The sequence below is a fragment of the Cetorhinus maximus genome, chromosome 25 (assembly GCF_964194155.1).
Source record: "Cetorhinus maximus chromosome 25, sCetMax3.hap1.1, whole genome shotgun sequence".
NCBI lineage: Eukaryota > Metazoa > Chordata > Chondrichthyes > Lamniformes > Cetorhinidae > Cetorhinus > Cetorhinus maximus.
This window is the reverse complement of record NC_135903.1, coordinates 15,827,865-15,899,953: the sequence shown is the minus strand read 5'-3', so window position 1 is coordinate 15,899,953 and position 72,089 is coordinate 15,827,865. Positions and strand designations below refer to the sequence as shown.

At 44.5% G+C, this 72,089-nt stretch overlaps 1 protein-coding gene across 1 annotated transcript; it reads right to left on the bottom strand.

Moving 5' to 3' along the window:
• Nucleotides 1–37,148: 37,148 nt before the first annotated feature.
• On the bottom strand, nt 37,149–42,430 carry LOC144667933 (frizzled-2). The gene is made up of 2 exons (XM_078529557.1): nt 42,219–42,430; nt 37,149–39,150 (listed from the first exon to the last, which is right to left on the bottom strand). Exons 1-2 carry the CDS (start codon nt 42,223–42,225, stop codon nt 37,478–37,480), a joined length of 1,680 nt encoding a protein of 559 aa, XP_078385683.1. The 5' UTR covers nt 42,226–42,430; the 3' UTR covers nt 37,149–37,477.
• Between the last annotated feature and the right edge of the window lie 29,659 nt (nt 42,431–72,089).

Here is a 72,089-nt window from a genome sequence, read left to right as displayed (position 1 = left end):
CAAGTTCCACAGCCCCCATTGTTACCTCAGCTCACAACCCCAAAATCTTGTCCCACGACCCACAGTTTGGGAGCCCCTGCAATAAACTGTATCTCAATGCTAAAATAATTTACCCATGTTAGAAGCATCCCTAATAATAAATTTATGATGTCACAGGGAAGTAGAAATCTAATCCAATATGTTTAAATCCCTTGCAATGGATTTGCTCATGGAGGAGCCTGTAAGGATCCTGGTTTTCTTGTACTACAAATGCAGGGCACTACTCCTGCACATTTTAATGGATATTTAATGCCAGCCAGGTTCTCAATGAGGGAATCCCTTAAAGCTGCACTAATTTCTTCTAGCTGCCATTCAGCTGCAAACTACTTGGTTTGTTTGCGGTGGAAGGGAACGAAGAAGGATGAAAATGGGGTCCTTGGACTGTCAAATTGCATCTCTAATCCCAAGCTCAGCTACCTGACCCTGATAGGAACACTTTACAGATTCAGCACAAAGGGAGTTATAGAATTGGGCCACCTCCTTCTGCAGCCAACCTCACCATTGGAATGGTACTGTCAGTGGCTCTAAAGGTGACCAGTGCCCTGAGCTGTTATACATCTGCCTTCCTCCAGGCTAGCATCGGGGATATCTGCCTTATCAGGCAGTTTGCTGTCCATAGACATATTAGATGGATAAACAATGTTTGATTCAGTGGGACTGAGATCTTCAGCTCCTTTTAAACCTGAACAGCAACAGCAGCTTTAATAAGCTGCTCAGCTTCACCACACTGCTAGGTTTTTCGATGTTGTACTTCTTTGCAATGTTCACTACATAGATACAGAACAAACTAACAGATGCTTATGTGATCAATCTAATTTTTTTTTTAATTTCTGAAGACAATCTCGATGATGAAATATCTCTTTTTGAGGTCTACATTTGTTCCACATCTGGTTCAGCTGGCTGTATTTGAGAAGCGGGAGACGCAGCAGGTGAGTTACCCTCAGCTACTTCTGTGATGTACATTATTTCCAGTATATTGAGAGAAATGTCAAAGGTGACGGTGTATTTTCCATTCATGCAGTGGGTTTTCATTGAGACTGCATTATGCACAGTCTCCCAGGTATTTTGAATGGTTGCTGGCCAAATCTAATGTTTTGCTGTTTGTTGTAATCACTATGGAGAGTAAATGTTTCCTTTTTTAAAAAGCTTGATGTGATTGGATTGTAGGATAACGCTGGCGAACATGTTTTGAATTTGTTGAGGTAATAGCCTGTGACTGGAGCAAGGGTTGTTCACTGGCGAGACCCAGTAGAGTGAGGTAGAGTCTTTCAATATTCCTAAGTAATTGTTTACATCGTGTGCCAGGTTCTTCATTAATGAGAGTCAGCAGCACTAAGGCAATGTCTTAACCACGTGTCTGAAGTAACTGTTTGCAGCAGTTATATATGAAGACCAGTGAAATATTTGGAAGGAATAGAGGAATTATTAAAATATAAGTAAGATTGGGCAAAATAATAATGTATGTGCTGTTAAGTATTAACATATTTGAGATGCGGTACAGCATACTTAAGATTAAATGAGAGAATGAATTGCAATTTACCTTTTAGACTGACTGACTACATGCTTCAATATTCCAATTGCCCTCATTCTTGCATTTACTGGAAGTTGGAATTTTCCTAACATTTCTTGTTAGGTAGAGTGAACATAACCAAAATGAATGGAATCCATTCAATGTGGAAAAAGGTATCAACAAACCTAATTAGGTTGTAGATCAAATGTATAAGTCAAGTAAATTAGTATTGAGTAAATTATTGGTTAGACTGGAATATTGTATGCTGCTTTTGCACCTCACCTTCAAATGTCTGAGTGTTCAAAGAAATGCATTCCAAAAATAACATGAGGTTCCACATATATGCTGATGACACTCAGTTCTATCTCATCACCATCTCTTTGGACCCCTCCAGTGTTTCTGCTTGTACATCTCCAATATTGGATGAGGAGAAATTTCCTGTAACTAAATATTGGGAAAGCCAAAGGTATTGTCTTTGGCCTCCAACACAAACTCCATTTTCTGACCTCTGTTCCCATCCCTGGCCATTGCCATAAGCTGTGCAAGACTTTCGCAACCTTGGTGTTGTGTTTGATCCTGAGGTGAACTTCCAACCATATATCCACATCATCACCAAGACTGCCTACTTCCACCTCTATAATATCGATCGACATTGACCCAGCCTCAGTTCATCTGCTGACAAAAACATCAACAATGCCTTTGTTACCACCTCGACTTCATTATTCCAATGTTCTCCTGGCTGGCTACATAAATCTGTATTCATCCAAAACTCTGCATCCTGTATCATAACTGGCTCCAGATCTCATTCACCCATCACCCCTCTGCACGTTGACCTTCATCTCTGACAATGCCTTAATTTTAAAAGCATCTTCCATGATTTCAAATCACTTCAAGGCCTTGTCCCACCCTACCTCGAACTTCTCCAACCCTGTACACCTTCAAGATCTCTGCATTTTTCCAATTTTGGCCTCTTGTGCATCTCAGATTTTAATTCCTCCACTGTTGACCATCCTTTCAGCTGAGTTGGTCCTAAGCTCTGAATCCCCTCCCTAAAACTCATCACCTTTCAACCTCTGGCAACTCTTTTAAGATGTTTCTTAAAGCCTACAACTTTGATCAATAACAGGACAATCTGATGGTTCCAGGACTATGAACAACAATTTTAGCAGAGGTATCAAGAGAGACATGGTGATAGGTATAGATTATATAGAAAGGTCAGTACCCTTTTAACATGAGATGAGAGTGTAGAGCTGAAGGACATATTTAAAAAAATTAATAAGCCTCAAATAAGTCTAGAGAGTCGAAGAAGGTGCCCTCTCTAAAGAGTTGTAGATGCCATAGAATCACAAAGGCATAGTGCAGAAGGAGCCCATTTGTCCTGTTATATGTGCCAGTTCTTTTGAAAGAGCTGTTCAATTAGTCCCACTCTCATGCTTTTTCCCCATAGTCCTGAAAATTTTCCCCTTCAAATAGTTATCCAATTCCCTTCCCGAAGTTATTATTGAATCTGCTTCCACTATCCTACTAGCCAGTTGTAGATCTCAACTCGCTGCATCAAAAATTCCTTACGTTGCTTCTGGCTCTTTTGGCAATTACTTTAAATTAGTTTCCCCAGGTTAGAAACCCTTCTCCAACTGGAAGCTGTCTCTCCATAGCTACAGCATCACCAGCCTTCATGGTTCTGAACTCGTCTATCAAACATCCCCACAAACTGGGACTGTCTCCTTGGAGCAGCGCAGTTTGTCTAGTCTCTCCTCATAACCAAAGTCCTTCACCCCTGATGCCAAACTGCAAATTCTCCCCTACACCCTCTCTAAAGCCTTGACATCCTTTTCTGAAGTACAGTGTGCAGAATTAGGCACAATACTCATGTTGGGGTTTAACCAGGATTTCATAAAGTTTAAGCCTTTTTTTTTGTACTTTTCGCCTCTGTTTACAAAGCCCAGGATTTTCTAAGCCTTTCTAATGGTCTCCTCAACTTGTCCTGCCACCTTCAATGACTTGTGTTATGTACAACCCCAGATTTCTCTGTTCCTGCACCCCCTTTTAAAAGTATACCATTTCCATTACCTTTCCTCAATTTTCCTTTCAACATGAATTACTTCAAACTTCTCTGCATTAAATTTCATCTCCCACGAGTCTGTCCTCTGGTCGTAAGAATAAAAAGACAGAATATTTTTTAAAAGGTGTGAAACTTTTAAGTGTTGATGTTCAAAGTGACTTGGGTGTGCTGCAAGGAATGCAGAAAGTTAGCATGCAGGTGCAGCAAGCAATCAGGAAGGCAAATGGCATTTTGTCCTTTATTCTTGTACTCCAATCCTCTTGCAATAAAGAAGTGTTGTTATGGTTATAAGAGGGTGTTGGTGAACCACACCTGGAATACTGGTCTCGACACTTAAAAGGATATACTTGCATTGGAGTCGGTGCAGTGAAGGTTCACTAACTTGGTCTCTGGCATGAGGAGGTTGTCCTATGATGACAGGCTGAGTAAATTGGGCTTATATTCTCTGGAGTTTAGGAGAATGAGGGGTGATGTCATTGAAACCTACAAAATTCGGAAGGGGCTTAATAGGGTGGAAACAGATTATTTCCACTGGTCGGGGAATCTTAAAACAAGGGGGCACAGTCTCGGGATAAGGGGCCAATCATTTAGGACTGAGATGAGGAGAAATCACTTCATTCAAAGGGTTGTGAATCTTTGGAATTCTCTACCCCAGAGGGTTGTGGATGCTCCATCGCTTAATATATTTAAGGCTGAGGTAAACAGATTTTTGGACTCGTGGAATCAAGGGATATGGAGAGCTGGCAGGAAAATGGAGTTGAAGCCCAAGATCAGCCATGATCATAATGAATGGTGGAGTAGGCTCGATGGGGCATATGGGCTACTCCTGTTCCTAATTCTTGTGTTCCAGTCTGTTACAGTTCCACGCACTATTTGCTATATTTCTGAGTTTTGTCATCTGCAACTCTGAAATTATGTCATGTATACCCAAGTCCAGGGCTTGAATTTTATATCTGTGGGGCACAAGCAATCGGCGTGTCTGGAAGTGGATGTGAAATCCGCTCCCAGCCAACATCGGGGAAGAAACGAGATTTCATGCTGGATGGCCAGTTAAGGGCAGCCCAGCGTGAAATGCGGCATTTGTTTAGAGTGTGTTGGGCTCCGGGTCCAATGGGGACCCAGCAGGGGATTTTGAAACAGCAGAGGCAGCTCCCTGGAGGCTGCCGGGGATACATAGGGAGCTGTGCTGGCAAAAAACTAAAGCTATCCATATAATAATGGCACTTGCGCCAGCTGGGCATGCCAGGCAGGAGGGAAATGCAGGTGTCCCCCCCACCCCGGGTTCTCTGACGAGTGCCAATGAATTCTGGTCGAGGTTTTAAGTGGCAGGTGTGAAGTCCTCATACTATGGGATGACAAGAGGAGGGCATTGCACCTCACCAAGAAGGCATGGACGGAGGTGTCAGCGGTTATAACATGGTGCATCACATGTGGATACAGTGCCTCAAAAGGGCGAGTACTGAGTTGGCAAGGAACAGTGCATAGATGTGCTAAGGGGTGGCTGTTCATCGTGGCGCTCAGGGGTGTAAGGGCCTGTGTGCAAAATGGCACTGAAACTGCACTGGCCAAGGCTGGCAGATCTGCCCACTTGCCTTGGGATACGTCAAAGGGTGAGATGTGCTAATCTGACGTGCCCCTCAGCCTGGTTGTCAGGCAGTGGGCCAGGCTGGAATGGTGTTGCAGGTAGAGATTGGACTAATGAATTCTCTTCTGCCTGTTCAGAAGAGAAGCCATAATGCTGCTGAGCGAATACAACTGGGTGGTGGGGTGGCCAACCTCCTCACAATGACCAAGTTTGAAATGGATACCGTGGAGCTCGAGTGCCATCATGGAGTAAGGTCCACAGGTCCAGGAGAGGCAGGGGGTCTCGGGGGATGGTAAAAGTCCAGTGGACAAGTGTGAGACTGGCACAGGATACAATAAATATAGGGTCGTCTCATCTCAAATGAGAATTTTTTAAGGAAGAGTTGTAATTGATCATCCAATCACAATGCCTCCTTAAGGCAGTGGTCCAGTAGCCCATCTTGCATGCGCATTGACGATGATGATTGAATGTGCTGACATATTGGGCAGAATTTTCTGCCTGTCGGGCGGGCGGGCCCGACCCAATCTCCGGCGGGCGGGGAGCCGATCCCCGCCGGAGAAGCAGACCCCGCCGCCATTTTACGTGGGCGGGCCAATTAAGGCTCGTCCAGCGTGGCGTCCGGCGGGAAGCGCTATGCACTCCCTGTGCGGGCAGGGGGGGATTCCCTAAAAGCGAGAGTGCGCTCTTTTGCGCATGCACACGGAAGAGCGCACATCTCCCTGAGGCTAAGTGCAGCCTCAGGAAGACCGCTTCCACTTTGAAAAAGATTAAAAATGGAAAAAAAAAATTCCCTAACACGTCTCCCTCATGTGACAATGTCACATGAGATGGGACATGTTCATAATTTACAGTATAACCTTATTAAACTTTTAAAAACCCCGCATGAAACCTCATCCCGCCGCTGGATGAGGTTTCATGTTTTCTCTAGTTCCCACCGGGGCTCCTGGCCTGTCCGCCAACCTTAAGGTTGGACGGGCAGGTCCTTTAATTGTTTAAATGATCCTGTCAATGGCCTCAATTGGCTATTGACAGGTCAGCGGGCCCACAGCTGATTCTGCTGCGCCCCCGCCTTCCTGAAAATTTAAATGGGGCGCGGTGACGTCGGGAGTTCCGCCTGACATCATCCCGCATCATTTTACATGTCGGTGAGTGGGCCCCGCCCCCTGCTCGCCAACGGCAAAATTCTGCCCATTGTCTTCCTCCCTCAGATGAGCCATCCTCAAGAGGCTACCAAGACTCCGAGAACCACCCTTAACACCTGAGGAGGGCCTGAAGCCAGATCCACCCTCGTCACATCCTCTCGCTGAGCTAGGCACCCGCGCACAGACCAGCACATTGGGTATTAGTTCATTGGCTCAGATGGTAGTGCATGGTGGGGAGGGCACTGCACATTCGCATGGGGAGCTGGTGGAATCAGAGTGCCCAGGGCGCCTGCAGTCGGCTGGAGACCAGGATGATACTGTGTCTGAGGCAGGCGATGAGCCTCTGGAGTTTCTGTCAGGCAGCAGATGCTGGATGTCCAGTGAGATGCGCTGGAAGATCTGGCAGAGATCTCTGAGGGTCTGCATGCCATGAAAGAGCCCATGTGGAGCATGAACACTGCGTTGACCCTCAGCACCAAGCACACAGTCTCCTCCATAGAGAGAGTGGTGACAAATCGAGAGGCAGCTCCAGGAACAGAATCAGGGGTTTCTGGGACTGAGCACAGACCTACAAGTCCACACACTGGTAGTGACCTCAGCAGATCACTGCCGGCGTGAGACAGATGAGGCACCTAGTCACTCTGCTAGGTGCCCGTCCATCAAAGTTCAGCAGAGAGGTTCAAACTGACCTAATGCTGGTGGACGAGCTGCTTGTTGTCTCTGCGGGCTCTGCTCAGGGAGCTCTGTATGACGGCAGCAGCTCCTCTGCCCCTCTGCCAGTGGCTGTGGTATCTGATGAGGCCATGATGACTGAGGAGCGCCCACTCCTTGCACTGGATGTGCCCTCCCCGGCAGTGCCTGTACAGGCTCCGCTGGCCAGATAACGTCCGCCAAGGTCATGAGGTCTGACATGACAGTGCAGTTAGCAAGCTGCCTCCAATGCCACTGCCAGCGACGGGGAGGTGGGTCGGGGCACGGGTTGGGCACCAAGACATGGCATTTGCAAGAGTAAGTTTAAGGCACCTTGAGCACGAGGGGAATTTCACGGATGAGATTATTTCATTTGAGCAGTGTTAGATGTTCAGTTTGTGACTACATCAACAAGAGGAATTTATGTTTGTATAAAGGCAAAATACTGTGGATGCTGGAAATCTGAAATAAAAACAAAATGCTAGAAAAACTCAGCAGGTCTGAAAGCATCAGCGGAGAGAAACAGTCAATGCCTCGAGTCCACATGACCCCCTCTGCTCTGGGGAGGGGTCATTTGGACTCGAGGCATTGACTCTGTTTCTCTCTCCACAGATGCTGTCAGGCCTGCTGAGTTTTTACAGCGTTTCCTGTTTTTATTATAAATTTATGTTCACTTTGTTTCAACATCTTCAAGATATAAATATTTATTTTCTTTTCATGGCCTGAGTGTGCTTCATCTTTCCACAACAGTGGCTTGTGATAGACGCGAGGGGATGCAAACTTTATTTCAGAGATTATGAATCGACATTGGGATCATAGGGTAGCCTCATCAGTAATATTTTGTAAGGAGGCACGCCCTTGGCCTAAGTTTCAAACCATGCCTTGGATGCCTAACTGAACGTGCAGAGAATCAAGGTCTTCCTGGTGTCCCTACCTCCCTGAAAGTTCCTCACATCAGTCTCCATATCCTCACCCTGTGCCTCACCCTGCTCCTCATCAGAACCATCACTTGAGTCATCCTCAGCGGCCTCTGGAGCTTCCTTGCTGCCTTTAACCTCCAATGGATCCCTCCTTCACAGAGCCCGATTGTGCAGAGCTCAGCACACAAAGGCTCTAGAGAATATTGCAGAGCTCCCCTGATCAGTCCAGGCATCTGAACCTCATCTTCAGCAGCCCAATGGTCCTCTCAACTACCAGCTTTGTGGAGGCATGACTCCTATTGTACCCCTTATCTACCTCTGTCCTTGGGGGCCAGAGTGGTGTCATGAGCCACCTTTTCAAGGGTTATCCTTTGTCACCCAAGAGCCAACCACCTAACTGAGCTGGAATCATGAACAGCCTTGGCACCTGGGCATGTCGCAGGATGTAGGCATCATGGGAGCTTCCAGGGAATCTTGCACAGCCTTGCAGAATCTCTGATTGCAAACTTTCTGAATGTCCATGGGGTGGGACCTCTTTCTGTTCACGAAAGCACCCAATCCCACCAGTGGAGTAGACAATCCCCCATTTTCAGAAATTCCGATGCACTGAAGGGTGCAATCTGCAGAAAGCCTCCAAGAAAGTTTGTAAGTCAGGCAGTCCTGAAGAAAGTGAGAAAGGCAAAGAGTCCTCCCAAAAAGACACTTAAATGTTGTGAACTATCAGGAATCGACCAACAGCAAACCCTCACCTTAACTCCTAACTACTAACCGTGCCAAGGCTCCAGATGACTTTTATCACGCCATGGATGGAGGAACCAATAAAAATGGGATGGCCGCCAACCAGTGTTACCCACGTGCTGACCGCTAAATTGTACAGGCAATGTAAAATCGTAAACAAGTGGGTGTTAAAAGTGACTTAATTGCCAGATTAATTGTCGGTGGGTGCACTTTGACCTCCGTGCGCGCCTGTCCACCGACCGTAATTTTGGACAACGTCCTCATGACGTCATGACACCTTGCTGATGTAATATCGCGCGATTTTGTGCTCGTTCAGGTCAGCTGCATGTCCGATACTGGAATGTAAAATTCTGCCCCAGGTCACTAATATATTATCAAAAAGAGAAATAGTCCGAATAGCAACTGCTGCACATTTCTATCGAGCCTGAGAAACAATGACTCACCACTGCTCTTTGCTTTCTGTCCTTCAGCCAATTTTGTATCCATGCAGCTACTGGCCCTTTCATCTCATGGGTTTCAATTTTGTCAACAATTCTATTATGTTGTACTTAATCAAATGCCTTTTGAAAGTCCATATATATAACATTAATTAGAGTACTGTCATCACCCTCTCCATTGCTTCAGCAAAGAACTCAATCAAGTGATTCAAGCAAGATTTACTTTTTTTTTAAAACATTGCTGCCTCTCATGTTTATAATTCCAATTTTCTAGGTTCCAATTAAATTGACCTAGATTAAAATTTTTCCCATCATCAGTGTTGTGCTGACTTGCTTGCAGAGTTTATTTGTCGTTGATTTTTTTTTGAACAGGGATGTAACGTTTTCAATCCTCCAGTCCTCTGGCCCCACTTCCGTTTCTAAGGAGGTTTGGAAGATTGTGGCCACAACCTCTGCTATTTCTACCCTTATAGGGGTGAATTTTACAGTGGGGGCATACCCCCTGTTAGAAAAGTCTGTTGCAAACCTACCGACTTTATCGCTGCGCGGCCGCCTTCTTTAGTACACTGTGGGTGGCCTTAACAAGCTCAGAGTGGGACTCATGCCCCTCAGTGGAAGGAGGTACCATTCTCCAGAGTTTGTAGCCAAACTGACTGAAGGCTCTTGCCGTCTCCTCAGTGCCAGGACTCAATAGCGGGAGCTGCTGGGACTGCAAAGAATTCCACAAAGGAGACAGCGTGGATTCTAGGATTTTGGGTTGAGGAGGGATCTGGCACCCTACAAGTTGGGGAGGTGCAGGGAGGTTGGGTTTTGGAAGCTAGGTGGGGGAGGGGGGTATGTCACGGTGAAGGGTGCCCCTGGCGCAAACGGGGCATCCCCCAATGGAGTTTTTCCCCCTTCCTTCCCGCTTTTCCACCAGGGTTGGTGAAAAAGCAGTCTGCCCACTCTTGTCTGCCTTCCACAAGCAATCGCATTACGATGTGGAAAGTGTATTATTTGGGTCAGTTGGCTTGTTAATGAACTCAATTACCCTTTAATAAGGTTATTAAAAATAGTAGACAGGCTGTCAAATTCACCACCAACCTCAGTTCCTGTCATTCACTTTTTTGTGATTTTAGTGCTTAAGGTGATCTGTTAGCGAATGCATCATTTTTCACTTGCATACTTGCTATCAGCATCAACATCATCATATATAGCACGGTTAATATGGAATACAAAAATTGCTGGAAAAACTCAGCAGATCTGACAGCAGCTGTGGAGAGAAAGACAGAGTTAACGTTTCGAGCCCAGATGACACTTCTTCAGAACTAAAGAGAAGTAGTAATGTGGTGAAATATATACTGTTTAAGGGGGGTGGGACAGATGAAGCTGGATAGAAGGCCAGTGATAGGTGGAGGCAAAGGAGAGATTGCAAAAGATGTCATAAACAAAAGGTCAAAGGAGTGTTGATGGTGGTGATACTGGCTAAAGGAAGTGTTAATAGTGACATTAAGAGTAGAAAGCAGGATGAGCCAGTGACAGATGGCCCTAGTGGGGGTGTGGTGGGGGGAGGGGATGGTGCGGGAGCAAGGATCAAAATAGGCTTAAAGGTGGGGATAAAACAATGAATGGAAATAAATTTTTTAAATAATAATAGAAATAGTTGGGAAAAAATGTACATATAAAAATTTAAAAATAAATATTTGAAAAAAGGGGATCAAAAAGTGGTGAGGATGGAGGAGAGAGTTCATGATCTGAAGTGGTTGAACTCAATGTTAAGTCCAGAAGGCTGTAAAGTGCCTAGTCGGAAGATGAGGTGCTGTTCCTCCGGTTTGTGTTGAGCTTCACTGGAACAATGCAGCAGGCCAAGGACGGACATGTGGGCATGAGAGCAGGGTGGTGTGTTGAAATGTCATCTGGACTCGAAACGTTAACTCTGTGTTTCTCTCCGCAGACGCTGTCAGACCTGCTGAGTTGTTCCAGAAATTTTTGTTTTTGTTTCAGGTTTCCAGCATCCGCGGTATTTTGCTTTTATCTTGATATGGAATACAGGTCTCCGCGCTGGCCTCAGTGCCTCAGCACCTGAGAAGCATTCCCCACTTACGGGACATTTTGCTGCTTCTCACATCATCCATCCTGTAGACCTCTCCATGGGCAGAATTTAATACCCTCCCTTGAGCCACGTTAGGAGGACCTGAGAGCCACCCCCTGCTCTTTTTTCCCAACCCCTCTGCCCGCTCCTAGCCAGCGACTCCCCCATCCCATCCTCACTCACCTTTGGCCTGGGGTCCCTCGCTGATCCTGGACCTCTGATGGGTGTCCTGCCAGCAGCTGCGACTGTTCCCCATGTGGCACTGCCCACAACGGAGAGCTGCCCCCTCTGATTGGCTGGCAACTCTTGGAGGAGGGGGGGTGGGATTCCCTCCCCCAGGGTCCTTAACCTTGGCAGGCTCACCACTGGCCACTCAATTCGGAGGACCTTCCCCAAAAGAGGTGACACGGGGTTCTCACCAACTCTCCAGCCAGTGGGTAAGACCCCATCACCTGGATTAAATTCTGCCCTAAGTAAAAATGCTAATTTAATACCCATTAGGACCACATTAAGGGTAGTTTCATGCTCTGTGACGATACCAACAGAAGCGAGAAAGTCAAAACTAATTTTACGTCGTACCCATCCTGATAGCAGAGGGGGGTCTGTCATCCTATTAACCTGGGCTCGATTTCAATCCAAAAATCAAAGATAAAGGCAGTCACTAAGAGTTAGGAATCACTGTAGCTCACTCTAACAATCTCCCTTCTGAGTCAGGAGATTGCCGGTTCCAATTTCACTCCAGGGACTTGAGCACATAATCTAGACAGCCATTTCAATGGCGGACTGAGGGTATACTGCACTGTTACAGATGCTTTCTTTCAGTTGAGACATTGGGTGAAATCATCCCAGATTTGCACTAAGTGCAGTAGTGGGCGGGTAAAATGACATTTTACCCGTCGGTGGCAATGGTGGCTTTTCACGCTGTATCGTGCCAAACCCGCCGCACTAATTATGCATTCCTGGGAAACATGCCGTTTACATGGTGGGCAGGCTGTCACTCACCCGCCACGCCATCATCTCGCCGCTTCATCACGCTGGGCACCATGTTTAAAGTCCAGCTGCGCGCACACACCTCTCAGTGCTTCCAGCCCAGGACTGCAGCACAGAAGACATGACCCTGAAAGGCAAAAGGACTGCAGGCCCCAGGTTCAATGATGTGTCGCTCAAGTGCCTTCTGGACACAGTGGAGGCCCGCCGTGATGTCCTCTACCCCCGCTCTGGCTGCAGGATGGGCAGTAACATCACCAATTTGGCTTGGGAGGCGGTGGCAGTGGTAGTCAGCGCCAATGTCCTGCAAAAGAGGACAGCCACCCAGTGCCACAAGACAATGAATGACAATATTAGTTCCGCCAGGGTAAATCACTCTTCTCATCACTCTCAACTCTCACACTCTCAAACCCATCACACATCCACAGGGTCCTCACTCACTGCCAGTTCAAGAGACATCACCATTCACTCTCTCACACACACCTTCATTGTCCTCATCCCATCCATGGGACCACTCGCCACCCACACATGCCAGGCTTACTCAGCATCCGGCCTGGTAAGTGTCCTGCTTACACTCTCTTCATTCCTGTTCATGCAGGACAAGTTATCACACAACAACAGGGAGAACTTGTAGACTGGTGGAGGAATGCCCAAAGTCAGGGTCCTCATGGACTTTGAGAACAGAGCCATCCCGCTGGCCGGAGAGGCTCTGGACTGGTCCTGTGCTGACGGTGAGATCGGCAGTGCTCTACTAAGTGCAACATCCATCAGTCAACCATGCTGGCAACCATGCCCTCATCCCAACCATGGGATCACACACAGGCCAGGCATACTTATTATCTGGCCTGGCAGGCATCCTGATACAATCTCCCCATCCCTATCCATGCAGAACAAACTGGCTCACTACCGGAGGGAAAGGTTGCAGACAGGTGGAGGGATGCTAGAATTCAAAGTTCTGACAGAATTCGAAAACAGAGCAATCCAGCTGGCCAGCGATGATCGGGACCGGTCCTGTGCTGACGGTGAGGTCGGCGCTGCTCTACCAAGTGAGGATCCAACATCCATCAGACAACCATACTCTGAGTGGCCCTTTCACAGGCCACTGCCATGCACTAATTATCTCTCCTTGCTTTCGCAGGCACATCTGCCAAACAGCCGACAGAGTCCATGGCCCAGGGCCTCCAATCAAGCCCCAAAGAAGCCTCTGAAGAGGAATCTGAAGGCAACCTCCCTGGAGTCCTGTCACAGTGCTCACCCACATCCTCCACCAGCACAGAGAGACACACCTCGGTGGGACCTAGCTTTAGAGTAGCCTTGGGATCACAATCTGGTGAGTGCGTTGCATTTTCTGACCCATAGCAGCCGGAGGCAGGGACTTCCCAGGTGTCCGGCACTCGGAGGACTGCTGGAGGCCAGAACGTTGCTGAATCTGAGTCGGATGATGAGCCTCTGGACTCGGTCATGTCACAGTTGCTGGAGCTGCAAAGGCAAGCTCGGGAACATCAGGAAGGGATGTCCGCTGCACTCCTCAGATTGCAAGGCACAATGGAGGAGTCCGTCCATCTTCAGGCTGAAGTGATAGCGCCGACATGCCAACACACCGAGGCCACCAAGGAGACCTTGTGCTCCTGCATTGCTGCGCAGGCTGAACACTATCGCTGATGCCATAGTTGGCTTCCTACAGTGTACGCGAGAGGGTCGCGGGGCAGCTTGATCTCACTCCAGCTTCCCCTTCTCCTCAGAGTCAGCCTGGGACCCTCGGGCATCCATAGTGATGAGGATCAGCAGGTGTACCACCCTGGGGCCACCCATCCAGGCGACTCCGGGAGTGTGCGGCCATCCGAATCCCCTCTTCTTGTGACCTTAGCAGCTCCAGCTCCACAGGCCAAGGAGGGTGCCACTGCCACACAGCAGGACCCCAAATGCAGGCCGGGCCATCCAGGTCTCAGCCCTCAAGTGGACATCCACCAAGGTTATCACAGACAGGGTGTAGCAGTCAGCAGGCTGCCTCCACCTCCACTGTGGATGTCTGGGGAGCACCAAGATGTAGCGGCAGAGTTAGGAAGGTTAAGAAGCTGTAATTGCACAGCCTGAGCACATTCTGTTCACTATTGGCAATAAACTCCCAAGAATGTCTCCCTGCCTATGGCTCCTTGTTCTGATGAGCAGAGTTCTTGTCACTCAGATGGGAAACCTTTCTGCACAAGATAAAGGCAGGTGTCTCAGTCCAGGGCCTCTTCCCTGTGCTCTGTGCAGCCTTCAGACCACAGTGATGGTCCAGCCTGACACTCCCTAAAAACATTACTGATGCCTGCACCTCGGCGCATGGAAACTCTTTCGAGTTATCAACAGTCACAGATTGAAACTCTTTCGAGTACAATCACAGTTCTTGGTTTCCGGGAGTGGGACATGAACCCACAACCCTCTGATTCAAAGGCGAGGGTGCTATGAACTGAGCCACAGCTGACACCTCCTGAAAATGTCTTGCATGCAAATCCACGCTTTGCTTTATGCAACGCGTAATCACCATTAAGCTCTGCTCAACTGAGGATCAGGAAATTGCAACTCTTTTCGAGTACAATCACAGTTCTTGGTTTCCGGGAGTGGGATATGAACCCACAACCCTCTGATTCAAAGGCGAGGGTGCTATGAACTGAGCCACAGCTGACAAGATGCCTGCACCTCGGCGGTGTTGTCATTGCTGCCAGAATGTGGTGGGCAGGCGTCACAGAGTTCTCTCCTTCTCTTTGTGTGCTCTCAGCACCTTTTTAAGGTGGGACTGGCCCTCATCTCTTCAGCATCTGTGACCAGCGACGGTGTGTTCCTGAAGGGTTCGGGTGCTGAAGGCAGACAAAAGATCAGATGCTTTTAAACTTTCATGGCTACGTCTCTATGATATGACCCTGATCATGGAGCGCAAGCGAGCTGCCCTCGGCCATTCTCAGTGACTATGTGAAGATCTATGGAGTGTCCTCACTGCAGGTCGTCATCATCCTCCTGCAACCAAGTGACTATTAGGGCCTCCACTGCATCTCCATGACACGAGCATTATCACAGAGGGTACTGGCACTGCTATAAGCCAGGCTGGAGTCAAACAATCACAGATACAATGTGAGGATCTATGGGGTCTCCTCACTACATGTCATCATCATCCTCCATAAATCTAACAGCAGGGCCTCCTGAGCCGAGTCTGGCTGGTGGGAAGGCCTCATTGCATCATCATCGTCTTCACTGACTTCCTGCCCCTCATCATTGTCGATGTCCTCCTCATCAGGGGAGACCCCCAGCTCCTGCATCTCCTGCTCAGCCAGCTCCTCTCCCCGTTGCAGCGCCAGGTTGTAAAGGGCACAGCAGAACGACGTCTATGTGTGACACCCTCTGTGGACTGTATTGCAGGGCTCCACCAGACCGATCCAGGCACTGGAACCTCATTTTCAGCATCCCGATGGTTTGCTCCACCAAGTTGAGAATTGCAGCATGAGGCTCATCATACCTTCGCTCTGCTGCAGCCTGAGACCACCACATGCGTGTCATCATCCACGTCCTCTGTGGGTAGCCCTTGTCCCCGAGGAGCCATCCCTGCAGCCTCTGTGGACTCTGGAAGACGTCAGGGATCTGTGACTGACTGAGAATGTAGGAGTCATGCACAATCCCTGGAAACTATGCGCAGACCTGAAGGATGCGTTTCTGGTGGTCGCACACCAGCTGCACATTCAGCGAATGGAAACCCTTGTGGTTGACCGTGTGTTGCGACGGAGACCTGAACGCCACGTGATTGCAGTCAATGGCACCCTGCACCTGAGACCTAGGCAAATCCAATCACTCTTGCATCCTTGCTCTCTTGGTCCTGGGCGAAATGCTCAAAGTTGTGTGCCCTCATGAAGATGGTATCCGTGACCTCATAGATGCATTTGTGGGTGTAGAGCTTGAGAGATCCCACAGAGGTCACCTGTGGAGCCCTGAAAGGAGCCACTGGTGTAGAAACTGAGTGCCACTGTCACTTTCACGGCCACTGGCAGTGGATGTCCTCCATGTCCCCATGGCGCCAAATCCTGCAGCAGGTGGCAGATGTGACCAACCAGTTCCCTAGACATGCGCAGTCTTCAGCGACACTGGTTCTCGGTCATCTGCAGGAATGAAAGATAGTTTCTATAGATCCTGGGTATAGCTAGGCACCGACCAGCGATAGCTCGTTCTGGTTCGTGTTGGTGCCCCAGCCACCCCTTCTTCCAGAGGGTGCTGCTCCTCCCTCTGCACGGCCAGGAGTCTCAGTCACTCTCCTCTTCATCGTATTCACTCTCTGTATGCACGAGGCATACAGCTAGTTCACGAGGCGCCATGATCCTGATGCTGCACTCCTGCAGGATAAAAGAGAGACGCGTGGGTTAGCATGGGTGTTCTAAAAACCTGTCTTGCTTAAGTGTAAAGGTCCCTTGACGCATCCCAGAGAGTGCTGGCCACCATTTGGATGGCCAGAGATTAGTGCGCTGCATGGCTGCCTGAAACCCCACCTTCCTCAGCCCCACTCCACCTGACCGATTGGCGGCAGCTTTGCCCACTGGACTGCATGCTGTGCTCTCAGCTCAGGCACAGGCATTCTCCTAACCTGCGCTGCAAGGCTGCATTGTTAGCTTGAACCATGGGGGAGACTGGTCCAAACCGGGATGCTGACATTGCAAGGGGCTGTGAGCACCTCCACCAGTGACTGCTGCAGGGCCCAGCTGTAGCAAGGAGATTGTACAACTTGCCCAGTCGTCCAACTGTTCTGCAGTCCACTAAAATGCTCATTACTTTGCAGTCTATGCCCGAGGGTGAAAAGCTCTGGAGCACTTGGTGGCACTTTCATGTGTCTGCTTTGCTTTAGCGTGCAGATAAAATAGAGGCCCAACTCCAATCATATCAATGTGGCTGTGCCTGAACTGTCTCAGTTGCAGAGGAATGGTCACTTTATATAAGGTTTCCCTAATGCGTGGCCGCTTCCCTCGCCCACCACCCTCGCACCCCTACACCGCATGTGCTTGTGCACTACCTTCAACTGCAGGGCAGCCTTTCCCTCTGTTCCCAACGCACCTCAGCCTTGAAGTCTAATAGGTGACCCGGCAAGTGCTCCACAACTTTACTGTGCACTCTCCTCTGAGTTCCCCTCAAAGTGCAGCCCGCCAAGTGCTTTTATGTGCTGATGTGAAACATGTCAGTGTGCCAACGTGGGCGGACAATCCAGCAAGTGGGGGGGGGGACGAGTCCAGCGGGCTGGCCTTATAATAATACGCTGATGTATTACAATGAGTTTCCCGATGGCGGATGGCGGGAAATGCGGCCCCGCCATCGACGGGCTGAGTGGACAATCGCAAACTGGTTTCACGATGTCGGGAAACTGATTTTTGGCCTTCTCGCTATATTGTCACCTCACGCTACCGGGCACGCTCGACGCCAGTGGGCACGGACGATTGCGCCCATTAAATTCAGGGTCTCCAGGGCTGGTGCAACCCCTGGGCAAACTAGGCAGCTACCCTAGAGCAGCAAAATTCTGGAGAAGGTGGCAAATAAAACTGAACTTATTATTCATGAAACAAAAAGTAAACAAATAGGCTTCAGCAGTCAGGTTACATCTACTGATATACATCCACATATACTGACATATATACTTTCATCTATTCCTCACCGTGCTTATAAGACAGTTTGACAAATTTGTACATCTACAAGACTATTCCAAAACTGTGAACCAGTAAATAATATCAAATAATGTAATTTAATATAAGCCATTCTATCATAATGATTATTGATTATTGATTGTGTAAATTAAGCATAAACTTATCTAGTAACTGTTGCAGGAGCACACATTACATCATGTCAGCCATATTACACATTATAATGTGCATTTCTTCTAGTACATATCCTGTGAAAAGCGTAGAACAATGAGAATGTGCAATCGGTATCATGACATTCTCCTTTTCATGTAAAATAAACCTAATTACAAATGTAGAATTTTTATTCATACTATTACACAATATTCATTTTCAAAAGTTAATTGTGAATGGCCGGGGGTTGGTGGGCGTGCAAGGCTGAAGGTTCATCTCATACTTTTGCACCAGCCATGAGGTTCCCTTTGGTCTCTCTTAATGTAGACATAAAAGATCCCATGGCACCATTTCAAAGAAGAGTGGGAGAGTTGTCCCAGTTTTCTGGCCAATATTTATCCCTCAACCAACGTCACTAAAAAAAAAACAGATTATCTAGTCACTCTGAAATTTGCGTGAGTTCGCTGTGTATATGTTGGCTGCCAGTTTTCCTACATTACAATATTGATTTTTCTTCAAAAGTATTTAATTGGCTGTAAAATCACTGTGGGATGGTCTGAGGACATGAAAGGCGCTACAGAAAAGTAGGCCTTTCATTTTTTTTTTCTCTTATCACTAAACACAATACAGTTTTAACTTAAAATTAGAAACCAGGATAAGTTAGAATAAAAGAGCTGTGAAGGAAGGCAGCGTGGCTAAAAACACAATGAGCAGTGCCAGTGATGGTATTCCCGGTATATGTCAATCTGATGTTTGGAATTTCCCTGTAGTTTCAGGCCTTTTATTTGCATTAAATGCTTTTTTTAAATATTGAACCTGAATTATGGTTCAGGATCTAATTGTAAATAAGGTGTGAAAGTGCTTTAAATAGATACTTTAGTGGAAATGTATCAAGGGCAAAGGCCGGTTGCTACTTAATTAGCAAAATATGGTAAGTGTAAAACAAAAGTAGCTTTCACGATCAGGCCATTGCAAAGCACTTTACAGCCAATGAAGTACTTTTAAGAGTAAGAATGTGAGATACACGACTGCCAATTCCTGCAAAGCAAGCTCCCACATTCAGCAATGTGATAATGACCAGATAACCTGTGGAGAGTTCTTTGTTTTTCTTTCAAATAGTGCTATGGAATCTTTTACATCCCCATGACGTAGCCTCGGTTTAACATCTCATCTAAAAGGCAGTAACCTCCAACGGCACCGCAGTCCCTGGGCACTGGTGTGTCAGCCGAGATTTTATGCTCGGGTTTCTGGAGTGGCACTTACACCCGATTCAGAAGGTTGTTGGTTTGAGAGGTGCTACCACTGAGCATTGGCTAATTCTCCAGATTATTCATTATCCTTCGAATTCTGCATTACCTGCCTCTGTGTCACTGAAAACATTGTGCCATCTGCAAACCTTGGGGGCTATTTTCAAAATGATTGTGACCCCCTGAGTGGATTCATACCTTTTATTTTGCCACATGAATACCTCGTAGACAATGTTAAGACTCGTGCAATTGCATAGGACTCTTGTATAAAATGATTATGTTCACTTCCAGGATGTAATCATACTTAATTTTCAAAACCAGATCCCCTTTTCTACTGGTAGCAGTGTCTTGGCCTGACATGTTAAGGTTCACCACCTTATGGGCAGATGTTCAGCCTCAATATGGGGGTGAGAATATGGGTGGGCAGGAGCATAATTTCATGCTGCTGGCCAGTGTGCCTGTTTCCATTACCATCCTGTCCCTGGGCCATTTTCCATGAGGCAAAATTGGGGGTGAGGGGGGTTACCAAACTGCAAGTGGCAGGAGCCAATTAAGGTAAGTAAAACACCAATAACGGCCCATTATCAGAGGCCGACTGGAATTTTCCAATTGACCTGCAGGTTCCCTGTGGCTTCAGGAACAGCTCAGCTGCCCAGAGGCAGACTCCCAGCAGCAGATCAAAGCGCTGGTGTGCCAGGCAGGCGTTGGCACCCGCCCAGCCTAGCTGATCACTGCTGCACCAGCAGGCTGTCCTATGGAGGGGATCCCTCTCAACAACAGTGGGCCAGCAGCTACCACCATTTTCCAATGCACAATTTTTTTTTTTAAGTTGCTGAGAAAGCGCCCCCTCTCTCTCCCATACCTGCAATGGCAGGCTACATCATCTTCCATCCTGGCTTTTAAGAGCCCATTGTTGGCCTTAATTGGATGCCGAGCATGTTCTCTGGCCACTAACCGGGGAAAATCACTGCTGGGTGACTGCTCCCAACACAGTTTGGCATTGGGCGCCGCCCCCCCGCCCCCCCTGCCATTTGACCTGAGCATTCGAGTGCTGACCCCAAATCCTGCCCTATGTATCAGTCAGGAGGCAAGTTGGACACCAGGTTTTATTGAATTTTACAAGAATTTATTTTACAGATCATTTGATAAATGCCCTGCTCTGGAGTTTGGGGGGTAAGATATGATCTGTGCTGATTATTCATAACGATACAGACATTCATTGTTAGATGTTATTCTCTCACCCAGAAACAATGAGAGAGATCTTGGTCTAGCAGCCCAGTTGCGAATTCCTTCCTTTGTATACTCCTAGCACAGAGAGATCTTTGAATTTTACTCATTTCAGAATAATCTTGTGGCTTTTTAATCAGATTTCATATCTTGTGTTGGGTTTGTCAGTACTAGATGTTTTGTAATCGCAGCTGTCATCGCCATTCAGGAACTCTTGTTGACATTTTTTCCCTTTAATGTTCAGGTTTGCACGCTCTCAATTTTGTTTTGCTTTAAGAACATTTTTTAAAAAACCATTGATTTATTTATCCCTTTGAAAACAACTCCAAATTAAAGAGCCAATCAAAATAGAGGGTCTATTAGGGAATTTAAACACTTGATAGGGTGCCATCTATATTGCTCCTTATTGAGAAAAGCCTTACCTTTAGAAAACATGTTTCATAACCTTAGGAATCCCAAAATTGTGGCGCAGATTGAAATTGGCAGGTATGATGTGGTGGGCATCACGGAGACATGGCTGCAAGGGGATCAGGACTGGGAGCTAAATATCCAAGGATATACATCCTATCGAAAAGATAGGCAGGTTGGCAGAGGGGGTGGGGTTGCTTTGTTAGTAAGAAATGAAATTCAATCGATAGCAAGAAACGACGTAGGGTCAGATGATGTAGAATCTGTGTGGGTAGAGTTGAGGAACCGCAAAGGTTAAAAAACCATAATGGGAGTTATGTACAGGCCTCCGAACAGTAGTCAGGATGTGGGGCATGAGATACACCAGGAGATAGAAAAGGCATGTAAGAAAGGCAAGGTTACAGTGGTCATGGGGGATTTCAATATGCAGGTAGACTGGGAAAATCAAGTTAGTAGTGGATCCCAAGAAAATAAATTTGTGGAATGTCTACGAGATGGCTTTTTGGAGCAGCTTGTGATGGAGCCCACTAGGGAACTGGCAATTCTAGATTTAGTGATGTGTAATGAGGCAAATTTGATAAGGGAGCTTAAGGTGAAGGAACCCTTAGGAGGAATTGACCATAATGTGATAGAATTTACCCTGCAATTTGAGAGGAAAAAGCTGGAATCAGATGTAACGGTATTACAGTTGAATAAAGGCAACTACAGAGGCATGAGGGAGGAGCTGGCCAGAATTGACTGGGAGATGAGCCTAGCAGGAAAGACAGTGGAACAGCAATGGCAGGAGTTTCTGGGAGTAATTTGGGAGACACAGCAAAAATGTATCCCTAGGAAGAAGAAGCATGCTAAAGGAAGACGAGGCAACCATGGCTGACAAGGGAAGTCTGGGACAGCACAAAAGCTAAAGAGAAAGCATACAATGCGGCGAAGAGCAGTGGGAAACCAGGGGATTGGGAAGCCTACAAAGACCAACAGAGGACAAGTAAAAAAGAAATAAGGAGGGAGAAGATTAAATATGAGGGTAAACTAGCCAGTAATATAAAAGAAGATTGCAAGAGTTTTTTTAGATATATAAAGGGTAAGAGAGAGGCAAAAGTGGACATTGGACCGCTGGAAAATGACGCTGGAGAAGTAGTAGTGGGGAACAAAGAAATGGCGGAGGAACTGAATAGGTACTTTGCGTCAGTCTTCACTGTGGAAGACACGAGTAACATTCCCAAAGTTCAAGAGAGTCGGGGGGCAGAGGTGAGTATGGTGGCCATTACCAAGGAGAAGATGCTAGGAAAACTGAAAGGTGTGAAGGTGGATAAATCACCTGGGCCAGATGGATTACACCCGAGAGTTCTGAAGGAGATAGCTGAAGAGATAGTAGAGGCATTAGTGGTGATCTTTCAGGAATCACTAGAGTCAGGGAGGGTCCCAGAGGACTGGAAAATCGCTAATGTAACCCCCCTGTTTAAGAAGGGAGTGAGGCAAAAGACGGGAAATTACAGGCCGATTAGCCTGACCTCGGTCATTGGTAAGGTTTTAGAGTCCATTATTAAGGATGAGATTTCAGAATACTTGGAAGTGCATGATAAAATAGGGCAAAGTCAGCATGGTTTCATCAAGGAGAGGTCATGCCTGACAAATCTGTTAGAATTCTTTGAGGAGGTAACTAGTAGGTTAGACAAAGGAGAGCCAATGAATGTTATCTACTTGGACTTCCAGAAGGCCTTTGACAAGGTGCCGCACAGGAGGCTGCTCAGTAAGATAAGAGCCCATGGTGTTAGAGGTAAGGTACTAGCATGGATAGAAGATTGGCTGTCTGGCAGGAGGCAGAGAGTGGGGATAAGGGGGTCCTTCTCAGGATGGCAGCCGGTGACTAGTGGAGTTCCGCAGGGGTCAGTGTTGGGACCACAACTTTTCACTTTATACATTAATGATCTAGATGAAGGAACTGAGGGCATCCTGGCTAAGTTTGCAGATGACACAAAGATAGGTGGAGGGACAGGTAGTATTGAGGAGGCGGAGAGGCTGCAGAAGGATTTGGACAGGTTCTGAGAATGGGCAAAGAAGTGGCAGATGGAATACAACGTGGGGAAGTGTGAAGTCATGCACTTTGGTAGGAAGAATAGAGGCATAGACTCTTTTCTAAATGGGGAGAGAATTCAGAAATCTGGAGTGCAAAGGGACTTGGAAGTCCTAGTCCAGGATTCTCTTAAGGTTAACTTGCAGGTTGAGTCGGTAGTTAGGAAGGCAAATGCAACGTTGGCATTTATTTCGAGAGGACTAGGATATAAAAGCAGGGATGTGCTGCTGAGGCTTTATAAGGCTCTGGTCAGACCACATTTAGAATATTATGAGCAATTTTGGGTCCCGTATCTCAGGAAGGATGTTCTGGCCCTGGGGAGGATCCAGAGGAGGTTCATGAGAACGATCCCAGGAATGAAAGGCTTAACATATGAGGAACATTTGAGGACTCTGGGTCTATACTTGATGGAGTTTAGAAGGATGAGGGGGGATCTGATTGAAACTTACAGAATACTGAAAGGCCTGTATAGAGTGGACGTGGGGAAGATGTTTCCATTAGTAGGAGAGACTAGGACCCGAGGGCACAGCCTCAGAGTAAAGGGAAGACCTTTTAGAACAGAGATGAGGAGAAACTTCTTTAGCCAGAGAGTGGTGAATCCTTGGAATTCATTCAGAAGGCTGTGGAGGCCAGGTCATTGAGTGTTTTTAAGACGGAGATAGATAGGTTCTTGATTGGTAAGGGGATCAAAGGTTACGGGGAGAAGGCAGGAGAATGGGGTTGAGAAACTTATCAGCCATGATTGAATGGCGGAGCAGACTCGATGGGCCGAATGGCCTAATTTCTGCTCCTATGTCTCATGGTCTTATGGTCTAAAATGCTTTAGAGCCAATGAAGTACTTTTGGAGAGTAGTCACTGTTGTAATGGAGGAAATGGGAGTCAACTTCTGTGCAGCAAGTGCCACACAGAGCAGTGAAATAAATGACCAGGTAATATGTTTTGAATAGTGCCGTGGATCAATTGTGTCCATCTGAGAGGGTGGATGGATCCTCAGTTTAACATTTCATCTAAAGAACGGCACCGCTGACAGCGTAGCACTCCCTCAGTTTTGCACCAAAATGTCAGCCTAGATTTTATGCTCAAGCCTCTGAAGAAGAGGGGAAGGGAGATGGTGGTGTAGTGGTAATGCTGCTAGACTAGTACTCTAGAGACCCAGGTTAATGCTCTGGGGATATAGGTTCAAATCACACCATGGCAGCTGTTGGAATTGAATTCAGTTAATAAAAATCTAGTGGTTTCCGTAATGGTGACTATGAAACTATCTTCGATGTTGTAAAAACCCATCTGGTTCATTAATGTCCTTTACAGAAGAAAATTTACCATCTTCATCTAGTCTGGCCCTCATATGTGACTCCAGATCCACAGCAATATGGTTGACTCTTAACTGCCCTCTGATTTGGCCTAAGAAGCCACTAAGTTCAAGGGCAATTAGGGATGGGCAACAAGTGCTGACCTTGCCAATAACAACCATATCCCATGAAAGAATAAAGAGGGAGAAAAAGAAGGATGTGCCCTGATGCAAAGACTGGTGCTACCAATGACCATAAAATGTATGGGCAGAAGTAGGCCATTCAGTGAGATCGTGGCTGATCTGATCATCCTCAACTCCACTTTCCTGCCTTTCCCCCATAACCCTTGATTCCTTTACTGATTAAAAAGCTGCCTATCTCAGCCTTGAATATACCAATGGAGACACCTCAGGCACAGTTAGTGAATGGGGGTTGAAGCTGCTTGTGGAAATGTGATCAAACGTGAATCACTTTCCTGAGGAGGGAAAGGGTAAAGGGGGAAGATTAAAAGGACAGGGAAGCTGTAACAATCATGCTTTGCATGACAATCATATTTAGGACACTGGTTTGAGTGTGATTAATGATTACTTAGGACTTTATTTAAGGATAACAAAGAATGCAAGATCAATCTAATAATGAAGAAGATCAACTCAGTTGTAATCAGTTCTCCAGACTGTTCATACCAGGTTTCAAGCCACAGCAAAGTGTAAGGAATGACTTTCACATCTGCATCCCTTGCCTCAGTCAGAATGTTTCTGGTTAGTGGTTTCCAATTGTTCCTTTGATGTTCTGACGTCAGACCACTGACATCGGTACATCAAAAAAATCAGTAGAATCACAAAGTGGTTACAGTACAGAAGGAAGCCACTCAGCTTGCTGTGTCTATGTTGACTCTCAGAGCACGTCAACTAGTCCCACTCCCCTCCCTTTTCCCCATAGTCCTGCAGATGTTTTGACTTCAGACAATAATCCAATTCCCTTTTGAAAGCCCCAGTTGAACCCACCTCCACCACACTCTCAGGCAGCACATTGCAGATCCTAACCACTTGCTGCATAAGAACATTTCTCCAATGCTGCCACAGGTTCTTTTATCAACTTATGCCAGTGTCCTCTTGTTCTCAACCTTTCTGCCAATGTTTCTCTCTACATAATCTGTCCAGACCCTTCATGATCTTGTACCAAAATCTATCAATTTCTATCAAATTCCTCTCAATCTTCTCTCCTCCAAGGAGAACAGCTCCAGCTTTGCCAAAGTATCCACTTAACTGAAGTTTCTTATCCCTGGGACCAACGGAAACCTTTCCTACCTCTATCCAATGCCCTTCACATCCTTAAAGTGTGGTGTCCAGGATTGGCTGAACCCGTGTTTTATGAAGGTTCAACAATATTCTTGCTTTTGTTCTCTATGCTTCCATTTATAAATCTCCGCATCCTGCATGCCTTATTAGTCGCTTTCTCAACCTGCCCTGCCAGCTTCAACAACTTACGTACATATACCCCCAGGTTCTCTGCTCCTGCACAATAGTCACAGAAGAGGGGGTTGCAGACAGTGATAATCATCAGGGCCTGTGCCTCTTGGGAGGCCGGGGCTCATTGGCCAATTAGGATGCTCAGTGTCTAAAGCAGCCAATCTGTTGTGTGGACCATCCCGATTGCCAGGCTACTTGGCCAATGAGTGCTGTTGTTGTGGCCAAGTAGGGTGCACAGATTCCCTTGTCTTTGCTTTCTTACCTCATGTTGGGGCTCATGTAAGGGCTGTTTTGTTGGAGCTTCACTTAAGATCTGAGTAAAACACAAGGTAAAGCAAAGCACTTAGTTGCCTCACCTCTACCCTCAGAAAGCCCTTCCTACCCTCCTGCTCTCAAAGGCGTGTGGCCCTGGGTTGGGCCCTTCCCAACACCATTACCCGCACCCCCCACCCCTGCAACCTACATGTTCCACAAAATTCCCAATCCCCAGCCCCATCCACTGACTCCCTAGGTCTCAGTTTTCCTGCGAAATTCGTTTGAAGAGAACTGGCCCCAGAACTACATAGTCTGAGTAATGGGGCTACTGTAAACACTAAACGAGTGGTGATTGGAGCTGAAGCGTGTGGATGTCCGAGTGCGCTCTGGGCTCAGATGGTGTGGATGAGTTTCAGGCTGTGTGCCCTGGATTTCAGTTAAGAAAATATGAGTACACTACTTCACACTGGTAAACTGTAATGTAGCTATGCTGATTGGAAAAACTCCAACTTTTCTCTCAGACCAGGAAAGAAAGGTTTATGGAGGTGGACATCGGTGAGGTGGGTGGTAGTCTTCAGCATGAGAACGCATTCCCCTCCTCCCCCATTGTTCCCAATCCACACCCCAGTAAACAGGTCAAGAGGAAATCAGTTTGACGCTCAATTCAGAAAACAGTTTAATGGTATCAAGGAGACAAGGAAACATTGTGTTTAACTGACAGGCCAGAAAAAGAGAAGTTGTAGCTCCTGAAAATTCTGTTGGGTGCCACAGGAACTGTGATCCCAGGGTTCACTTTGAAAAATGGAGGTGAGTGTGAAAGTCTGTGAGGACCCTGAAACTGGGAGTGAGCTGGACACGCACACACACTGACACTCTCATACTCACCCCCTTTAGAGTTATAGCCTTTACTTTATATTGCCTCTCTTCCTACTTCATACGAATTCTCTGCATTAAATTTCATCTGCCATATGTCTGCCCATTCCATCATCCGATTCATGTCCTTTTCGAAGTCCATCATTATTCTCCTCACATTTAACAATGCTTCCCAATTTTTGTGTCATCTGCAAATTTTGAAATTGTGCCCTGCACACCCAAGCCAATGTCATTAATATAGATCAAGAAAAGCAGTGTTCCTAGCACCAAATCTTGGGGAACCCCACTATATTCCTTCCTCCAGCCTGAAAGACAACTGTTCACCATTACTCACTGTTTCCTGTCACTGAGCCAGCTTTTTATCCATGCCACTAGTGTACCTTTTATCGCAGGAGCTTCAACTTTGTTACAAGTGTGTTTTGTTATGTAGCAGGTTATCAAATACCCTTTTTTGAACAAGGGCCTAACATTTGCAATTCCTCAGGCCTCTGGTACTGCCCCTGTATCTGTGGAGGGTTGGAAGATTAAGGCCAGGACCTCCACAATTTCCACCCTTACTTCCCTCAGTATCCTTGGATGCATGTGATCTGGTCCTGGTGACTTATCAGCTTCAAGTACAGCCAGCCTATCCAATACCTCCTCTTTATCAATTTTTAGCCTAGCGAGTGGCCTATTATTTCAGTATGACTTTGGCAGCACCTTATTCCCTGGTAAAGACAGATACAAAGCACTCATTTAGTACCTCAGCCATGCCCCCACCATCATGTGAAAATCCTCCTTTTGGTCCCTAATCAGCCCTACTCCTCCTTTTAGCAGCTTTTTACTATTTATATGTCTATAAGAAGACTTTTAGAAGCAATAGCAACTAGAATTCACCACAAGCTACAGAGCACTTTACAGTACCCACAGGTTCCTTTGGTTCAATAGGCTTATCCAGTGAGTAGCTGAACCATTACAAACCAGGAGGTTCTCAGACCCAACTGCTAGACTATGCTAAGTTAGCTCATCACAGCCAGGAGGTGGTAGGGGTGGTACAATTGGTTTCAGCACACCTGGGTTCCTGAAGGAAAAAAACAACCAAGTCTACTGTTCTAGCAAGTTGCAAAGGAACTCTGATAATTTGTGGGCAAAACTGTGGCAGATGAAGATCAATGTAGGAATTTATCAGGTCAATGATTTTGGACCCACGTAAGATAGATCAGAGTGTTTTCTAAATGGTGAGTAGTTACAGGAACTGTGGATGAGCAAAGGGATTTGGAGACCCAGGTATAAAAGTCACAATAAGCTAATGGACAGGTACAAAAAAAATTAAAAGGCTAATGGAATTTTTTTTTATCTCTAAGGAGATGAAATACAAAAAGGGGTTGAATTTATTTTGCAGCTGTACAGAGCTCTGGTCAGACCTCCTCTGGAGTACTAGTCTCCTCAGGAAGGGTGGATTGGCCTTGAAGGAGAGGTTAGAGCAGATTCACCAGAATGATACCAGGGCTAAACAGGTTAAACGATGAGGGCAGGTTGTATGGACTAGCCTTGTATCCCCTTGAATATAGACAATTAAGGGATGACCTAATTGAGGCATTTATGATGATTAAAGGATTTGCTAGGGAGAAACTGTGTCCTTTGTTGTGATGGTCCATTTAGGGGCCAAAAGCTTGAAGTTGAAGCTAAGCCTTTCAGGGGTAATGTCTGAAACTTGTTCAAAGAAAGGGCAGTGAGAATCTTGAATTATCTCCTCAGTAAATCTATAGAGGCTAGGGTGGTTGGGTAGAGGGCGGGGGGGAATGTGTAGAATGACGATAGGGGTCAATTGAAAAACTAGGAATGATACATTTTTGTTAGACAAGCGTATTAATGGCTACAGAATCATGGCAGGTGGATGGAGTTAAGATAAAGATCATCCATGCAACATCTAATTGAATGACCAGTCATGCTCAAGGGGCTGACTGGCCTATTCCTGTTCTTATTTTCCTACATCCACTATCCAGTAAAATGGATAGCTCATCCAAGACTGAATGTTGGACAATCAATCAATCTGACAGCGTAGAGGCAAAGGAGCTGTCCAAGGGGTAGTGGAGGGGATGAGCTGGGTTTCTCCTGATAAATGTGGATGATGTTGCCAAGAAACAGCATACAGATGAGGAATAGAAGAGTGGCAAGAATGTTTCTTTGAGGGCCTCCAGAAGTGATGGTTCAAATGCTGGAAAAGAAGCCATTGCTAGATTGTTCATCAACCTGGTCTATTATTTGCCAATCAGAAAAGGCCTGGTTTCTACAGAACTGTAACCCAGCAAGGAATCAATGCTTAGGGGAGAGAAAATGAGGGAAACATGACAAGAATACAAAAGAAAATGGAGTGTCTAACCTGGTAATGTTGTTCCAATTTAATCCCTCTATTAATTTTTTCTCGTAAAAAAAAAACCCAATGATTTTTGGTCATCAATGGTATAAAAGTTGTATCTGATGTTTTTCTACCAATCAGCCAGGGTGAAACATCATTCATGTCACACTTCCAAACCTGTGGTTTGCAAAAGGCACAACATACGTGTAACCTAATATTTTTGACATGTAGATCTGGAAGCAAAATTTGAATTGAATATTCATTTAAAAAAAAACAAATGAAATGGGGCTGCAAGAAAACAGCATGCCAGAGGAAAGCTTATGATATGAGTGAAATTAGAAGGTGGAGAGAAATGGGATTCACAGCAATGATAGGCAGGCATAGCTGCACATATGGTTCAATTCTGATGTTTAAATAAGAAATACTTGCACATGTATAGCATCTTAGCAGTCAAAACATTGTAAAAGTCCTGAACCCAATGAATTACTTTTTGGAGTGTAGTGACTGTTACATAGGTAAATAAAATACCTATTTTGTGTTTGAATCATTTTGCAAACAGCTGTGTGTTATGAGCAGTTACTCAGTGTTTTAGTAGTGTTGTTGAAAGTAGTGGTGTTGGGCAGGGCACTGGGAGAACTCACTGCTCTTTCAATGCCACCATGAGGTCTTTAACCTGATTTAAGGCAGCTCGGATTTAACATACCATCTGAAGAAAAACACTGAGCAATACAACAGTCCCTCAGCCTTGCACTGGTGGGTAGGTGTAATCTCAGTAACCGATGCATTCACGTGGTCAGATGAAGAATTGAGGGCGGGGGGGGGGAAGAATTTCCATTTTAAAAGTCACTTTAGTGAATGGAGCCTCAGTACAACGCCACCCTCTGGCGTTTTGTTTAACTTCCACATACCACCTTTCATAATGAGGATTTTACTCTACGATAATGAAAAGTGCTACAAAACTAATGAGTTTCTATTATAAAATCCGTAACCCTTCAGATCTCAGCTGTTGGAATGCAACCAATTGCTGACAGCCACAGGAGCAGGAAAGTGTAAGTCTGGCACAGCGGCAAAACACTCACTTTGACAACCAAAGGAAACCATTCGCAAAAATGTTTGGCTACAATTGAACCTCCTTACACAGATACTGTGGCTGATTTTCCACAATTTGTATGTATCTGGATCCACTTAAAAAGATTCCATTAGTTAAGCATGGTGTACAGCATCACTTCAAAAAAAATTCTGTTTTAGATTTACAAGATGGGAGCTAAAAGCCTTTAAGTGTGACATTTGTAACCACAAGCCCTAATTCTAAGTAGTGTGTTAAAATAGCCCATTTGAAGGAATTACATGATTGCTTAATTTGGGGATTTAAATTTTTTTTAAAAATTGTGTTCGAAGCAGAGCAGGCACTCATGGGATAAGTTTGTGACTTTCGTAAAACTTCAGACACATTTAAACAGAATGAGCAGCAACACAAAGAACAAATTTGTCAGTTTTATTTTAGCCCTACACTCCTATACTTGTGGTTTAGCCAGTTCTATTGTCTAATGTTGCTTGAAAAGTGGAGTGCTCGAGGCTAACTGCATCTGGCACTGTCTATCCTGTATCACAATTGCATCTCAATGCGGAATTGTATTAGATTTCAACTGTATTGATAAAGATGTAAATCCTTCTCTGTTGGATTTTCACATTGTGTAGCAAACTTAAAAAGCTGTGCAAAATCCTGGTTGTGGTAATAGTCCCTTTCTCATCACGTTATGAGTCCAGCAGTTGACCTGCATTATGCTCTGCTCACTAGACTCTGGATTGGAGGCAAACATTACAGATCAAAAGGGTTCCTCTGCCCCATATATTTTTCTCCTCCTGCTCAAGTCACTGACTTATGCTGGAGAGCCATTTCATGAGGACAAGGCACGCTCTGGTTCCTGCTTCGCGTATTCAGCTCTGACACAAATTCAACAGGGCTATTTGACTGGAGATGTTCTCAGCTGATGTCAGATCCACATTTTCCAGTGGGGGGCGGGGACTGTTATAGAAGGGCAGGAGTAGACTTAGGGCTATTTTTGCCCTTCCTAGCATCAGGTATTGGAAGCAAACTACAGACCTCCATCAACTTGGAAGTGTATAGGTTTTCTTTATATATAAAAAAAAGAGAGGTTGGGAATTACAAATCCAACAGGAAATGGAGGACAAACTTTTCTTAAACCCAGAGCGTGGCTAAAATGTGGAACTGGCTACCATAAGTAGTTGAGGTGACTAGCATAAATGTTTTTAAGAGAAAGTTACATAAAGTAGCTGAGAGAAAGGAATAGGAGGATATGCTAATAGGATGAAAAGAAGGTTGGGTGTAGGTTCTGTGAAGCATTAACAACAGCATGGAAATGTTGGGCCGAATGGGCTCTGGGTTGGAACCACTTTAATGCATGAAACCTATCACTGGAAAAACAAGCTTGATATTGATATAAAACATCACAAGCAATCTTTGTAAACACTTTTTAAGTCAATTGTGCTGAATGACTTACATGAATTAAAAAAAGAGTTGAAAGTATGGAGTATGTTAAAAAACACCCACAGTCATTATTTTCAGGCAGCAAGGGCAATCGATTTTTCAAAGCAACTGGCTGTACTACTTGAACTGTAGAGGATTAGTATTGGCCTTCAGATCTACTCAATGTTACTCAGGAGCATTGCTATCAAATGCACTGCAATTGAATGGTCTGCAATTTTCCTAAAGGGTATATCGTTTTAAAGTAAGGGAAAAAAAACAAACCTGCAAGATAAGAGGATCTATTGCCAGATTCAATGAAAAGCCAACGATCAACAGGCTTATGCTAACTTTATACACGCCAATGAAAACTGTTAGGCATCTTCACTTTATACTAAAATTGATATTGCTAGAAAACTATAATATTATCCAAGTACAGCTTTGCAACCCTTCAAAAGGACTTTGCCTTAACAACACTGTTTTGCATTAAATTGGAGGTTTCTTGCATTTCCACTGATTAACAGAGCTCAGTAACGCTTTCTTAAAAAAATTACCAAAACAATCCTTTGCAGCTACAACGTGTTCAGAGTAGACAAAAAAGAAAAGCTCCGGGAGATGTCTGCAGGACCTCCTCTCTTAGATGTAAATGAGTTTGACTCAGCTTCATCTGAAGATGATGCGGTGAATCCAACATGCCTCCATTGTAAGTCAGACTAAAATTTCTTGGTTCAACTGTTGAATTTTGTTTCCACAGCACCTACAGTTTGTTGTACAAAAATAAAGCACCAAATGCGATGAAAACAGAATCCAGCTATAATGCAGAAATAAAGACTTGCGTCAGTCAGATTAAAAGCACTTTTGACAGAGGCGTTTCTGTAAAGGAGGTTTCATTCCCAATGTAACGTGTGCCTGGTTCTTAAAGGCAGCTTAAAAAAGGAAACTGCATGAATCCTGAATACACCCAACAACCAATAAATTTACAGCATATAATTTCACAAGGTTAAAATGATTTAACCATTGACAAATTAGTGAGGTATTTTTTTAAAAAAACACCTCGATAGTGCAGCCCATCACTGCAAGTCTTACTTGGAGTTAGAAAAAAAAAATCATTTTAACTATTACCCTCCTTTCCTGATTATTTTTCTCCCTTCTTCACCTCATTTCTGTTCTTCCAACCCCTTACTACTTAGGAAATATCCATACAAGGCAACCAAATTGTAACGTTTCATATCTATTGGTTTATATTTCTGATTCAGCCAATAACTCAGTAGGAAACAAAATCCGATTAGTGTGTTCTGTATCAGCAACTTGTACGAATAATTTCCTCCCAGTTAGGGAATTAGTAAAACACTGGCAAGGAATTTCATTTCTCAGATTCTTTCAGAAATCCCCCCCCAGAGTCAAAACTGCAGGTGCAGGAAGATTTATATTGTACTGAATACATCGCTGTGGTTTCTCATTGTTTTTTCACCCAATTTCCTTCTGTTTATTTTTCCAGATCACTGTCTGTAATTCTTATTTTTAAGTGATTACTGACATTCATTCCTCATTCCAGTTCCCCATCCCATTTCTGCAGTTTGCTGAATCCCACCTGATTAGTTTGACAACAGCTCAATCATTTCTCCCATGCCCTCCATTAATCTATTATCCAAAAAACAGGTTAGTAACTAGAGGACAGTTAAAATAATAGGCAAAAAAAAAAATCAGGACGTGGGTGAAATTAGAATTTTTTTTTGCACAGCAAATTACGATCAGGAATGCACTAAGGGGAGGTTTGAAGCAGATTCAATAATAACACTCAAAGGGAATTACGAAGGGAACATTTGCAGGGCTTTGGGAACATGCAGGGGAGTGGAAGAGTTTGCAATTAGTCCCAGAGAGCATACACAATGGACTGGATGGCTTTCACCTGTGAAGTGAGATTCTACTTAGTGTAACGACAAACTGGAAAAATTGAGCGCTGTTCTGTAACATTGTGTCTCAGTTGGTAGCATCCATGCCTCCAACTCAAGAAGTTTGAGAGATCATATCCTAGTCAAATAGGTAAACATAGAATCTAAAAAACACTTCAGTATAGTACCAAAGGAATGTTCTGTTCCTAAAGGTACCACCTTCCAGATGACAACAAAAAATCTGCCTGTTTGGTTAGATTGTAAAGATCACATCACTTTTTAAAGAACCTCAGATTTCTCCCAGTGCTCTAACCAATCACTACCAGAAAAACAGATTAAATGATCATTCATATATTATTGCTGTTTGTGTGATCTTGCCATGTACAGTTTCAACCACACTTGCCCACATAACAGGGTCTACAGTTCAAAAGTAGTGTGGGTGAAGCACCTATGGATGTTTCCCTGATCCAGTGCTATTCTGTATTAGAAGTCATTTTATAATTAGAGTTGACTTTTCATAAAAGAAAGTTAAAATTTATTTGAATATATTCAACCTTGTAACCTGGACAGTCGAGAAACTATAAATCACCAATGACACTCGAAAATACTCCTGTGGAGAGGATTGAGCCAGATAAAAACAAAGTATTACAAAGTGGAAGTGAGCACTGACCATCTACGGTTGTACAAAATGTAGACATTCATCTGAAGAATGAAGGCAAATTGTGCGCCAAATTTCATGAAAAGCCCCCACAAAAAAATTATTTGGCAGCTATTTTTAAAAAAGTGATAAAGAAATATGCATCTCATACTTGGCTTAAAAGGAACAAAGAATTTAAGAAAGGGACCTGTCCAGATCAAGAAAAAAAAATCTGCCCTGTCCCACACACTAGAATCAGAGAATACTGAATTGTATTCACTCTTACTGAACTTGCGCTTTCACTGCCTGCATGAATGCCATCATTAAATAGGCAGATTTTTGTGAAGATTATTCCAACAGCACCAACTGGGAGAAAGGTGAATAGGCTTAGCATAACTCAGACAGCATGGTCCCCTCCTCATCCGTATTTGAAATTCATTTATACCTGAAACTGTTTTTCCTTGTAAATGGACCAGAAAAGTAACAGTACAATCATGACAAATACTGCAATAGAAACCAAATACACAAGAAAGGAAATATTGAGGCATTATGCAAGCAAATATGTAGATACCAGAATCACATTTACACTATGCTGCTTAAGTGAAGGACCCAAAGAATAGGTGTGCTTTAACAACTGGTTATAGGGTCTGAGTTCCACAGGAGTTATAGGGAAAAAATATTTCCCAGATTGAACAAGAGCTGTGGTTTCTAGGTCAGGACTGAAAGTTGCACAAGTTAATCTATAGGGCTGGATTGAAAACAGTGTGTCAATACACTGCTTGATATTGTGTAATTCCTTCACGAAATTGTACAAAGGCAACAGAACAAGATAACAGTTCACCCTCCCAAACTTTCCCTCAGACTTTGCAGAATTGTTATCGGTATCAATCTGACCAACAAACAGCACCCAAAACAAAAGAAAAATGATCTTTTAAGATGAAAGATTTATATTTTCTATTAAATTCTACTTCTCTTTTTAAACTTTAAAAAGAAATGAGAAAGTTTGAAACTTCACTGTGTGCCAAGCAGAAAATTGCAGATATCACTATGGGTCCCACCTTGTATCTCAGCATACAGGAGCCATGGAAATGTGTTTACATCGTTAACAGGAGTACACTTCAAAAAAACACATTCAGATTATGTACTCCATGCAACAAGGCATTTGAATCAGTTCTACTGCCCATGTTAGGGGGGAACTCAACTATTTAATCAGCTCACCAAATGCTAATTACAGTTAGAGGAAGATGTACAGTTTGATGCTTGGAATTATCCTGTTTATTGCACGGTGTAAGTCCTAACAGACTTTTAAAGGGCTGTTTTGGAATTTTTAAAAACTCACTTCAGACTAAAAATAGATTTAAGTTTTCCCCTGAAAGCCAATAGAATTCCTTTAGTAGGCATGAACCAGTTGGGCACAAGGGAGAGAAGAGAAAAAAAGTTATGTTTCTTTAACTGCTCTAGGAAGAGTAGAGAACAAAGTGGCATTGGTGTAGGTTTAATAAAACACTGGACTAATGAAACATTGACTGAGAGCCTGGAAACATTTCAGAAAAAGAGCAGAGAAAAAAGTCCTGTACCTAAAGATAGAGGGTTTTTTTGTGTGTGGGGGCTGGTGGGATGGATTTAAGTGAATAGGATTCCATCAGGAGTCTGATGCATTTGCACATGAGTTCTATTTCTGGCACTTTAAAGCTTCAGAGAAAATAAAATACTACAGGGAACAGTTTTACAAACTGCCCTTCAGCTTCTGCGGTGCCCTGATTGCAAGAGGGAATAGAGATCCATTCCAGGAACTTCAGAAGCCCCATGTCCTGTAGTTTAACGTGAATCACAAAATGCAAAGTGCCCACACACTGTGGAAAGAGGAGGGTGGGGGGGAGAAATACAACCAATTTACTGGAATACTCCTAGGCAGATTTAAAAATCAATGATTCCAAAAGTTTAAAAAAAAAGCAACAGATTATCCCACATGGGGAGGGAGAAAGAAAACATTTACAAATAAAAGGCACTTGTGTCTCTGGTGACTTGGTGGGAAGTCTTATTTAAAACTAAAGTGACAGTGATTAGTTTACAACCACATTTTAAACTCAAATGTCCTTTTTCTAAATGGCTTTCAGCTATGGAATGGGAGAAAGATGGGAGAGGCCCCCCACACAAAACCCTTACATGGCGAGGGAGCTCGTGTGGAGACCCCCAGAGTAGTGCTCTGCACCCTTTTGTGAAAAAGAACTGTATTCGCAGTGAAAGGAGAGAGGGGAGCATATGAATTTTACACCAGTTTGCAGATATCCACTTACCCTCCAAAAAAAAACCCCCTGCGCTCCAAAAGGACATGCAACTCCTGACGTATATAAAAAAAGTGGAATTTTATTTTAAAAAGGGGCAAAAAAAATGCCAAATATAGAAACAATTCTATTGATCTATAAATATAAAAAGAATTGTGATCAAACATGAAGCTATGAACAAACCCAGGCCGAACACAACAGTTTAAAATAAAAGCACTTAGTGCTCACTGATTGAAACGGACATCTGCGCACAGTTTAAAACCACTTGTGCATGTTGTTACAAATCTTTTAAGAATTAGACGATCGAATGGTCTGGGGCTGATAGAAACGTGCTTGAGAGAGAGAGAGAGAGAGAGAAAAATGTGCCTCAGTTTTTAAAAAGAAAAGTTTTTTGGGGATTGTAAAATTAGAAACGAACCTCAGCATTAAACACGAGACTTTTTTTTGGGGAAAAAAAAAAGATTTTTGTTGCAAGCTCCCTACAGTCATGGAAGGGAAAATAGTCATGTGCTCTTCATTAGATTCCGAGAGGAGGAGGAGGGAAGTTTTATATTTATCCATGACTATCTGTGAATGTGCAGTAGCGCCGCGATTTCTACATCACCTCGGGGGGGAAGAGGGAGGGAGGGAGGAAGAAGAGGAGAAACTTTTTTTTTAATCGAATCAACTGATGGGGGGGGGGGGAAGAAAAAAAGGGTTCATTGAGCCAGCCATCAGTTTTGAAATCCAACTCCTTATGCGGAAATCCATTGGCAAGACAAAAAAATAATAATGTGAAAACCAGTACCGAAGAACTTTTTTAAAAGAAAATTCTCAAGTAGGACTTTTTTTTTTAAATACAAATATATAATTAAAACTTTTTTTACAAATGCTATTTACAGGTTTTATTACACCTTGGGAAGTTATCCTAATGCAATCGTTAAGTAAAACCAATTTTTTTTTTAAAAAAAACAAAAACAAAACAAAACAAAAAAATAACACAAAAGGAAGTCAGTCCCCGTGTTAACTTCTGTCCCCCGTCTCACACGGTTGTCTCTCCGTGTTTGCTGTTGGTGAGCCTGGTGTAGAACTTGCGCCACGAGTGTAGAGTCTTACCCGACCAGATCCAAAAGCCAGACGTTATGCCCACGATGAGGGTCATGAGATATTTGATCATGTACACAGTGAAGTCTGGAGTCATCCTGGGGTAGTAGTGAAGGGGACAGGGGATGGCGTAGCTTTTGCAAGTCTGGCTGATCCAACTCTTTTCCCACTGCTCCCTGAACGCTTGCTCGTAGAAGTAACAGGCGATGACGATGGTGGCGGGCACGGTGTAGAGCACACTGAAGACGCCGATCCTCACCATCAGCTTCTCCAGCTTCTCGGTCTTGGTGCCGTCGTGCTTCATGATGGTGCGGATGCGGAAGAGGGAGACGAAGCCGGCCAGGAGGAAGGAGGTGCCGATGAAGAGGTAGACGAAGAGCGGGGCCAGCACGAAGCCCCGCAGCGGGTCGATGCTGTTCAAGCCCACGAAGCACACGCCGCTCAGCAGGTCGCCGTCGATCTGCCCCATGGCCAGGATGGTGATGGTCTTCACCGCTGGCACCGCCCAGGCTGCCAGGTGGAAGTACTGGGAGTTGGCCTCGATGGCTTCGTGGCCCCACTTCATGCCGGCGGCCAGGAACCAGGTGAGGGACAGGATGACCCACCAGATGGAGCTGGCCATGCTGAAGAAGTAGAGCATCATGAAGAGGATGGTGCAGCCTTCCTTCTTGGTGCCCTGCACCACCGTCTTGTAGGTGTCCTCGGCAAACTTCTCGTTGCAAACCACCTTGTCCTCCAGGATGAAGCCGGCGATGTAGGCGATGGAGACCATGGTGTAGCAGCCCGACAGGAAGATGATGGGTCGCTCGGGGTAGCGGAACCGCTGCATGTCCACCAGGTAAGTGGTGACCGTGAAGAGGGTGGAGGCGCAGCACAGCGAGGACCAGATGAGGATCCAGATGCGGGCGAACTTGATCTCCTCGTCGTTGAAGAACATGTAGCCGTTGCTCTTGGAGGGCTCGCAGGGGGCAGCGCACTCCTTCTCCCCCAGGAACTTGTAGTTGAGGTAGGAGGGCACCTTGAGGGCCCGGGGGCAGTGGAAGGGCTGCTCGCGGTTGTAAGGCGGGGGCTTGGGGGTGCCCAGCTCCTGGACGGGCACGGTGGGCAAGGTGGTGGGGCTGCCCTCCTCCGAGTGGTTCTGGCCCACGCACAGCTGCTCGGTGCCGTGCACCGGGAAGTTCTCGCAGCGCAGCCGCTCCGGCCACTGGAAGCCGAACTTGTTCATCAGAGCCTCGCAGCCCTGTCTGGCCCTCTCGCAGATGGAGCGGCAGGGCGGGATGGCCTGCTCCAACACCGTGCACACCGGGGCGTACATGGAGCACAGGAAAAACTTCAGCTCTGGGGAGCACTGCACCTTGACCAGCGGGTAGAACTGGTGCACCTCCAGCCCGGCGTCCTCCTGGTTGGTGTGCCCCAGCAGGTTGGGCATGATGGTCTGGTTGTAGGCGATGTCCGTGCACAGCGGGATGGAGATGGGCTGGCAGAAGCCGTGGTCCGGGATGGAAATCCCCCTCTCCCCCTGGAACTGCCCCCGCACTCTCAGAAAGTTGGAGGGCAGCAGCCAGAGAGCCAGCAGCAGTCCGCCCAGGAACACGTTGAAATGCATCCTCGCTGAAAAGATCGACAAAAGTCTCCTGGTTATATTTCTGGACGCAGCAAGTCAATTAAATCTGCAACATTTGCAGAAGAAACTCCTAAAGGAGGAGGAGGAGGAGGGGGGGGGGAGGGTGGTAAAAAAAAAGGGGGTGGGTGGGGAGGGGGGGAGAAACTTAAACTGGGGGAAAAAAAAGCAGGCAGATTAACAGCGCCCGTTCCGCAGACCCAACTAACTCGCTGCGCCCCCGTTAAACGACTGTCTGACTTTTTCTTTGTGCAACTAACATCATCTCAATTACACCGTTTCAAGGGACCCGCTCTCGGAGGCCGAGGTGCTCCAGCGTTTTAGCGGAGGAGGGGGGGGGGGGGGGGGGGGAAACAGAGCCTTGAAACAGACCCACCATTCCAGCCCTCCGCCGAGCCAGCCAATCAGGTTAAACATTGACGACCAGCCCTAAGGGCAGGATTGGCCAACCGCAACATAATGATCTCAGTAATTAGATGCCAAACTACACCAGCATCACTTAAAGCAGCAGCGTGCTGAAGGAAGTGGACTGTTAGGTTTGACAACAGCCAGCCTGATTAGTGCCATTTACATAACAACTCCTGGTAGAACCAAAATGTTTAGGCAAAAAAAAAAGAAAGGAATGACTTATAGGAACGACCATCCCGCGCCTCTCAGTTTCCCCCACTTTGCAGCGGTTTCAATCTCAGAATCGATGGGTTTTCAAACTTTTTGTGGGTGGGGAGAGGACGCTACAAATCTCTTGGCGCTCTCCCCCCTCCCTCTCCTAACTTCAAAAATACGAAAACGTTCCGAAGAAGAGTCATATCGGGCTTGAAGCGTTAACAGATGCTGCCAGACCTGCTGAGTTTCTCCAACGTTCCCTGTTCTCGTTTCGAAAGTACAATTGCCATTTATCCAGAACGGTGTTAGCATTGCAGAGAACCTGACTCGCAAAATTCGCATCTAGCGATAAGGACATACACCGTGTCACCCAGTCAGCATGGCAAGGGAAGGGCTGATCCTCATCTTCAAAATTGAAGGGTTCAAAAGGTTAAATGGAAGTAGAGGTCGCTCCGCTTGTGGGGGTGTACCAAGCGAAGGGGGCCGTAAATAATGGACAGTCGCTAATAAATTCAGTAAGGAATTCAGAAGAAACTTCTTTATTCAGCGACTGTGGAACACGCTGCCACATGGAGTAGTTGAGGCAATAAACGTTACGTGCATTTTAGGGGAAACCAGATAAGCACATTGGAGGAAAAAAGGGAATGATGAACTAAGGTGGGAGGAAGCTGGTGGTGTGGAGCATGGCACTAGCATACAAATGGTGTATTCCTGTGCCATAAAACTCCTGCATAAAGTCAATATAGACATTTGACTACATTGCATGCCACATCATTCTGCTGATGAGTCCCAGTTTAAAAATATATGCAGTCAGTTACTTTGTAAATTAATTTTATTGCTACCAAAATATTTCCAAGATCAGACGGGGTGTGTAGTGAATATATTTTTTTAATGAATACTGATAGATTTTGGTCTGAAAAGCAGAATAGTACGTGGGAGTTTCAGTAGGTTGCTGAGGTTGCCTCAATGTTAAACCTCTGCAAGCCCATAGGAATGTTTAGATAGGACTTCAAGCACAGGAACTGCAGCCTATAAATCTAGGCACATTACTTGTGTGCATCTGATTTATATCAAGCATATGCATGCTTTGGGCCTGGAATTTTTTGCACTAAGGTATTTGATAGCAGTTCCTGATCAGCAAATTTCTTTGAATCCATTTGAAGTTATCTGGATTAATTTGAAACACAAGGAAATAAAAAAAAGGCCATTTGATTGCACTAGGGATGTTCCTCTGCAGTATAGATCACCGACTCAAATAAAGACAAAAAGCTGGAAAAGCAGAACAGTATCTGACACATGGGGCGGTTCCTGTTCCACCACCAGACTTTCACCAGAGGTTTGGCAGAAACCCCATTTACATTGTAAACCGGCTTTCAGCTGCACCACTGACAAAACTATAGCGGCAGCTCCAAGGAAATCCCCTGGCCCCTAGTTTAGCACTTTGGGCAGGACCAATTGTCAGAATTCCTCAGAAAGATCCCAACTGAAACACAAACATGTCTTTCTCTTTCCCTCACTGACTGGCCTTGCTGTGCCTTTCTGTCATTTCCCACTGTTATTCCAGATTTTCAATGGTCTGTTTTTTTACCCCATTTCCTCATTGGCCCAAATATTCAGGTTGAATACTTCGCAATCCTTTTCGAAGTCTAATGGTTTGTGCAAGAAGAAAATCTCCCATTTCTATTTCCACTTTTCAGCAGAGATCTTGGCAGGAAGTTTAAAATTCGCGACACTCCTTTCAAATGTCACAGGTCCTGCAACCACTCGGGTGGACGTTTCTTCAAAGTTACAGGGCCATGGTCCCCTGAAGACCTTTGCACATTTGTATTTAAAATGGTGGTTTATGGTGCATTTTTTAAAACTTTCTTTTGCTTCACAATTGATATATTTTTAATCTAAAACATCTTGTGAAAAATGTTGCATTTGGAGTTAATCCATATTCAACAGACCAACTAAACCATCTCTTTCACAAAAGCAGCCTGCACAGTTATTCTAATCTACTCCCTTCAGAAATGGATTCTTCTCCACTCTACTACTTAGGAATGTGGGAACAGGAGCTGGTCATTCAGCCCCTAGAGCCTGTTCTGTCATTCACTCAGAATCAAGGTACAAGTCATCCATAATCCATCTTTCCGCTTTGGTTCCCTAACCTTTAATAGCCTTGCCAAACAAAATAGGCTGCCTCAATTCTCTTCCCCCCTACAAAGGCACTTTTCCATTCACAGCAAAATCCTGCCCCCTCTAATGCCAGCAGCTAACTAAAAGGAATCTTCCCCTCAATTTCACAAAAACACCTTTCCTTTATTTCTCATTCTTTTAGTTGTCAGAGGCAATCTTCACTTAAAAACTCAAGTTCAAAAAGGCACTTTCTTCCAAACTCATCGCCCAGTTCGCAGGGAGGCCTCCCTCCCTCTCTGATACCTTTCTTACCGCTGGTCTTGGATCCGGCTCTTACCTGGCATGGCTGTCAGGAGCCGAGTCTAAGCCCCATGCCGATTCAGTGAAACTGTTGTGAGATTAGGTATTCCTGTCCGCAGCTCGTGGTTCAGAGTCTGTTCTCAGAACAAAGCAGCAGCATCAGGCAATAGCTGGGATGTTTAGACTGGCAGTGAGAACAGCACCAGGGAATTGGAGCTGCATTAATCTCCTGGTGAAATCCCTTGAAATGGCAAATCAACTGTTGCACAAAGCACACATTTCAATGGTTGATTTGCTACCACAAGGGGATAGGTGCACATAACAGTCTGCATACACTGCTACTTGTATTCAGTAACTGTGATCCAATTCAGTTTATCTACAGCTAGCAGAAAGTTTGGTGGACTCACTGTATTTTTTTTATATTGGTTAATGGGATATGAGCATTCCAGGCAAGATCAGCATTTGTTGCCCATCCCAAATTTCCCTCGAGAAGGTGGTGGTGAGCTGCAGTCCACGTAATGCAGGTATACCCATATGGATGTTTGGAAAAGAGTTCTAGGATTTCGACTCAGCGACAGTGATGTAGCAAACATACGAACATAAGAACATACAAATTAGGAGCAGGAGTAGGCCATTCGGCCCCTCGAGCTTGCTCCACCATTCAATAAGATCATGGTTGATCTGATTGTGGCCTCAACTCCACATTCCGCCTACCCCCGATAACCTTTTACTCCCTTGTTAGTCAAGAGTCTATCTACCTCTGCCTTAAAAATATTCAATGACCCAGCCTCCACCATTCTCTGGGGAAGAGGGTTCCAAAGATTCACAACTCTCTGAGAGAAAAACATTTCTTCTCATCTCCGGTTTGAATGGGAGGCCCCTTATTTTTAAACTGTGTCCCCTAGATCTAGTCTCTCCCGTAAGGGGAAACGTCCTTTTGGCATCCACCCTGTCAAGTCCTCTCAGGATCTTATATGTTTTAATTAGCTCACCTCTCAATCTTCTAAACTCCAATTGATACAGGCCAAGTCTGTCCAACCTTTCCTCATAGATAACCCCCTCATTCCAGAAATCAGTCGAGAACGATATAGTTTGGATATAGGAATGTTGATATAGTTTCAAGTCAGGATGATGTGTGACTTGGAGGGGAACTTGCAGTTGGCGGTGCCCGATGTGCCTACTACCCTTCCCTCCTATGTGGTAGAGGTCATGGGCTTGGAAGGTGCTGTTGAAGAAGCCTTGGTGAGTTGCTGCAGCACATCTTGTAGATGCTACACACAGCTACCACTCTGTGTCAACTGTGGATGGAATGAATGTTGAAGGTGGTGGATGGGGTGCCAGTCAGGTGGGCTGCTTTGTCTTGGATGATGTCGAGCTTCTTGAGTGTTGTTGGAACTGCACTCATCCAGGCAAGTGGAGAGTATTCATCACATTCCTGACTGGTGCCTTGAAGATGGTGCACAGGCTTTGAGGAATCAGGAGGTGAGTTACGTGCCTCAGAATTCCCAGCCTCTGACCTGCTCTTGTAGTCAGAGTATTTATATGACTGGCCCAGGTTCAGTTTCTGTCAATGGTTATCTCCAGGATATTATTGGTGGGGGATTCAGTGATGATAATGCGTTTTAGCATTAAAAGTAAATGGTTAGGTTCTGTCTTGTTGAAGATGGTCATAGCCTGGAACTTGCATAGCACGATTATTACTTGCCACTTATCAGCCCAATCTTGAATGTTATTCAGGTCTTGCTGAATATGGGTATGGACTACTTCAGTATCTGATGAGTGGAAAATGGTGCTGAACATTGCGCAATCATCAACAAACATCCCCACTTCTAACCTTTTTATGAGGAAAGGTCATTGATGAAGCAGCAGAAGGTTGGGCCTACAGCGCAACCCTGAGAAATTCCTGCAGTGACATTCTGGGGCTGAGATTATTGGTCTTCAATAAGCATAACTATCTTCGTTTACACTAGGTATGATGCTAATCAGTGGAGAGTTTTCCCATTGACTTCCATTTTGTTAGGTTCCTTGATGCCACACTCAGTCAAAGGCTGCTTTGATGTCAAGGGCAGTCACTCTTATCTCACCTCTGGAATTCAACTCTTTTGTCCATGTTTGGACCAAGGCTGTAATGAGGTATATACTGTTTCAGACTTCAAGCTGGGAAATCATGATGCACATACACAAAATGGCTAGTAGTGTGATGGCAGCACATTAGAACATTGGTTTTCACAGTAACCAGGGAAAGAATGACACCTTATCCCTCATTTATATACATGATATTGTTCCAGTATGTAAGATTGCAAACTTTCTCATTTCTCCACAATATAGAGGAACCTGGGTGTCCTGGTACATGAATCACAAAAAATTGGTATGCAGGTGCAGCAAATAATTAGGAAGGCACATGGAATGTTGGCATTTATTGCAAGAGGAATTGAGTATAAAAGTAAGGAAGTTTTGCTGCAGTTGCATAGGATGTTGTTGAAACCACATTTGGAGTACTGTGTTCAGTTTTGGTCTCCTTACTTAAAAGAGAATATAATTGCATTAGCAGCAGTTCAGAGAAGGTTCAGTCGACTGATTCCTGGGATGAAGGGATTAATTTTTGAGGAAAAATTGAGCAGGTTGGGCATATACGCATTGGAGTTTAGATTTATGAGCGGTGATCTTATTGAAACATATAAAATCCTGAGGGGACTTGACAGGGTGGATACTGAGATGATGTCTCCCTTTATGGGGGAGCCTGGAACCAGGGAACACAGTTTAAAAATTAGATGTCTCCCATTTAAGACTGAGGTAAGAAGAATTTTTTTTCTCTCAGGAGGTCATTAGTCTGTGGAATTCTCTTCCCCGGAGGGGAGTGGAGGCTGGGTCATTGAATATGTTCAAGGCTGAGTTAGGTAGATTTTTGGTCAGCATGGGAGTCAAGGATTGTGAAGGGGAGGGAGGGAGGTGGGCAGACAGGAAAGTGGAGTTGAGGTCACAATCAGAATCAGCCATGATCATATTGAATGGCGCAGCAGGCTCGAGGGGCTGAATGACCTACTCCTACTCCTAACTCTTGTGTTCTTGAATGATTTGAGTGAGTTGGCGAAAATCTCTTTTCCCTGCAAAGTTTCTCCCCTCTCCTACTCTTGCTTTTTTTGGAACGTATCCTCTTCGCTCTAGCATTCTCTAGTATCTTGCCCAGCCAGCAATTATCTACTTGTGAACTTGCTCAATGAATGTTGACAGGCTATCTAACTACTAAGGATTCACTGTGAATCCGATGGTCCAATAATCCATGTCACTTCTACTTCTTAATTCATTTCACCCAGTCCTCTGACCATAGCAATAACAACCCTTCCTCAACCCCATTAAATTAGCATAGACCATAAGTTGAAGCTCAAAAATTTACAAAATGTAAATTGAATATCAAAAGTGTGTTCTTAAAGTAGAAGGTAATTTTTCCTACTATTACTGTGTCTTAGGATGTAGATCTGTTAGCTATTAAGGTTACTAAAGTTTTCAATTTCTTTTCATCAATAAAACATTGTAACTCAAACTACTCCATCCCTGCCTTTCCCCCTTCCTGCTCCACTGCTTCCTGCCACTGAATCCATAAAATGGATAAATGAACAAGCCGGTTATATTGGCCCCACTAAAATAATTGCAAAAAAATATTTTTTAAGGTGCATGTATGGATCATACTTAAAGCATTCTGCAGCAATGTGAAGACTTCGCACATGTTATTACATAATACATTAAGGATCATAAAATCCAGAGACTAGACCAACTAGGCAGGGATCCGCATGGTATTTACACAAAACTACCCCAGTAAGAGTAGCTTCATGTTTTGCTCATTCTGCACAGTTCATCATAGTAACACTATACTTTTGGGATAGGATTTCAGCAGATGTCAGTGCAGCACCAGTCACAAAATATTGTACAACCATGGTCTTACACTGTGCTGACAGCAGAGTCATAACAGTATGAAAGCTACATCTGGAGGGTTTTGTTTTTTGTAGCATTATGATACCCATCAGAGATTGGATTCAACCCAGGTCAGAGCGAACTGGACAGAACGTGATGCCCCAATGTTTCGACAGAGAGGTCCCCTTGAGTAAGATCATTCCCAAAAGATATGGAAGTATCTGCCCATGTCACTTTCTGGTTTTTAACTTAAGCCTCCAGGAGGTTTGCATCAGGTGTTTCTGCTTACCTGAATCTCTTGCTTTCAAAGGCTGGACAAACCCATTGGGAATAGACTAGCATTTATAAACCATAATGCAAGTCCACAACATTTAACACTGAACCAATTGCTGTGTCTATAATGCAAGTTCAAAACAAACTTAAATTTGTAGTACGAATGGAATTGAGGATCAATTTCATTAAATGGCTAAATCTAAGCAAGCAATCAGCCTGAATCCAAAATATTAATGTGAACACAGTTTAAGAAACTGAAATAAATGGTTTGAATAACCAGAATGAGTAGTCTATGCCTTTGGTGTAATAAATAACACGTGACTGTAGAAAACTGTAATACCACACTGCACATTAAGAGTCATCATTAATGAGGCACATTGTAGCCAATCTAGTAAATCACAAGCCTCTTGATGGGGTTGGATTTTTAGGACAGGGTTAGATTTAGATTCAGATCAAGTTTGGACATAGTTACATGGGTCCATAGTTGCTTATTTGTCTTTCCAATTGAAAGAGGATAAGAGGGACAATGGAGGCGAAACATTGTCAAGGAAAGCAATGATAAATGCCTGTTTCTTTTTTTTTTAAACTTATCTTTAAACAACTCCCCATTCCACACCCTCAGACCCCAGCATGAGTTAGCATCTTCAAGAGGAAAGAAGATAAACACAAAAAAGTGTCAGAACACGCAAGAACAATGCTCTTTAAAAATGAGTTTGGCTCAGTGGCAGTGCTATCACTTCTGAGTCAGATGGAAAAGTTATAGATTCAAGCAATTCTGGACAAAATCATGACTGACACCTTGGTGCAGTACTGAGGGAATGCTATATTCTCAGAGTTGGCATATTTACAGTGAGATGTTAAATGGAGGTGGAATCTGTTCTCCCAGTTGGATGTAAAAGATCCCATGACACTATTTGAAGAAGAGCAGCGGAGTTACCCCCAGTGTTCTGATCAATATTTAATCCACAACCAACATAACTAAAACAGATTATTTAGTCATCTGTTTTATTGCTGTTTGTGGGACCTGCTGTGCACAGATTGGCTGCTATATTTTCTTACATTACAACATTTGAAAAGTATTTCATTGGCTGTGAGACACTATAAGTCACCGTGAAGTTGTAAAATGTACTTCATTTTGTTCTTTCTTTACCAAATAATGACTATATGTTAAAAACAATTAATTGGAAAATTCTAACAATGAAAATGCTATATAAATGTAAGTTATTTTTCTTTTGCACAGAATGTATTTTAATCTCATTCCATTGTTGGAAAGGATCAGCACATTCAGCAATAATAATTTATATCACATTTAAAAAGCCCCAGAGAGTTTCACAAAAGCATAAGGAAAAATAAACGCCAGGCCAATTAAAATAATGTTAGGAAAATTGGTCAAAAGCTTGGTGAAAGGGTGAATTTTAAGGGGGCGGGAGGTGAAGGGAAGAGGGTCCATAGGAAGTGAAAGAAGTGGACAGGCAGAGAGGTGTAGGAAGGGAACACTAGACCATGGGGCCAATCAGGCTGAAGGCATTCTTACAGCACAGTTGTGGTAAACCCTATGTAAATCAATACCTGAAACTGTACTGGGCTTGATGGCCAAATGTAGCTTGAGTGGTCTAAGGAGACCATCCTGATGAATAGATTCACCATGGGCTGAATGGCCTCCTTCTGTGCTGTAATGACTCTCTGGAAGGTCATTGACCTGAAACATTAACTCTGTTCCTCTCTCCACAGATGCTGCCTGTGCTGCTGAACGTTTTTCCAACATTTTCAGTTTTTATTTCAGATAGTCAGCATCTGCAGTATTTTGCTTTTGTATTGGTGAAAAAGCAGCTATGAAAGCAGATCATATTAGCTACACGGGATACAGAGCATTTACTGGCAGGCAGAGCCTAATTTGAAGCTAGGCTGTGTAACTTAAACCTTTCCAGCTGCATATCACACCTTCTAGCTTTAGTTTCAGACTGATTGCATAGTATAACTGGGCAATGAGTGGCCAAAGCACAATAATTCACAGTGTGGCTGTTACAGTCGCACACTCAAAATGACAAAGCTGGTGATATTGGGTGAGGTGCAAGAAGTCCTGTAACTTTGCTTTGAATTTGGTGACATATTTGACAGGTTCCATAGCGAGGTGTGCAATGCTTGAGATTTGCTCACAGCTTCCTCAGCATTCCACATTCTTATAATCGTACATTTACAAATTATTGTTGCAGTAATTTTAGATGGTGGCACTGATCTTTAGGGAAGGAATGGTTCCTTTGAATAAAAAAACTCTGAAGAGTTTAGTTGAAAGCATTAAATAATTCTGGAAAGAGATGAAAAAAGAAACAAAAGCTCGCATTACTATAGCACCTTTCATGACCTCAGGACGTCCCAAACGATTGTACGGTAAAGCCAATGAAGTAATTTTAAAATGTAGTCACTGTTGTAATGTAGGCACTAGAAGACAGGCATGTACTGTTATCTCTGATATATAGCTGGGATTCAGGCTAATGATAGTCTTTTTGTCCATGACACAGTTATTTTTGTCAGTGGCTGTATATATAAAGACAGTTGCAAAAGCAACACTAGCTATGGAATGTTAAGGACACACCAGTGTGATTTATCCTGAACAGGATCTCTGATTTGTACAATTCTTTCAAGATTCATTAGCAATGCACTTAAACTTTGATTTGCAACAGTGTTTAGCATTAATGTATATAACTAAAATTATGCTCTGTCTTTCATATAATGCAATAGCAAAATACTGTGGATGCTGGAAACCTGAAATAAAAACAAAGTGCTGAAAAACACTCCACATCAGGCCGCATCTGTAAAAAAAAAACAGGGTTAACATTACAGTTCCATGATCTTTCATCAAAACTTCCAACATAATGTTATTCTTCATAATCCACTATTTCACCATAAAATCTATACCCTTTCCCCATAGCCCTGAAATCCCCAGGTGCTATTTGCAAAATTAATTTATTTATAAATGGTAATTTAATATAATCCTTACACTGCAAAGCCACAATTGGTAGGAATGTAAAATTAGTGTGACAAGTTTGCATAGTTTCCATTACAAAAATGAACATGAAAATTTAAAATGGAAATATAAAAAAATGACAATGTATGATTTGAAAATAGAGAGCGAATAACATTGGCTTGTCCCACTTCTAATTATCCCCGCCCTCTAACCCTGCTTTTCCTGCCTTGACTTCCCATTTGCAATGTCATGGGGATAACCTAAGGGGGGTAATATACTAAAAGTTTGCTTTTTGCATACACTTCCTGTACATGGCACACTTACTTCCTGTAACACTTTGTTGGTAACACCCAGTGGTTATAAAATAACGGATCCTGCAATTGATTGTGAATAATATTCAAGGAGAGATTATAAGCACATAGTGTCAAATCCACTCGAGGGAGGGAAGGGAGTTAAGATACCCGTAGACTTGGTTTATATGGGTTGTATCTCTGGAGGCAGCTACTGTACTGTGATTAAATCAAGAATAATACAAATCAGATTTGTGATTTTATATGTATATATGTGTGTGTGTGTGTATAAGGACTGTTCTGTCCCCGCTCTGCTTCTTGGCAGGGCAAACGGTTTGAAATGTCTCATCAATATTGATAAGACAATTAAAATTCCCTTTTGAATTGGTTTGTTATGGGGGAGGGGGTATGCTCACTTTGTTATAAAGTAGTTTTCCTTCTCGCGAGTTCCAACTTCGCTTTTCTAAGTAAATATTTGGGGAGAGTGGGAGGTCTCGGCATTGCCTTTCTTGGCAATAATCGACCTTAATTATGATCCAGGCTTCTCCACCTCTCTTTTAACGAACTCGGCCGGCGGGCCCTAATAAGAAGACACAATTAAGTCGATCTTTTTTTTTTAAACAAGGGAATCGTCAGTTGCAGCCTCCTGATTGTCAAGAGACAACAAGATCCATGATGAGCTGCTTTCTTCGTTAGCACCTCAAAAGTGTCATAACCCTTTCACAGGTCGTTGTTATAAAAGTTTATGATTTGTTTTAAGGTGGGAGTGGTTTATGTCGGGGAACGACAGTTAAATGTGATGACTAAAGCTTTCATTGCATGATTTTCTGAACACAAAAATAAACCCTGACCAATAATCCAGCCCCAAAACTCTGAAGGAGACTCGGTACCAAAAAAAAAGAATGTTGCAAACAGGCATCGCCCGAGCGGTTTAATTCGTCCTATTATATATATATATTTGATTGGAATTAATCATTTCTGGAATTTGCCCTCAGGGACCGGCTACGTCCGCTTGGTTGGATCAGGAAAGTTCTTGAATAAAAGTTTTCAGCCTGAGCTCCAATTGTGGTAAAGTTCCAATCCCGCACTAAACTAAATAACATCCACAAATTCCGACAGTTTTAAGAAATGTTTTAAAATATCGAAGATAAAAGTAAGTCTTAACACTGAAGTTATTCAGTTGGGGTTGCTGGGCGCGGTCTGGTTTTTTATTCGCTATTTTGTGGGTTTGAAATAGATTAATAAAGTCAGGAGCAGACAGATCGGTGGATCTGCAGTTCTGCGGGTTATTTGCTGGTCTAATTTGTTCCCTCCAAGTCTGTCAGAAGTTCGGAGTGGTGGCCCCGGACTCTCTTTGTTAATGGTAATTGAAACCATCGTGTTTTTTCTTCCTTTTCTCTGCGAAGCAGGGGCAGAGCAGAGGAAATAAACGGGGGGAATTCGATCCTTCAGTCGGAACCTCTTGCAAGAAATATATGAAGGGATTTTGTTTTCCCTCTCGTGATCTTTGCCAGTGATACAAAGGTCTTGTCCCCTCTCGTTTCCGGATGATGCATTTCTGATCCGACATCAAGAGAGGAGAAGGAAATGCAGTTTTCTCTTAAAGGGGTATGGCGGCTGTGATTTGACGGACACAAAAAAAAAGCCCTAGTCCCCTTTTCTCCAGACGAAGTGAAAATGTTTAGTTGCCAGCCTTGTTAAAACCACAAAATCAGTTAACGTTGTTACACTGTTTTTGAGACTGTGATGCAATAACTTGCATTTATATGGCACCTTTCACAGCCTCAGAATTTGTTGGAGCACTTCACAGTCACTGACTTTTTGCATTGTAGTTAGTCACCATTGTTGTGAAGGTATGTGTGCGCAGCGCAATTGAACAGATTGCAATGAGATAAATATTGGATAATCTGTTAGTAGAGGAATAACTATTGGACAGAAGAAATCTGAGAGCAGACATGGCCTTGGTTTAATACCTCATCAGGCAGTGCAGCACTCCCTCAGTGTCACACCAGCCTAGATTATTGGCTCAGGCCCCTGGCAGTGGGGCTGAAGCGAGCAATCTTCTGACCGACGCACAGGGTTCCTACCACTGAGCCAAAAGTTGAGCAGTATTTGATCACTGCAAGGTTTGTAGACATGAGTTACATTGCTAAGTTTAGCTGGAGAAAGTGTGTGTTCAAATGCAGGGCCCACTGACAAGCACTCAAATGACACTTGAATGTTACCTGTCAACATAATTCCAAACTTGCATTTCCAAAGATCTTGGTTGTCCAGTTTTACTGCAGTCAGTGAAAAGGTGAAGAGTGTTAAAACAGACTCCTCAAGGTGGTCTCAGTGTTTGCCTGGATTCAATTCAGGTAACTTTACACCTGAAGCACACCACACAGCCCAGTGTTGATGCAAAGTCAAAACTACTTCACTTTGATATAGACTGTGTGGTGTAACTGATCTGCAACAATAGCACTGGAATTCAAGGAATGGACTACTTGCTCACAGATCCTCCCTTAATTCACAAAACTGAAAGTGAGATTCTGTTTGGAGTTCACCCCAATAGGATGTTAAAGCTCCTGTCCAACTGCCTTGAAGTTTTTGAACAATCCTGCATCTTAGGGCAGTCCATCCATATTCCTGATTCAAACCAATGAACTGCTTGTGAAGAAAAAAAAGACTTGCATTTACACAATGATTTCCATGACCTCAGGAGATCCCAAAGCAATTTGTAGCCAATTAAATACTTTTTGAAGTGTAGTCACTTTAAAATATAGGAAACGCAGCAGCTAATCTGTGCACGGCCTCACAAACAGCAATGAAATAATGGTTTGATCATCATTTTTTTTTTAGATGCTCATCGAGGAATAAATGCTGGCCGGGATACGGGAATTCTCCCAGTTTCTTTTGTCTTTATTGCATCTGTTCTGATGATGCCAGCTTCTGCACCAGTACTGCCAATATGTCTTCCTTTGTCTTCAGGGGATTCCACTCCACCATGGTTGACAGGGCCCTCAACCATGTCTGTCCCATTTCCTGCACTCTTGCTCTCATCCTATCCCCTCCACCACAAACAGGTTGGCCTAGTTTTCACTTTTCACATCCCCACAACCTCCCTATGTTTCCTCGCCCTTCATCATTTCTGCCTCGGCAGGTACAATGCCCCCACCAAACACATCTTTCCTTCCCCTTTTATAATATTCTGAAGGGGCTTTTCCTTCCACAACACTCTGGTCATTCACCACGACACCTCCCATCCTATGATACCATCCCTCGCTAGTGCAGGAGATGCAATACTTGCCCTTTTACCTTCCCTCTTCTTAACATCCAGGGCCCAAAGACTCCTTCCAGGTGAAACAGGGCTTCACTTGTTGTTCTTTCGATTTCATATACACTATTCACTGATCACAATGCAGTTGCCTCTACTCTGGGGAGACCAAATGCAAAATTGGTACTTATATTGCTGAACACTTCTGTTTGGTCTGCAAGTGCGACCCTGAGTTTTTCATCACTTGCCACTTTAATTCTCCAACCCAATCTGACCACCAAAATCCCCTGTTCTTCAAAATAGTGCCATGAGACAGACACATAAAAGGACAGTCGAGGCATCAGTGTAATGCCTCATTTGAAAAACAGACACTGCAGCACTCCCTCAGCACCGCACTCGTGTCAACCGCGACTATGTGCTCAATTCCTTGGAGTGGGCCTCGAACCCACAACCTCCTGACTCTGAGGTGAGAGTTCTGTCACTGAGCCACAGCTGAAAAATTATGACAGCTTTAGGTTAGGCTGGCCATGGTAGAACATGTTTCACCTGCACGTGCTGCAGGATTTTACAATGAGAAAAATTTTACAAAGTAACAATCTCCATATTCAGAGCTTTATGTGACAGAGGCACACATTGGGAATTTGGACTTGGAGGTTAGTGTGCCTCACACAATACAGGGTATCCATTAATGAATGGAAAATTGTTTTCACTACCAGGAATACACTTCCATTGTGCAGGGTGTACTGCAAACACTAATTTGTAAAATTTATCCTAGTATGTATTGACTTTTTAGAGGTTTTAACACTATTGAGTAACTTTCTCCCCCCTTCTCTGAAGACATTGCAGAACTACTGCAGGGGCTTGCGCAATCTCCTATTGAAACATCAGGAGCAAGGACCTCTGTGGAAATCTAACACCACTGACTTATATTAGTTTTAAAATGATCAGGAATCTTTTGCTCCTGTGACGTTAAGTGCTGGCAGCATGTTAAATACACGGGACATCACAGACAAACCTAATCACATCCTCACATAATCAACCCCGATGGAGGCTGGAGAAAGGACCTGAAAACTTCTGGGTCTCCCACACCAAGTAGTCAATGTATTCACTAAGCCAGAAGGGGATGCTTTCATCTGTTATTGAATGGTTCATGTGTTGATTGCATTGCATAAATAACCCTGTGAGCAACAAGTCTTCACACTGAGTAAAGCTTCATTCAAAATTACTTTGTTCTTGGCTGTTGTCAACTTTAAATAAGCACACCATACAAATATGAGGAAGATCATATTGTTACTGGTGGCATTTTGTGATGTTTTCTCAACAATTTCATTCTTCAAACTCGAACCTCAACAGGACATGGCACATCCAGAAATGTGCCCAGCCATACCATACGAGGGCACGCTGTGGCTTACCATAGACTCCAAATGCGCGGACAAAGGCCCAGCTGAAAGCAGCTGAAAATGAAATAAATATTTTGTTAAAATGTACGCTATATATAATTCACACTCTCTGTATTGTATAAACAGAGTGCATGTAATGGAGCAGGTGGCTAATGCAAAATAAACCACTCATATTGCAGCTGTCATAACTCACTGACACTGTGACACTCAAATGTTACTTGGCTGGTGCCACTTTGCCATAAACTGTTGCTCCCAGACACACCCTGCGCGTTATGATTAACAATTTGTACTGCCGATAACCTTTTAGAGATTGATAAATACTCACGTAGACGCAGGGGTGATCGAACAAGGTGCTACGTTTATTGACTGCAGTAACTAACAAAAAAAACATGGACTCTCCGGTCTCACAATGCACTAACTTGCAAAGTACACTAAGCTCAACAATACATTCATTGCATAAAATATTCTTCCCACCCTTATTGAAAATGTCAGTTTAACAAAACATTCTGTGAACTATGGAAAGGGGGTAGACTGCCTCTATGCCCGCTGAACCCGCCTCAAGTGTCTGACTTTATAAATTCAGATGCTCAGGAGACCTTCTCTCCCAATGTGGTTTACGGTGGACTTCTGGCGCTTTTACTGAGCAATGCTCATTGGAGACCGATGGCAAGCCAGGACCTGCAGCGGAATCCGAGGCGGCGCCTAATGCAGGTGAAGGTGAGACAAGCTCAACTTCAGTCGAGCTAGACTGAGGAGGTGAGACTGGAGCCGACATTCCTTGACTTGGAGTTGGCTCTTCCAGAAGAGGTATATCCTTAGATGGTGCTTGGCTTGGCAACAGTTGGTCAACATGTCTCTGCCAGGTGAAATCATCCGCAGTTTGGATGGTGTACGAAACAGGCCCTGTCTGAGCAATCACCATAGCAGGAACCTATTTAGCTCCAATAGCATAATTACAAGCTAGAACTTCTGGTCCAGAGCAGAAAATTCTTGGCTTTGATCTTTGTGCTGTTAATCTTGCACAACTTGACTTGTTTTTGTTGATGTCAGCAGATCAAAGCAAGTGCGCAGTTGCCGTCCCATTAGTAGGAACACTGGAGATGCTTTAGTCATAGCATGTGGCGTGTTTCGGAATGTCAGCTGAAATGTGCCCAGACGCTTTTGAATGTAGGAATGTCCTCGTGCCGAACTTAAAGCGTGTTTCATGGTTTGAACAAATCTCTCAGCTAATCATTTGGTGGATGGTGCTGAGGTGATGTGATGAATTCTGTTACTTCTCAAAAAATTCTCAAACTCCTGCGAGACAAACTGAGGTCCATTGTCTGTCACAAGTTGTTCTGGTAACCCGTTACGACTGATCATTTCTCTTAGCATTTGAATTGTACTCTCAGCTGTAGTAGAGGACAGCACTGAAACTTCTGGCAATTTGGAATGAGCACCCACAACCACCATGAGCGTTGTTCCTTCAAATAGTCCAGCGAAATCGATGTGGATGCGCTGCCAAGGGTTTACCGGCCAATCCCATGGATGGAGGGGGGGCCAACTGAGGTATGTTTCTCACACTCTGACATGAAGAACAAGATCTTGCCTTGGCTTCAATGTCCTGATACTGGTCCAGAAGTAGCTTGCAATCTCTTTCATGCAAACTATCCCACAGTGTCCAACATGCAGTTGGTCAAAAACTGGTTTCCTCAATGTTGGTGGAATAATAACTTGCATGCCCCAGAGCAAACATCCTGAAGTGACTGAGAACTCCATCCTCCTGGAAACATAAGGATGAAGGTCAGGTGAGACTCGGAAGTTCAGGGAATAGTTGCCATGCATCACAATGTCCATGACTTTGGACCATGTTGGGTCCACTCTAGTGGCCTTCTTGACTTGGACTGAAGTGATGGGTATGTCCTCCACATGTACAAAGTAGAAAATGTCTTTCTGAGCAGTGTCCACATGGCTGACTGGTACCGGAAGCCTCGAAAGGCCATCCGCATTGCCATGCAAGGTAGATTTTTGATATTTGATGTCATATGTGTGAGCACCCAGCATCAATGCTCAACGCTGCATCCTGCTTGCAGCTAAAGAAGGGATGTATGTGTGTGGACTGAATATTGAAGTGAGCGGTCGATGATCAGTCAGTAGTGTGAATTTCCATCCAAACAGATACTGGTGAAATTCCGGATTCTGAAAATGATTGCCAGTGTTTTGCGTTCAATTTGAGTGTACTGGCTCTCTGCTTTTCTTAAAGTCCGTGAAGCGAACACTATGGGCCTCTCCACACCTAAGGGTATTACGTGTGAAACAACAACCCCAAGTCCATAAGGTGATGCATCACATGTAAGTTGTAGAGGTAAGGAGGGGTCAAAGTGCGTCAGTACCTCGGAATCTGTCCGCGCTGCTTTAGCCTGCATGAATGCAGTGTCGCGTGCTTCTGTCCATTTCCAGGCTTTGATCTGATACACAAACTCATGCAGGGGTTTCAGCAGGGCTTCCAGCTGTGGAATAAATCTCCTGTAACAATTCAGTAGCCCTAAGAATGAGCAAAGTTGGCTGGTATTCTGAGGAGCTGGACCATCCGCAATAGCCTTGACCTTGGAGGATGCTGTGCTTTGTGAAATCCAGCAGCATCAATGACGTGCCCCAGATATTCCACAGAGGGCATTTGTTTTTGCGAACTTGTAGGCCATACTCCTCTAGCCTTTGTAGGGTGGCATCCAAGTTCTTGAGATGATCCTCATCAGTCTTGCCCATTACCAAGATGTCGTCAAGGTAGCACTGAACTCCAGGCAAGTCACTCAGCATCTGGCCCATGACCCTCTGAAACAAGGATGTTATTCCAAAAGGCAAGTGGCAATATCGGTACAGTCCCCTGTGTGTTGTGATGGTAAGATATTCTTGTGACTTCTCATTAATGTGCATTTGTAAGTAGGCCTGGATTAGAATAGATCTACTTTGCTGAATTTCTGTCCACCAGCCAGGCCAGCAAAAAGGTCCCCCATATGGGGAAGTGGATCTTGTACAGCACATAACACAGGGTTAACTGTAACCTTGAAATCTCCACGGATGTGTATGGAGCCGTCTTTCTTGAGCACTGGAACAATGGGTGTTGCCCATTCGCTATGGGAGACACGTACCAAGACTCCTATCTTGACCAGACGCTCCAGGTCAGCTTTGACTTTTGGTCATATGGCGTAAAGCACGGTTCTGGCCTTCAGAAATTTTGGTTGAGAGTCAGCTTTGATATTCAATATTACAGTAATTCCCTTCATGCTTCCCAAATCTCTTTTGAAAACAACTTTTTTTTTTATAGCAGCTGTCAGACCAGTTTCTTCTTTTGCAACACTGTGTACCTGTGCCCAGTTTACCCGGATCTTCTCAAGCCATGACCGTCCAGCTGAAGCTGGGTAGTTGTCTTTCACCACAAACAGTGGAAGCTTAGCAGTTTGTCCATTTAATTCCACTTTAACTTCCGCTCTGCCCATCATGGGTACAGATTCCCCTGTATATGTTTTCAGAATGACTTTTGCAGGCATCAAGAGAAGATGTTTAAGCTTCTCCTCTACACTCAGCATCTGGGACCAGGGAAACTGCTGCCCCTGTATCTAGTTCCATACGTATTGATTGCCCCCGCCCCCGCTCCCCCCAGCAGCGGTGTTAGCCAGTAACTCTGTGAACCACCTGCCACTGACAAGATGTGGAGGGGCCCTTCTTCATCGGACCCGGTGCCACTCTGGTCCTCCCGTTCCTGCTGTATGACGTGCAGATGTTTCTCCTTGTTACACCAGACGGCAGGTTCCTTTTTCTCTGATTCGCTTTTCTGACTCGCTGTGACTTTTTTGTTTGTACAGGCACGCTCAGTGTGTCCCTCCTTACCACACTGACAGCATTGGAGGTCTCCGCATTAACAATCGGATGGTGACCAGGTTTCCCGCAATAGTAACATTCTTGGCTGCTTGCTACCTTGTGTGCACACTCAACTGTCACGTTATGCACTTGAGTTGATGCACTTAGCTGCAGTGCTTCTTTTGCAGCCAGCTCCATGGAAACTGCAATCTCTATGGCTCTCTGCAAATTGAGGTTAGCCTCTGTCAGGAGGCATTTTTGGATGCTTCAGTACAAACACCAGAGACCAACCTTTCATAGAGGGTTTCATTCATTGCTTCAATCAAATCATAATGTTCAAGTGAGCTTTTTAAGCATTGCAACAGACTGTGCAATTGTTTCCCCCTCTTGGTTTCTTTTGTAAAACCTAAATCTTTCTGCTATGACAAGTGGCTTAAGGGAAAAATGCATCTCCAGCACTTGTACGATTTTGTGCCAGGTTTGTCAGACTGCACCAAGCTTCTTAATAAGCCAAAGGTTTTAGCTCCCTTTACACTTAAGAAAGTTGCCACGTTCCTATCATTTTCAATTCCATTTACAAGGACAAAAAACTCAAAGCGTTCAGTGTAAGAGCTCCACTGTTCAACAGTCTCATTGAAATGTCCTATAGGTCCAGCGAGTGTAGTCATTTTTATTTTCTCTTCTTTGTCAGGTGTTTACTGTCATTTCTTTTTCTTTTTTCTTTAGTTACCACTTTAAATGCTGTCACCGCTTTAAGACAGTACCCTTCTTTTAACTTGGACTGTCAGCAGCTGCTGGTTAGGCCCCTCTGGCTTTTCCCGCACTTTCTGGCTTTTGACGGGCTCCCAGTGATCATCGGCCTCCTTTTCTAAACATTTTTCTTTTAAACTTTCAAGGTATGAGCACTCATTTTCTCTGGGATTCTTTCCTTTGTCCTGTTTTGGAACTTCAGGGGCTGTCCACGGCCGTCAGCCCTGTCGCACTTTTCTCGAGATCCCCGCAATTGTAGGTCTCTTGTTCTTAAGAGCTTGGAAAAAAAAATCACTGCAGCACTTTCTCTGCTGGCTAGTTCTTATTACATCTGCTTTTGCAGATCCCCCTTTTTTTCTGAATTTCAGGAACACTCCGGGAGGCTTCTCAGCCGACCGGATCAGGTCCTGCTTATCCTTTAAACACAGAGCTGCCACACTGCTCCCTGCTCTGATTGCCTTCTTTTCTTTAATTGTCAGAGCAGCAGCGATCCTTTTTTTAAAATTTAACTCTACAGGGACTTTGTTGTTGTTGAACCTTGCGCTTCGGGAGTATCGGTGGGTGCGCTTTTTTTTACTAGTAATTTCCTTTTACTAGCTGTTTTATTGTTCGAGTGGCATTACTGCAAAAGACCGTCGTCCTCATCGTCAACTAGTTATGTTTAATTATTTATACTGCCGATTAATTTTTTAGAGATTGATAATACTCATGTAGGCGCAGGGGTGATTGAACAAGGTGCTTTGTTTATTGACTGCAATAACTGAACTAACAAAAAACACATGGACTCTACAGTCCCACTATGCGCTAGCTTGCAAAGTACGGCAAGCTCAACAAGACATTCAAAAGGCATTCAATACAAAACATTGCATATCAGTGAAGACGGGCAAGAACAACAGCTTTGGAGGACAAGTCATGATTAGTAATATTGGATGGATAGAAAATCATGAGCAACAACGACTATAATCTCCTGACATGACTCATCTGGCAGGCAAAGCTCCCCATCGATAGTGCAAACTCTGAAAATTACTCCCAAAGAGTCTGTGAGCAGCAGCCCAATAGGAAATAACGAGTGACTGAGAAATATCGGTAATGTTTCTTGCATTACAAAAGTGACTATACTTCAAAACTACTTCATTGGCTGTAAAGCATTTGGGAGGTCCTGGGGTTGTGAAGGGCATCATGGAAGTCTTTCTTTTCAACGTGTACAGGCATCTCTTTTTATAACATACACTAGTCAACCTCCTGTGGTGAATCAAAACCAAATGCAGACTATAGGTGAGGTGAGGTTAGGGGTTAGAGTTGAGAGATAGTCATACCAGAGTGTGCAGACACAAGCCAGTTCCCATTATAAAATCATACATCTGCCCTTATTTTTGTATATTGCATTGATTTTTTAATTACTTATAGTTAAATACAAATACAAAGACTGCAATTTGAGAACCTAGGAAACTCAAAGCTGAGGCACTATCATTCCACCATTGACAGAAGGGTGTAACAACCGTGACAAGTTTACATAGGCAGTGTCCTTTATAATTGTGTGCATCGGAATTGATCTTGAGAAGAGGAGCTAAGGTTGTGTAGGCAATGGTGCCCACTGACGGATGATTTTTTTATATATAAGTTATAATATTTTATAATTGTTATAATTCAATTTCATAAACTGACATATATTGAGGGAAGATTTCATTTGGTTAATATGTATTAGCAACATTATAAACACAGCATAAAGACTTCTTCTAACTGCTATTGATAGCAAAAGCATAAATATATTCTAGCACCTGTATAATTTCACTAGAAGCAGCAACTAGAGGAAATCTTTCCATTTGCAATTAAGATAAAGACTAAGATAAAGATTAAGGAAAAAAATGACATGATATGTTGTAACAATATTGGAACTTGAATGGATGTGTGACTGGGATACCCCTAGCCCCCTGGCTCTTCCTTCAGCAGGTTTAAAGTTCACCAAAGGGCTCTTCAGACAAGCAAAGCTCATTGTGCATTAAAATTCTTTTATTGCTGGAGTGAGTTATGTGGGACGTATTCAAGAGTGAATTAAAAATTGTGTTCTAAATGTTTACACCAGGCACATTTCAGGTTTTAAAAAAAGTTGACATTTTTCAGCAAATGTCTTTCTCTATGTGATGTGGAGCCATAGTCTTTGAATACATTTTATGATGTTTTTGCAGAGTTCATGTTCCAGCTAGAAGTGATGTTACTTATGTAGCTGGCAATTTAGAGTTATGACCAGAGTGGGGTCAACTTGGGACCTGGGATGGCAGCAAGGCACCTGAAGGGTAGATCGCACTCCAGCGCAGTATCCCCAGAGTCATTTAATGAGCTTATAAATAATGAGAGCTTAAGCTACATTGCTAAATATTCATGAAGGCAGAATTTCAATTCTTTGAATAGCTCAGGTCTTGTTGATTTTTGGTGTGCCTGAAGTACAGACACTAAAAAACTAGCTCTGTTGGAGATGGAAACTATCCTTTGATTGGACTACTCTACCAGAAAGAGCATTCTAAATACGAGCCACTTGTGTAAAAATGGTTTTCCTCATGTCACCTCTGATTCCTTTACTAATTGCCTTAAATCTGTGCCCTCTGGTTATCAATCCTTCGGCCATTGCAAACAATGTCTCTTTATTTGCTCTATCCTAAACCCTTCATGATTTAAAAAACATCTATCAAATGACCTCTTAGTCTTCTCTGCTCTGAGGAGAACAATTCCACTTCCTCTACTCTATCCATGTAACTGTAATCCCTCACCCATGGAACCATTTCGGCAAATCTCTTTCGTACTCTTTCCAAGCCTTCCTAATGTGTGGCACCCAAAAATGAACTCAACATTCTAGCTGGGGCTAAACGTATGTTTAATTATAGGGTTAGCATAACTTTCTGGGTTCTCTTGTGAAATTATATTTCTTTAAGGCAAACAATTTGGAGCGAGTGGGGAGAAAGTTATGTTCATTTCTTCATTAAGTTTTAGCTTAGACTCTCTATCAGTGGTTCAGTAACGTAACACTCTACACTACGGACTGAAAGATGAGTAAGATCTCAGGTTTGATTCTTTATTGCTCTATGAGGAAATTATCTCAAGTAGGGCAAGATCAGGGCACTGTACCAGGAAGCCAGCGCCTATGTGCCAGCTCCCAGCAGTTATGCTGATCTCTTCAGTTTCTATGAAACAGGGGCGGACTCGTCGGTCCAGTTGTACATTAGGTTCCTGGAATGCAACTTAAAAGAAGAAGGTCTTAAAGCTATCAGTCTCTGTGCCCTGGCTAAGGAGGGTGAAAATAAAACAGCCGGACTTACATTCCTAATCGCTGTTCAGTAATTTGTGGTGGAATGCGCAGATATGCAAATGTTGTTACATTTGGGGTCAGGCTTGACTCTGATGTTGAATTAGGATGCAGTCAGCTCATCCAAAACTCTGCTGGCTATATCCTAACTCGCATCAAGTCCCGTTCACTCATCGCCCCTGTGCTCACTGTCCTACACTGGCTCCTGGTGCAGCAATGCCCCGATTTTAAAATTCTCATCCTCATGTTCAGATTCCTGCATGTCCTTACTGATAATGCCAAATATCCCTGCTCTGGGAAATCCTTTGCGTTTGGGAGTTCAGTGGCATGTGCATCCACACTTTGCCATCATACCGAGATTTCAGCTGAATTTGAGCATTGAATGGAAGAGAAATAAATTGTTATTGGCAGCTGAGCCTTCAGCTATCTAGACGTTAAACTCCAGAATTTCCTCCCTCCCTCTTTCTGGCTCTGTCACTCTCTCCCTCCTAGTTTAAGATGCTTAAAACCTCCCTCTTAGACCAAGCTTTTTGCCACATGTCTTAATGTGACTGTGTCAAAGTTTGTCTGATTATGTTCCTGAAAAGTCCCTTGGGACTTTTAAAGATGATAACTGCAAGTTGGTGTTGCCAAAGGGATAGAAAAAATGAGATGCTGAATCATTCAGGCCACTTGTGTATGCTTCATTAGTTACAGAGAACTAAATGTAGAGAACATGGGGGAAAAATAATCGCCTTGCTAAACTGAGAACAGTGAAAATACAAGCAAATGACAAACAAAACCAAAACAGCAGCTAAAATAAAAGGAACACATATCAACTAGATTTTGATTCAAGTTAAGCACATCTATTATCTTTCAAGACATTAATTCAGATGCCAGTTCATTTTTATCAACCCTGTTTGTGACTTACATGACAGTATTTCCACTGATTAGTGTGAGTGACCAGGATGGAGGTGCCTCTGTAGAGTGGGACTGACAAGTCTCTATTTGGATTGAGAGAGTTCAGTTCTTCGTCTGGGGCATTTTAACTGCTGGATGAAATGAACCACGTGTAGAGTTAGGATATTAAATTTTATTGTTCAGCTGTGATTGTTTTTAAGAATTATAAAAGGTTTAGCTCTATTTTGGGTAATTTTTAGTGGATTTGAATTCTGATAGTTTTCTGTTTAGTATTTGTTTATTATGGTCTGTCTCACAAAGACGGCTTTAACTGGCAAACTTAATGGATTACATCTGTAGCTTATGATGTTTTCACAATACCTCTTGGTCTGTGGTCAGTTAAATTTGTCACTTAAAAAGCTTCCCCACAAACAGTGTTATAGGATAACAAACCATGTAACCTGACTATAACATAAACTGAAGATACAAGATACCAGAAGAGTCTTATAGCAAGGGGCTGGGGAAAATATCACAAAAACAATTCCCTGTCGGTCCAATGGGCAACATGCTACCTGGGTATTTGTATTACTATGCTACAGGAAATAAGAGGGCCTCTAGTTCAATTGCCTGTCTATTTTGAGTTATTTTCTCACTTCTGTTCTAGATTTTGAATTAGGGAATAGCAAACAACAGGCTAATAAACTGCAGATATATATCTAGTGTATAACACCTAAAGGGGCTTATTTGGAAGTATGGGGCTTAGGGTGAGGACAGGGAGCGTGGCTCGGACTGTTATACTTCCCATGAAAGAAGAGGCTGCCAAAGTTCACTGTCCAGACTTAGACTAGTTTTGTTTTCTGTCCAGACTTAGACATGATACACGGCTATCTGGGTGAGATACCATAGAATTAACACTGCTTGTGGAACTACATGTCTTCAGAAGAGAAAATTCACAAGAAAATAAGGATTCCGAGGACATTATAAACTTCGAGTAAAGATCAAGGGAATTGTTGTCATCAGAAATGCAGGATGCAATTATTTTCATTGTAACTATGCACCAATCATTTAGAATACTCACTGACCTCCCATGGCATTGCTCATTGGTAGTCCAGGATCTGAAGAATGGTCGTAATGTTTAGTTGCTAACCTGACCTGTCCCTGTAAGGCCGTTGATAAATTATTCCCCAGGGATAAGGGGTCTGCATAAGTGTTGAGGTCAATTAGAGGCTAATTATTGCCATTGCTTGAAGTTTCTCTTGATCAGTAGATGCTCTTCTCTCAACATAATTCTCTAAGGTGTTTCAAGGTCGGAAAAATACAACTGAAAATAACAGTGCTTTCTTTCTTAAATTCTTTTAAAAGATTTTATAAAACCGAAACAAAGTACAATGTTTGTAGCGCAACTGATGCTCCAAAAATTTTTACATAAATAGATATATGGAAATGTTATTTAAATGAAGTCTGAACTGTTGGTACTGATGTCTATAAGTGTTAAGAATGTTTTGTAAAGCAATATGAATTATTTATCTGCTTATCCTATCGTAGGATTGCATCTTTTTGCTAACAGCTTAGCTAATTAGCATACTGATTAATGCACACTTTACTCCCTGCCCTGTTACTAATTATATACATTTGTGTTGTAAGTTGCCCTTTTCTCCCTGGTTTTGTTTTCTGTGATTTTCCCCATCTTACACATCTTCCCCAGTTGATAGCTGAGAGAGACCACATCCCATCTCCCTGCTGATGTTGTTGTGCAAGCAACTACAAGAGGCAACCTGAGGGTGACTGGTCCTCTTGTTGCTCTGCTGCAGAAGAATTGCTTGGTTTCCCTTGATGCTTTCTCACACAGCTCCATTTACTTTTCCAACTTCTGCTCCTCTCTTCCCCTCTTGTCTTGAAGACAGTGACTCATGCCCACGAATGGCTCTATGAGTTGGAGAAGTGCTCTGGCTTGTTCATTTTTCCAACATAGATAGTGAGCATTGGCAGGCACTTCCACTATAGTGGTCATACCACACTACCCTCCTGTCTTCATCTGATATCTGTATTATAAGCCTCATCATGAGAGTCACTGGGTATTAACCAATAGGGAGAATCCTGCCTGATCTTAGGTCCCCACTCATCCTGTTCCACTAGTGCCAGTTGTAATGCCCTATTGTGGCCCCACTATGGGTTAGTTAACCCAGTACAGGCCATGGAAAAAACCCTGCAAGCTTTATGTTCTGTATGGTTCAGCTACACAACAGGCAACAAACTTACTGATTCATCCCAGAACACTGAGGAACACAGTGTGTGTTGAAGGCACCATCTCACACCAACCCAGACCATGGCATAGGGCATTGGAGCTGGGCAGGTCAGCCATCTCCAGACCATCTTCCTAATTATAGTTAGAGAAAACAAACTTGAAATCATCTCGAGGCAAGACTCACGTGGCAATTTTCTCAACGTTGCTTTTTATTCAGGTGCCTAGATTGTCTACAATGTTTCCACATTTTCTTTCTTCATTCTCAGAGTACGATTGACGGTATGAAGTGTTTTGTTATGTTGCAAGCTCTCACCTTTGCCACTCGCAATCTCACCCTTGACCACACCTCATCCCTATACATTCAATGTCATAATCAACCTAAGACATTCCTCATCCATACACCCTCAATATCATCTGCCCATCGCTCCGATTCTATCACTGGAATTTAATGGAGGCGATGGGGGTCTTGCCCGCCAGCTATACAGCCAGTGGGAGCCCCATGTGACCTCTATTCAGCAAAGCCTGTCGCGTTAGGTGCAAATCAGGCACTTAACTGGGCAGCGGCGACCCTTCCCCAGGATTAAGGACCCCAACGACGTAAGACCCACCTGCCAAGAGCTTCCAGCCAATCAGAGGCTGGTAGCTCTTCATTGCCCGGCAGCACCATTGGGGAGATGGTGGTAGCTGCCGGTACTACATCCATGTGAGGCCCAGGATCACCAGGCGTGGGTGAGAGATAGAGGAACAATGCAGGGGTGGGGGTCGCAGGTGAAGGTCATTGGATGGAGGATGTGAGTTAGGGTTGCCAATTTCAGCCCGTGTTATGGGGGTGTGCTCGGGGGTGGACGGGAAGTTGGTAAGCTGGGCACCCACCCTATTTTACTTTCCCCCCCCGCCCAGCCAAAAACACAGCTGGCAGGGGCACGTAAAATCCAGCTCTTTGAGTTTAGTGATATTTCCTTATGAGTGTGCATGTTTGCATGCACCTCCCATTCTGTTGTCAGTCTTTCTAATTCTCTTTCTCAATGGATTTATCAGTCTCTCTGTCTTATCTTTCTGTAGCCCTTTGCTCCCTACGTCCCTCTTACACACACAAACAACGTGGGTGGAATTTAATGCCCTTCCCCATGGCGAGATGGTGGTGGAGGGGCATTTAATTGGGCAGGAGGGTGGCGGGTGGGGACCCTGCTGCCATTCTGCCTCAGCCCTAATGAAGCCTGTGGTGGGATGGTTCATGGATGACCTTCCTGCCCTGCCGCATTGAGGCTTTTAAGTGGGCAATTAATGCTGACTGAAGGGCCCCATCCCCACTCATTCACCCCACTCATTCACCCAATGGTGGGCTGGGGTCCCGCCATGCAGGAAGAAAGTTAAAGCCTGCCGGGGTTGCTTGCAGAGGCTGGAGGGCCTCGTTCAAAGATAATCACTGCCTGATCAAGGGACCCAGCATCAGTAAGGAAGAAGCCCACTGAGAGCTGACCCCCTGCTTTTGCTACTGAATCCCCTCCCCTATCCCCCACGACCTCTCCACCGCGACCCCCACACCGAGATTCCCTTCCCGCCATTACTCACCCTTGGCAATCCTGGGCTTCGGATGGGTGCATTGCCATGAGTAACAATGGCATTGGTGGCGCTGCTGAGTAATAAAGAGCTGCTTGGCTCCTGATTGGCTGGAAGCTCTCGAGGGGTGGGATTTCCAGCCCCGGGGTCCTTGATCCTGGGGGAGGCCCGCTGTTGCCCAGTTAATGCAGTGAGCCTTCCTGAAAAGAGGCAATGTAGGTCTCTTGCCTGCACTCCAGCTGGCAGTGAGCCCCCCATCAAATTCACCCTGTGTGTATCTTTCTATGTCTTTCTCACGAGTCCGAAGCAGTGACTTAACTGAGTGCAGGACTGTGTGGCGAAAATATCTTCTTTCAAACTGGATGCTGAGCCATTTTGTACAAATATTTTGCAATCTACAGCTGTATTAATATGCATTTCAACATTCCTCCCAATTAATTGGCTTATTAGCTTGTTGAAAAGTGTTAAAGGATCATTAGTACAGCTGCGTTGTAATTCTCCCTCCAGAGGTTGTACTGCTGGGGTGATTTTGATAATAGTTTGTAATATTCATTGCATTCGTAATGGGATTTGCTGGATAAACTGGGTCATTTTCGAATGATCCAATGTTTTTTGATGACTCCAAATAAAGGTGAGAAAAATTGCATTAATCAATCTTATTTCAGGTGCCGCTCTTCAAAATACGAAAAATGTGTAAAAAGAACAAAAAAAGCAGTTGCTTCATGCTGAGTCCATCTATTCGTGCTGTGAATGTGCTGCCAATCTGCAAACTTCACTCATTAACAACAATTACCTTCTAATTGACCTCAGGATAAACATGGGCCACTTAGCAGTAGCACATTGTCTAATCGACAATATAGCTAAGAGGTACAAAACCTGAGCCTACTTCCTATTTACAAACCCTTAATTTCCAACTATCATCACTTTGACTCAACTCTATTATAAGTTCCTTTCCCCATATTTATCGTGGGAACTACCTGTGTAAACTTACACCGTGCAGTGTCATTTGGTCATGGAATGTAGGCCTCACTGGAAGGCCAGCACTCATTGCCCATCCCTAACTGCACTTTAGATGATAATGGTCATCCGCCTTCTTGAGCGACTACAGTCCATGTGGTGTAGGTACACCCGGAGCCTGTAACTCGCTCCTGGTTATCTGTTATTCTATATATAACACCCACAGTGCAATTTCACTATCACCCCATGAGTGGGATTGTAAATCCATCCACTTCGTATCTCACAACTCCTCAACCTGTACTGTGCAGAAGTGTCTTGGTTTCCTGTCTAATATTTATTCCTCAACCAACAGCATTGAAGTAGATTGCCTGGTCATCATCACATTGTTGTTTGTGGGACATTGAAATGCTCAAATTGGCTGTCATATTTCTGCATAACAACATTTCGAAAAAGTGGGCAGGATTTTACCACCCCATTGGGAATTTACCAATTGTGCCAATTAAATGCCCAATTAAGATTCCCATTGGCATTTACCAGGAGGAGCCTTCCCAGCAGAATGCATGGGGGTTGGTGGGGAGGGGGGCCATCCTCCCGGTACCAGAAATGTTTGCCATGGCAGGAGGAGGGTGAGACAATGATCCCCCCCCTGCCTCCCGATTGAAGCGGGGTGGGGGGTGAGGACATCAAGGACAATTGGGCAGCCACCTGCCCAGAAGGAATGTTCCAGCAGGCGATGGGGTCACAATTGTCAGATTTCGGGCCCAGTGGCGATACAAACATATGAAAGAGGAGCAGAAGTGGGCCATTTGGCCCCTTAAGCCTGTTCCACCATTCAATAAGATCAAGGCTGGTCTGTTTGTTTTTCGAGTTCCACATTCCCATCTACCCCCGACCTTTGATTCCCTTGCCTAACAAGAATCTATCCACCTCTGCCTTAACAATATTCAGTGAATCCTGTCCCCACCAATTTCTGAGGCAGAGAGTTCCAAAGTCGCACAACCTTCTGGGAGAAAACATTTCTTCTCCTCTCCGTCCTATAAGGGCAACCCTTAATTTTAAAACAGTGCCCCCTAGTTCTGGACACACCCACAAAAGGAAACGCCCTTTCCACGTCACCTTGTCAATACCATTCAGGATCTTGTATACTTCAATCAAGTCACCCCTCACTCTTCTAAACTCCAGTGGAAACAAGCCCAGTCTGTCCAGAACACCGAGCAGCAGGAAGACACGGGGAGGAAAGTGGGCAGGAAGGCAATGAAAGCCATATCCTAACCACAGGGTCTACTGCCAAAGACAGAGCTACCTGGAGATGGCCGTGGCCTATTGCTGCAGGAGATTGCAACTCTCACAGATGGCTGTGGCCTTGTTGCCGAAGATCTCACACCTTGCAGCACTGCTCACCATTCCTAGCCATTCACTATCAAAGTCATCACGACCTTGAACATTTTTGCTTCTGGTTTCATCCAAGGTTCAGCTGCAGACTTTGGTGGCATCTTGCATAGGGCAGCAAACCACTGCATCTCATAGGTCACTGACGCCCTCTTTGCCAGAGCTGGACAGTACATTTAGTTAACAACATACGTAGCCTCACAGGTACAGAGGACAGTGGGTTTCACCTCCTTTGCTGGATTCCCTCATGATGCAAGGCATCATTGATTGCACCCATATGACAATCGAGGTACCCAAGTGACCATACAGTGAGATCCATCTGCAGGAAGGACTTCCACACCCTCAATGTCCAACCAGTCTGCGATCATAAGAGCTTCTTCCAAGTATACGCTTGCTTTCCTGGAAGTGGCCAGGACTCCTTCATCCTACAGTAGTCAGGGCTGCTGCAGCTCTTCACTCCACACCCCTCCCACCACAACCACCCCCCTCCCCCACCCGCCTCCACAAAGTGCGTGGATGGATTGGAGAGGAGAAGGCATATCCCTTGAGATGACTAATGACTCCTCTCTGAAAGTTCTGGGCACAGAGCGGATACAGCCAATGCTACCTACTCTCTAGGGCAACCTTGGCCAGGCCATTGGGCTTCTGGAACTGTAATTCCAGTGCCTGGACTGGTCAGGTGTGCCCTCCAACACTCCTGTTAGGCTCTCGGTCACTGTGGTGCTCTCCAAAACATGGCCTTCATGAAAAGTGTGGGTTCCTGGAGAAATTTGGTGTCCTGGAAGGAGACGCACCATCAGTGGAGTAGCAGGAGCAGGAGGAAAGAGGGACAGGAATTGGAGGCAGAGGGAGATGATGCTGAGCAGAGAGGTGCCCATGCTGCACAATCAGGTGGCTGGGACAGGTTGAGGTGCAAAGGGCTCATGAGGATGCCATGAATGGCAGGGATCTCCTGATTCAAGAGCATTTTAACTGAGTCCTCCTGACCCAGGGTGAAGAGCATGACATGGGAGGGAGTCTCAGATAGCTGCATTAACACATACATGGCAGATGCAGCCTGGAATATCTAGCCACCTGCTGTCAATGAGGGATGCACATCTGCCCAGAGGTTTTGTCCTCATCGTGGAGAATCCCATTACCTCTTTCACCACCTCATATCGATTTTCCTGCTACAGCAGCCATAAAAGAAGTCCCAGATGCCTGACTTAATGTGTCATCATTTAGATTGTGCAAATAGAGCAAAGCAGTAGTCAGGGACAGTAAGTACACACTCCAATGACCCACTCAGTGCTCCACTTGACCTGATGACCTCTCCTGCCACTCTCTGGAAGAGGACCTCCCTCCTCTCACTCATGGCCTCCAACATTAGAACCAGGTTGGCAGTGATAAAATGAGGGGCGGGCCTGCCCAGGTCATCAGGCCTTCAGCTCCCCTGTGACATCTCATTTCCCTCTGGTATCTGTGGGAAAGCTTTGGCACAATCTGCAGGTTTCTCCTTGAGGACAACCGGCAGCCTCATTGATGGCTGCCTTGAGGGTCTAAATCAGTCCCCCACTTTCACCACGGTGGGAATGAGATAAAATTCAGCTCCCCACGTCCTGGCCTCGTGTCTTGGATCCTGCGGGCCTAGTAAAGGGCAGAGCCTTTGCTGGTCCCTTTTACAAGGCTAGTGACATAAGAAGGGGCAGGGTCAGGTGCTCCCAACATTTGGAATAGTTCCACACTGGGATTTCAGGGCAACCTGTTGGCCCACTGGCGATGGTACACCTGTGCCAACTCATCAAACGGTGGGTGTGAGCCCTGCTTGAATCATGGGCTGTATCTCAAAGAAGCATTGAGGATTTCTTAACAATTATTTTAAAGTGGCGCCCTTACAAAGGGGCACAATTTACATTATTTATTGCACTGGACTTCCTCACATTTTGAGACAGGAAAGTGCCCTAGATGTGTCCGTAGTGGCATGGGGACCCCGCCATTCACAAAGAGGCTGTTTATTTACAAAGAGAGGAGTGCTGGACAATCCTGGCTTGCGCTTGTCCAGAAGGAGATGGAGAGCAATGGCTTGCTGTTCATTATTGGATGGATGTTAGTTTTATTTGCAGTAAAGAGGTCAATTTCTCTAACATTGTCTCGTGTGCGTCCTTATCTCGTTGTGGAGTGCAGTGTGAAACTGATAAGGTTCGCAGTGCTGCAACACAATGAACTTTTTTCTTGGAAAAGTACTTATTGACCAATGAACAAACATATGTAAAAGCTCAAACTGTTACACACACTGTTCAGGGGAAAAAACAGAGTAAATAATTCTACCCGAGAAGATCTTAACAGAGGAATGCAACCGCTAAACAGGGTTATTGAGCAGGTTATTTGCCCCAATATTGTGGTAAGAACGGAGGTGGGTGGGCACTTAATTTCATGCTGCTGGGTGGCGTGCCAGCTACCCAGCGTCATCCCGCTCCCACGCCATTCGCTGGAGGCAGATGGGGCGGAGAGGCTACCCATTACCAAGCAGTGGGTGGCTTGCTAAGCTAAAAGACTAAATAAGGCCATGGATCAGAGGCTGCCTGGAATGGAGCCCTGTGGTTCCATGGTAACTGCGTGGAGTCAGCCTCTGGCTTTCAGACTAGGGGGCCAGCATTCCAGGGTTAGGCCCCTCTCAATACCTAGCCACCGCTGTGGCCATTTTGTACTGCAAATGTTTTAAAAGTGCTAAGAGGGCACTTCAAGATGAAGGCACACTCTTTCTCCCTTGCCTACTCCAGCAGGCTGCAGATCATTCCATGCTGGATGACCTCCTATTGGCCCCCCCAGCTTCGAGAGCCTACCTGCCATCCTTAACTGCACGGTGACCCTGTCCTCTGGTCACTAATTGGCCAATTGAGGTGAAATCAAGGTCAAATGTG